Source organism: Chiloscyllium plagiosum, chromosome 23 (genome assembly GCF_004010195.1).
Source record: "Chiloscyllium plagiosum isolate BGI_BamShark_2017 chromosome 23, ASM401019v2, whole genome shotgun sequence".
Taxonomy (NCBI): Eukaryota; Metazoa; Chordata; class Chondrichthyes; order Orectolobiformes; family Hemiscylliidae; genus Chiloscyllium; species Chiloscyllium plagiosum.
In genome coordinates this window covers 27,206,588-27,276,175 of record NC_057732.1, presented here as the reverse complement: position 1 = coordinate 27,276,175, position 69,588 = coordinate 27,206,588, and the positions used below count along the sequence as shown (strand labels likewise).

The 69,588-nt window shown below is 39.6% G+C and overlaps 1 protein-coding gene across 1 annotated transcript; it reads left to right on the top strand.

Moving 5' to 3' along the window:
- The first annotated feature begins 8,851 nt into the window (after nucleotides 1-8,851).
- Nucleotides 8,852-47,607, top strand: LOC122561702 (putative interleukin-17 receptor E-like). The gene is made up of 18 exons (XM_043713729.1): nucleotides 8,852-9,109; nucleotides 13,766-13,799; nucleotides 16,152-16,298; nucleotides 17,524-17,633; nucleotides 21,657-21,771; nucleotides 22,983-23,027; nucleotides 24,194-24,333; nucleotides 25,021-25,089; nucleotides 25,457-25,511; nucleotides 28,890-29,053; nucleotides 30,535-30,579; nucleotides 31,160-31,217; nucleotides 36,518-36,666; nucleotides 37,133-37,198; nucleotides 37,565-37,622; nucleotides 40,812-40,928; nucleotides 44,682-44,736; nucleotides 45,923-47,607. The coding sequence occupies exons 1-18, from the start codon at nucleotides 8,960-8,962 to the stop codon at nucleotides 45,957-45,959; spliced, it is 1,614 nt and encodes a 537-aa protein (XP_043569664.1). The 5' UTR covers nucleotides 8,852-8,959; the 3' UTR covers nucleotides 45,960-47,607.
- Nucleotides 47,608-69,588: the final 21,981 nt, after the last annotated feature.

The window sequence follows — 69,588 nt, the reverse complement described above, 5'->3', positions numbered from 1 at the left end:
GAGGAAAAGGTGGGGGGTGGGGCCTGTGTAGTTGCGGAAGATGGATTGTTCCACATATCCTACGAAGAGGCAGGCGTAGGTGGGGCCCATGCGGGTGCCCATGGCTACTCCTTTCGTTTGGAGGAAGTGGGAGGATTGGAAAGAGAAGTTGTTCAGGGTGAGGACCAGTTCAGTCAGTCGAAGGAGGGTGTCAGTGGAAGGGTGCTGGTCGGTACGGCGGGAAAGAAAGAAGCGGAGGGCTTTGAGTCCTTCGTGATGGGGGATGGAGGTGTACAGGGACTGGATGTCCATGGTGAAAGAGCAGGTGGAGGGCATGGGTGGTGTCCCGAACGTGTCACACTCCTGAATTGTGCCTAGTTTGTATGCAGCTTCTATAAAAAGAGAGTTATTAGCATCTATGCAAGTTCAGTAGCTTCAGTCTGAATACAGAATTAGAATGATGGGCTTTCTTTTCCGAATGTAATACGTGCTGTAAGCAGTTGGTGGCACTATCAGGTTTGAGAGGACCAGACTGAAGCCCAGCATGACGTAGAGAGGCATACAGAGTACAAGGTAATGAAAACAGTCGACTGTAAACATGAATGAATGTTAGCTGGTTTGTCTCTTTTTACATGCTAGCAAACACGCTCTGTATTTCTTTAGCACCCTCTTTGTTTTAATTTCAGTGCAAAGTGGTTATACAGGACACCTTAACAAAGGGACGATTGTGAGGAAAACAGTTGAAATGAGTTTCAGCACGAGGGAGTTTGTTCTGGTGAGACTGTATGACTTTGTAATTTAAAAAAGGTTTGATTCCAGCATGGAGGAGGACGATAGCATCTTGTCAGAGCACCTTTTCCAGGTGGTTCAGATGCAAAGTAAGCATCTTTCTTTTACGGAGCAAGGAAAAGTATCCAAAAGGTGACAATGGAAGGAAACAATAAAAGTTGATGCTTTTATCAAATGCCAAGAGCACTATTTTGCAAATAACTTGCAAGATTATGGAAAGCACAGGAGGGAATTGCAAACATTATTACTGGAGACAAAGAGAGCCCCTGAAATCAAGGCAGAGTATTTGCTTCTTCTGAATGATGAGTTTAGTGGCAGGTAAGACATTTCATTGAGCAGGATGCTGGTGACTGGGGTCTTATGGGACAACTAATGTCCTCTTACGAGCCCATCTCACTGCCATTGACCTAGGGACAGGTGGGTTACTCACCATGTAGGAGCATGACAAGCAAACCCATACATGTTGCTTGCCAGTTCTCTGGAATGAGGAGTTCTACATTTGAAGGCACCCAGTGCCTCTGCATTGGGAAGGCAGGTTACTGGAGCAATAACAGCCACCTCTGTCCTTGTTATCTATCCTCTTACTTTGTGAATTCCAGCCCATGATGCCATTTCTGCCAACACTCACCTGTAGCCTGGGTCCATCCACAATCCTGGACCATGGGTGGGTGTCCTACTTGCAGCAGCTGCCATTTTTGAGTGCTGCTGCTGTTGAATAGATCTGCCTGCCTCTGATCATCTAGCAGCTTTTGGTGAGCAATACTTGTACCCCCTTCTGGGGTCCTTACCCCAGGGCCAGCCCAATGCATGGGCTGTTGCAGTTATCCATCTGATGGGTAAGACCCCATTGCTTTGACTAAATACTGTCCCAGGAATGGGAATCAGCACGGCATGATGAACTTATAACAAATGAGTTGTGATATAGAGTCACCAGACTGGAAATGTAAACTCTGCCCTCTTTCCAAAGATGCTTCCAGACCTGCTGAGTTTTGCCAGCAATTTCTGTTTTTGTTTGAGATCCCCAGTATCGACAATTCTGATTCAGTTAGCTGCCAACTTGGTGTTGCCTTCCATCTTCAATGATTTCAGAATCCAGCCAGCACTGACCGTGCTTTTGAATGACTAATTCCTGAGCAGGAGCCAACTTCATGATGGCTAGCCCCATTCAAAGCTGCTTAATGCTAGCCTGTACCTCTTAAACCATGAGTGCATTGTGGCTAGAGTGAATGCCTGGAGTCATTTGTGAATTGGAATTGAAATGTAAAACATTGAATGATGGCACATTAGGAAAGAAAGTACTGTAGACATTGACATTTTCAGATACATCATTGGAAACCTTAGTGAAGGATATGGAAAGGAGGGGATTGCTTTCAAAATATGATCTCTGTTGGCAGTGGAAGCAGATGACTGTGGAGGTCGATGCCAAGAATCAGGACCCAAAACCCACAAGAGGTTCAGTGACGTTAAGTAATTGCTCAGGTTGGTAAATGCGTCTTCAAACGCTATACACTATCAGCTGTACCATTCGCCTCAGGCCTCCTTTGTGAGGTACATGGAACGTTAGCTCAAGGATGTGTCAGGCACAGTGAGTGGAAACATTAGAAATGTTTATTTTCGAACACTGAAGGTCAAACCAGTTCAGAAATGAAAGGTTTTGATGGAGTAGCTAAAGAAAATATAGGCCTGGCAAATGGGCCAATGTCTACATGTCATAGAGTTAAGATCACTTTCCACAGATCCAAAGGGCTGGAGATGAGGACAATTGTTTTCATTCAGAGTGTCAGTGGGATCTAGCTTTCTGTAGCTTTAGCTGTAGTCGAAGCTGAATTCATAATTAATTTTAAAGGGAGTTGGGCAGGCACTCACAGGATTGTGGAAAATAAATGGGACTACGAGGCTCAGCATAACTGCACTTTCAAAGAACTCATACAGACAAGATGCACTGAATGTTTAATTTTCTATTATTGTAATTTGAGGGTAAATTTTAATGCCAGTGGACAGTGGAAAATAAACTGGTGTATCAAACGTTAATAACTGCTTTATTTACCCAACAGCTTTAAAGTAGTGAAACAGAATCCAAACTTGATTTTGAATGAATTGTGAAGTTCCATTCAGGCTGAAAGTATAACCACAATTTTAAACATGTGGTAACCATTTCTTACTTTGTGAATTACATGAAAGGAATGGAAGTGTTGCGAATAACGTGGGGTCCCTTAAAAGCTGATCAACTACAAAGAGACTTTGGAGTGAGGGTTCACAGCTCCTTGAAAGTAGAATCGCGGGTAGATAAGATAGTGAAGATGGCATTTGGTATACTTTGTTATTGTCAGAACATTGAGTATCGAAGTTGGGATGCCATGTTGTGGCTGTACAGGACGTTGGTTAGGCCACTTTTGGAATATTGCATGAAATTCTGGTCTCCTTCCTATCAAAAGGATGTTGTGAAACTTGAAAGAATTCAAAAAAGATTTACAAGGATGTTGCCGGGGTTGGAGGGTTTGAGCTATAGGGAGAGGCTGAACTGGCTGGAGCGTCAAAGGCTGAGAGGTGACCTTATAGAGGTTTGTAAAATCATGAGTGGCATGGATAGGATAAATAGACAAGGTTTTTCCCTGGGGTGGGGGAGTCCAGAACTAGAGGGCAGAGGTTGAGGGTGAGAGGGGAAAGATAGAAAAGAGACCTAAGGTGCAACTCTTTCACGCAGAGGGTGGTACATGTGTGGAATGGGCTGCCAGAGGAAGTGGTGGAGGCTAGTACAATTGCAACATTTAGAAGGCATCTGGTTGAGTATATGAAGAGGAAGGGTTTGGAGGGATATGGGCTGGCTGCTGGCAGGTGGAACATATTGGTGTGGGATATCTGGTCAGCATGGATGAGTTGGACCAAAGGGTCTGTTTCTGTACTGTACACCTCTATAACTCTATGACTCTTACAGTGTTTTCAGAGTCTTCTTTAATGGATTTTTTTTTGTCTTTCCTCCCCACAATGAAGTCAGGATTAGAGGCTGGGTTGGAGCTATAGGTAACCCATCAGTCAGAGTTCCAGTTTGCTGGACCGAGCCTTCTTCTCGGCCATTTTTTGCAGAGGCATACCCCCTGTCTGCCCTAACTTTGCCGGTGAGAAGGAGCAGTCACAGATCACCCTATCAAAGGGATCCCCAAACCATCCCAGTTCCCCTCCCTAATTTCTACTTCCTATTAAACAATTTATACCCAATATTAATCATCAACAGAGATTAATAGATTTTAAATTAATCAATGTATTAATGGATATGCAGCAAAGATCAATCCTTGGCATTAAATTAAAACTCAGCTCAGATTTCCTTGCATATATTAAAGGCTACATGGCCTACTCCTTTTCCTGTCGTGCTATATTTCTATCCACAGTGTCAGACCTTTCAAAGTTCCTCAATATGTGGCACCTCAAAAGCATTGCACTCAAAAGTTCATAACAACAAGCAAAATGGTTTAAATTATATCAAGCGTATAATTTAATAAATAATGACCCAAATGGCTAAATATGAATCAATCATGTAAGGTTGCATTTTTTGAAATTACGTAACAGACTTGTTAAGGTCTTATCAAAATTATTACAAGAAGATGTGAACTTCAATATGTAGCTAATTTATTGGGTTTAAACATTTGATACATTTGTGAATGAATAATTATCAGTGCATTCTACTGATATACATTGTAAAGTTATATAATTCAATTAAACAACAGATATAAGCAAGTGTGTCTTTCTATCCTTTTGGGATTTTGGCAATGGAGCACTCAGAGCTCAATCTCAGATCCCACAGCACTAGTCGCATAACCCCAGCCAGATGGTGTGAAGTCCAGTGAGCGAGGCAGCATCCCTGATATTAATACTATTCTGAATCTAAGGTTATATGCTGAATTCCATTTCATGACTTTTCCAACCCTCAAAAGTAGGTGAAAACAAAGCCAAATGGCCCAGTGTAGACTATACAAGTGGACAGTTCCCCACCAACCCTCAAGGGTCAGAGAGTTTCCCCCTCTTCCTGGTGAAAAAAGACTGTTTTTGAATTAAACCTGTTTTTCATTGACTTGTCCACTTTACTTCAATTGATCATTGTCATATCCAATTAAGCCTTAACAATTGATCATTAATGGTCGGGTTGGAAGATTTCATTTATAAGCCCAACACTACAGCAGGTCAATCTCTCATGCACGGAAAAAAATGTGTTTCTTTTACTGTCCGTAATCTGCATGACTATATTTAAGAAATGTTGATTTTGTTAGAGTGTGGATCTCAAGTACAATAATTTCAGCGGTAAACTTCTGTGAATTAAAAATAAATGAAGCAGGTTATTTATTCTCATTCACTCATCTTGAAAAAAGTACAATGTTTCATTCACTCATCTATGTCTCTCTCTCTCTCTCTCTCTCTCTCTCTCTCACACACACACACAAAGGTTAGAGATAAAAATACTATACTGTATAACATAATTATCTCTGTTTCTTTTGTGGTAATCCTGTGGTTTTTTAGATAAAGTTGATCCCTTAAATTGATGAATGTCTTGTAAAGATAAAGCTTCTCAGTAGGCTGTGAGGTTTCTTGTCGTCACATTTCAAGAGATTGGTTTTCAGGTGAACTTGTTGTTGGAAAATGTTAGGAAAGTCCTCTCCATTAGGATCTCCCATTTCAAGGTATTATTCCTTGGCTGCTTGGATGATATGCAACCATTTGGATGTCTTTCTGTTAGAATGCTGTCTGCAGGATACCTTTGCTGATCTTTAACATGACTCTAATCATGTGACCTTTCATAAGTTCAAAATCTTTTTCCAAATAAGCTGGGTGGTTAGGTTGATTATACACTGTGTTGTGAGTTTCATATCTTGAGAGCTTGAGACATCCAGTGTCTTTGCGTTTGAGTTACCCAATCAAATGGATGAATCAGTTTCATGAAAGGGCATTCATGTCTCATCAATTTAGAATGGTATTTTTCCCCTTCTTCGTCCACAAAAGTGGTCAGGCGACCCTTGGACAGCTATCTTTTGCTTTCAGATTTAAAATGTAAGACGAGTTTGAGATGCAAAACATACTGAGACATGTTCCTTCAGCGGGATGTACAATTTGTTAACATACAATAAGTGCTCTATGTCATTTGAAAGCTTTGGTTCATTGCTTGGGTATAATTTTCAGAGCACAAAGTACACTGAGGTATGGCTGAATTCAAGGCATCACCTTATATGTTTTGATAGTGTTGCCTGGCAATTTGACACCAGTAATTTAGTCAGTAACCACAGTCTCATTGAATTGTGATTATACCTGGGAACTTTATATGATTTTACTCTTCCCAGCCAGAAAGCATTGAAAACAATTGTGACATTTATAGACAGGTGACCCTTTCAAATGGGGTAGTGAGATTTCCATCTGAGTGATTTCCAATAAGATAGTGCAATGTGAAAATTTTTTTTCTGAAAAACTGGCAGAAGGTTTGAGTTGATAATGTTTATCAGATTAGAATTGGATAAGGGCATAATGTGCTATGAGTTAGAAACACCGAAGAAACCCATAAAAATGTAACAATTTACACTGAAAATTAAGGCAATTGGATTTAATTCTATTACAATAAAATAATGGATCTACTGATGTTAAAAAACAACAGCTTTACTAATCTGTCACACAGTTGATTATTAAATTTAACAGCTGAAACGAAGTGATAAATTATTGAAAATGATAGACTTCAGCTCATGAAATTGTGTATCATCTATTTTGATTGTGACATCAATACTGACATTGGTTAGCGATGCATTCTGGGACTCTTAATGGGGTTATAACTGAAGATATGAAAGCAAGGGACAACATCTAGTCTGTCCTAGTCTTTCATAAAGCATATTTCATTGACTCAACCCTCCCAATTTCCATGGGTGAAGGGAACCTACGCAGAAAAATGCACCTTTCCTGATTGTAATTGAGCAAAACTGCAGAATATTCATCTAGTCTCACCACTCTAATGTTTATAAGTTAACATCCATTACTCCACAGCTCAAAAACCATTATAGCCCATGGAATGAAAAGAAAGATATCAGAGGATGCTGGAACACTGAAATAAAAAGAAAGTGCTTGAGATTCGATTGGTCTGACAGCATCTGTGTACAGGGAAACAGTGAATGTTTTGAGTCGAATATGACTCTCCTTTAGAACTCTGGTTCTTATACTTTGAATGTTAATTCTCCTTCTCGGTCAATACATATGCTGCTAAGTTTATAACACCCGTAATATTCTGCTTTTCAGTTGACACTGTCTTGATCTACATTTCACAGATTTTTCTACAATATTGGACATACTCAATTGACATATAAAGGAAGCACACTAGATAACTTTGCATGGCATGGATGGGTTGGACCGAAGGGTCTGTTTCCATGCTGTACATCTCTATGACTCTATGATTGAATGTTACGATTGTCCGATAGTGTGAAGACAATGGAATCCTAAGGGTTGATTTTGAACACTTAAATGAGGTAATCTATTTCTCCTCTGAACTGATTTGTTTCCTTTCCTGGAAATGGCATTTTCATGCTAAGATGCAACTCCGGTGCTCCACAGAGATGTCCAATGACCTTTCTTGAATGTGTGAGTCTGAATAGTGGAGATCAGTTATCATTTCAACTTGATCTAAACTTTCTTCCCCTTGTACCCATAGATAAGCAGCAAACTGGGTAAGTTATTGATGGTTGATAGTGGTGTGAAGCACATAAGGTTTGTTCCAATCATTGAACCTTGTGTTTTAAGTTTGAAACTTATCAATGAAAAAAAATTGATTTATCATGTATCTGCACAAGAGATATGAGAAATGCGTTGGTGTAATGGCATTGAACTAAAAATCCAGATACCAAGCTCATATTCCAGGGATAAAGCTATGAATTCCACCAGGGTAGGTGGTGAAATTTGACTTCAGTAAAAGCTGCAATAAAAAAGTTCATCTCATGTAATCAAGCGCCCACTGACAACTGTTGAAAAATCCATCTGGTTCACAAATATACTTTAGGAAATGAAATTTGTTAACCTTACCTGGTTTGGCCTACATATGACTCCAGACCTACAGCATTGTGGTGGATTCTTAACTGTCCGCTGCTCAAGGTCAGAAGTCACACGACACTGGGAGATAGTACAACAGGTTTATTTGAAATCACAAGCTTTCGGCATGCTGTTCCTTCCTGAGAAAGGAGCAGTTCTCTGAAAGATTGTGATTTCAAATAAACCTGTTGGAATATAACCGAGTGTCATGTTCTGACCTTATTCGCCCCAGTCCAACACTGGCACCTGTACGTCATGGCTACCATCGTCCTCCGGACAAATAGGATTGGGCAATAATTGTTGGCCTAACCAATGAAAAGCATACCCCCAATTTTTAAAAAAATATTCTTGCCAATGGATGCTTAGTAAAGGTGTGGAATGCTCTTTAGATTCCTCTAAGTGATTGTGATTGAAGCAAAGTGACTGATTTCTATAGAAACCATGAATGACAAACAAACAGTCAAGAATTTCTTTTATTTGAAAACATTCACACTTGAAGGCTAAAAAGCTAATGACTTTCCAAGCTCACTGTCTGGCTGAGAGCATATTTCTGGCCAGAAACCAAACCCCTTGAGAATCCAGTTTCACTGAATATTTCATTCGAAGTCATGAAATACACTTCAGTTATACCTTCACCAGAGGTGAACTTTTCATTTGACAAGCGTTCCCATTTTCTATGCCATGAAGTCGGCAGACTCTACCTGTAACTGAACTGTTACATCATAACAATTAAAAAGTCGTAAAGAAATAGACATTTGGATGTATTCCATTGTAATGAAGAGTTGATTTGACTAAGGGGAAACTGCTGGGAATTCTAAATAATTTCGTCTAATCAATGCCAATGATTAGGCTGTACATTAGCCAGCAGCGCCTTAATGATAGACATTCTCGAATTGAATGACACAGTTACCACCATTTCCACGAATTTCCTTTCATTTGAAGGAGCGGCAGTTTTTGAGAAGTGTCGGGAGCTGACAGCCCGGAATTTCTGGAGGCGGGGCTGAGAGCTTTTGGCTTGGTTTTTTAGCAGCAGTCAGAGGCGGTGAGTCAGTGTGAAATAAGAAACACTGCAGGACAGTACTCTGAGAGTAAACTGTCGTATGTTGAGTGTCCAGTGCACTCAGTTTAAATAAGTAATTTGTGTTTTATGATACATATTTTAATTTGTCAAGTAGCGAAAGGCAGAATGCGCACGAAGAGCGGCTGTCTCAGCTCCCTCCTAATTATTTTGTGTTCGTTCATTTCTTGCTGTCCAGCTGTTGAGAACAACACTAAATGTGGACTCAGGTGTTCGCAGGTACCGTTCAGATCTTTAAAATTCATGATTTTCTCTCAGGATAGAAGTATGAAGTGTTAAATTTGCAAACATACTTATTTGCTTAATGTTCATCTTAAATGTTTCATTTTGTTTTAATGTTTTGGCGTTAGTTTTGTCGAATTTTTCAACTATTTATTTTCAAATGTAACAAGTTTCAGGATGATCCCAGCTCCCAGGGATAAAATGCTAACTCGTAGGACCGCTTTAAGACATCCTTTTAAATTGGCTTGGGAATAATATTTTCTGATTAACCTGTTGAGAAAGAGAGATCTTATTATATACCTCTGGAATAGATGGAGCTTAAACTCGGATCTCCTAGCCCTTAGGGACACTACTGTCGTGCCTCAAGAGCCAATTTTAAATGATGTTTCTATATGTTATTGTATCCGCAACAGTTAACACGATTTCATTTATTCATTTTTAAAAATCGTTTGGAATCCTATTTGGTCTGGGGAATAAAAGGGGGAAAAAAAGATGTTTTGCCAGCACAAGTTATTTTACTTGATCCTCAGACAGTGAGATACAAACTGATAGAAGTCCTATTGTTTGAAAATAAGAACAAAGGGATTATTTTCTCTCAACTGCATGAGTGATGCTCCAGCTACGGGTGTGAATCTGCGATTTCTGGATCCAATTAAACGCCATCAAGTGGTACAACTGCAGAACTACAAACCTGAATTTTCTGTCTCAACGAGGATTATAAAACTCGGAGAGTAAATTTAATTTATTGTTAGCCCATATTTCATAGCTAAGCAGTTTATCTCGGAGGTTATAGTTTGTGTTTACCTGCCTTGTTTCTGTAACCCTCTCGATTTCAGCTTTTTCGTTTTTGTTTCTTGTTTGATACATGGTGTTGGAAGCAGATGCCTTAACAAAGTTTAAGAGGAATTTAGACAGACTCATGAAAAGGTGGAGGATAGAGGGATATGGATCATGTGTAGACAAATGGGATTAGTTTAGAATGGTATCATGTAGCACAGACATGGTGGGCCAAGGGGTCTGTTCCTGTGCTGTACTGTTCTGTCTTCTAATTGAGTTGAAATGCAACATTTGAAACATGAGAGCAAATAATACTAAGAAAACAGACACTTTTTCTCTTCCATCACTTCTGCCATTCCTCTCCTTCTTACCTCAATCTCCATTTTCTTTCTCTCATGTCTTTCTTTTACTTACTCTCCCTGACCCTAGTCCTTTACATTTCCTTTCAGTTCTATACAGTTTCTGAAGTTTAAATGTAAATGTTTCCATGAATATGAGCCATGACAACTGTTTTTCTCTCTCTCTAACATAAAGTGATACATTTTAAAAAGTTTTTAAAGCATTTTTCCATTTAATATCTTTTGTTCCATAATTAATAGCAAAAAAAAAGCTATTGGCCAGAAAAAAAATGGAAACTAGAGACAAATGTTCCATTAGGAGCATAGACTGATGCAAGGACATTGGGTATAAAAATGCTGAGACTACACAGCTGGTTATCTCATTGCGACAGCTGTAAGCTAAAATATCAAATCTAAAGCCAGGCTGTTGTGGGAGACTGAAATCTTCAGCACAGAAGTTCAATGAGGGCGTTAAAGATAACTCATTGGATAAATGTGGTACTGGAAATGTCTTTTTTTATTTAAGATGTGATCATAATCATTTTAGACTTTATAAATTTTAATTATTAAGAACAAAATGCTTAAAAAAACATTTTAGAAACATTTATGAATGATTTGGTTTCTGGTGACCAGTGTAAAGATAAAACTGACTATAGGTAGAAATTGATAGTTGGAAACAGAAGGCTGACAAAAAGGAAATTAAATTGTTCAAACAGTAAGTCGGAGTTGACAGAAAATATTTAAGAATGTAGATGCGTGACTATTGTATGAACAAATTGAAATATTTTAAAAGGTAGCTCAGTCCCTATTTTTTTCTTAATTTCAAAGGCAAAATGTGAAGTGCTGTGTTCCAGATGCCATGCAACAATGAAGTTACTCAATGTTAAGCAAAACACAATTTTGTTTAAAACTATATTTAAAGTACAAGCAAAAGAAAGAAGAACTTAGAATAACTTAACACTATTGGAATACTGAACAGAATAATAGATACAGTAACTACTACTAATTAACTGTTTCAATATAGTAACATCCCATAACCACACTCCTTGGCAAAAAGGCAAATTCAGACATAGGTTCTCACATGCAGTCCTCCAATTCAGGAGGGGAAAAACATCAAGAAAAAATTCTGAGAGTAGCAGCTAGGAGACATCCACTGAAGATTCCAACTCTGTTGATACCCCAATAGCTTCTGATACTACTGAAAAAAACCAAACCAGAAATTTGGATGTGGGAGTTAGCTACACCCATTCAGACAGCATAAAAAACACGGCCTCCCAGGCTGTTTACATTACCCTAGACTGCTCGCCTCCTCTGCCTTACAACCTCCCTTCAAAATAAAGCAGGACAAAATAATCTTTAAAGTCACAGCATCGTAAAAATGTATGTATTTGTGCTATCTTTCTGTTAAGGTAGGTAACCAATTGCTTTCTAAAGTTGGATATATAAAATTCCATTGAACTATTTTGAGGAGAAGTAAGGAAGTTTTCCTCTGTATCCCGGCCAGTGTTTAATGTTCAACCAAATCACAAAAATGGATTATTTAGTCTACTCACACTATCGCTGTGCACAAACTGTCAACTCTGTTTCCTATATTTCAAGAGGGATTGACTATACTTCAAGTAATGAATTTGCTGTAAAGTGTGTTGAGACATCCTGAGATCACAACAGTTTATATAACTGCAAGTCTTTTGGTTGGTGTCATTGACCATTGATGTCATTGGCTGTAAATTAAACTTAAAGTTCAATGAGCAGATATAGAAACATCCCTGTTTAACTTATCCCATTTGCACAGTATATAGTTTGATAAGGACTCTTGTGGTGTAATGGTAATGCCCAGACCTCTGAGCCAGGAGACTTGAGTTCAAGTCCCACCTGCTGCAGAACTGTGTGATAACATAGTTTGCGAGATCTGGCCTGACTACGTCAAGCAATTTTGTCTCTCCCTTTTTGTAAACAAATCATTTTTTTTGCAGGGTACTCTTGAAATTTAAGGACAACCTGGATTGGTTGCTTGTCATAGTTTCAATGATGTATTTGAAGCACTCGATGTAGACGAGTAGATCTTGGATAATCCTTGCTAGCTATATGGTAATTTTTCTGTGATAATAAAGACCAGGGAGCTGGAATATCAATTTCTCACCCGATTTTTCAGTAATTGCCAGGCCATCCTGTGGGCTGCTCCAATTACTGCACTACACCACATGACTCTGTGATTATATCATAGGTCAAATTTTGGATGTCACAATATGACTTTCTGATCCCAGTCCGATGTCCAATATCTCACACATGCTCCCTGGCTAAATTGCTTGTGTGTGGGATTCACTTAAAGTAGCCTGAATACAGGTTGCATGGTTTGAATGGAAATGACTACAGGTGACCCCACTACACTATACACTCTATCACACATGTACACGCCTCTCTTATATACACTCACAGTCACGCAGATCCTATGCCATACACACGCTCTGTCTCATACACACACATGCATATACCCCCCACACTCACACCCCATACACAATCCCTCTCACAGGCTTTTACTCCATCACTCCCACACACACTTTACCAAGCTTTCACACACGCAAGCACATAGTCTCTCACATGCACTCACACTCACACTCTCACGCACACACTCGGTCTCTCTTTCTCTCATGCACGCCCACACACATATAAGTTTATGGGGTGAATTTGTTTTTGCAGAATTATGTTTGCAGATACATTCTATTCTACTCAAAAAATGCACACTCTGCAGGCAGTCAATCCATGCAATATTTTGTAAATTCCACTTAGAACCAGTCTGACTCAAGATTGGGATACAGACAGACTCTGACATCATACTTTTAATGCATTGCCTGAGCTGAGATGTCAGCTTTTGTTATTAAAAAAAACCTTAAGTTATATCGAGAAGGTGACTGAAAAGAAGTTCTGGGATTTACATATTAATGAATCAAAACCTGCAACCCATTTTAAAAGACGAAAGACTTAACAATCTAGCTTTTTTCAATATAGCACTTCAGTTGCATGACACTGTAATCTTTTGCTATACATTCTGTGTGTCTTACGATCTTATACTCCACAACCACCTGATAAAGGAGTTCTGAAGCTAGTGCTTCCAATAAACATGTTGGACTATAACCTGGTATTGTGTGATTTTTAACTTTGCCCACCGGCTCCTCCACATTATGCTCTGAGAAGTTTCCAAGAGATGTGATAATCACTAAGTACAAAATAGTTAAGATAATTAAAGTTGATTCAATAAGATTGCCCTCCCATTTACTGAGTTGAGCTTGTAGCTTGGCTTGTTGGTCATTGTGCTTCATTGCCATCCTCTACTTCAAACTTGTCTGTTTTCAACTTACTCATATACTTTCACCAACTTTTAATGATCAGTTGAATATGTGCGTACAAATAGATACAGTTCTGTCGCTATGTGTGGAGATGTGGGGTGGCACACATATAAATGTGTATATATACTTATCCACTATGCATGTAGAAATTTGCATTCTCAAATATGTTTCTCAGTATGTTTTTGTTTTTTCAGGGTCTACAATGCATAAGCAAAAACCTGACTTTCAGTGAGTATTACATTTTTAAATTGTAGAAGTTCTAATTTGCAGGTTTAACAAATTAGGGAAGAGATGAAGAAAATGAAGCCTGAATCTAAAACTAGTTCAGGTCTTCTGATGATTGTTTTGGATAGAAGACACAGTTTCATCAAGTGCTCCCAATTCATCTGGAAATGCTGCCATTCATCTCACACTCACCCTGCCCTCAATAAGATATTGCTGGTGACTGAAGGACCAATGTTTTTCAGGGCAGAATAGAAGCCAGTTTTAACAGTTACAGTAAGATGGATTTACTCTCTGCTTTTCTAAATCATTCATTAACCCGGGTGTATGAAAGTAGATTTAATAAAAACATGAATGTATATGATCTTATTTTTATTATACCATTAATAAAAAAAGCTAATTTAACTTCTAATGTTAAGTAAACTCGATGCCTTATCAACTTTGAATAGTGAGAATTGTTTGCTTATTACTCAGCAGGGACTTCCGCATGGACATTGTACTACAGGGAATTCCAAGATTGCAATTATGTATTAACTCATGTATCAGTCTGAAAATAGTAATGAGAAGCAATCCATCATCACCTTGATGAGTAAATATACCATCTAGCCTTACATTAGTTACATAGATCAGCACATTCCTAGATTCAAAACTCTCTCATAGAAATTAAAAATACGAGCTGGATTAGGCCATTCAGCCCTTTGAGCATACTTCACCATTCAATCTGATCACAGCTGATTACCCAACTCCGTACCCTGATTCCACTTTCTCCTCATACCCTTTTGATTCCTTTAGACCGAAGAAATATATTTAACTCTTCTTAAAAACATTCAATGCTTTGACCTCTACCATGTTCTATGGCAGAGAATTCCATGGACTCACCACTCTCTGGGTGAAGAAAGTTTTCCTCATCTCAGTCCTGAATTGTCTGCCCTGTATTCTTAGATTGTCAGTCCTGGATCTGTAATCCCCAGTCATAAGAAACAGCCTTCCTTTGTTTACCTTGTCTAATCCTGTGAGAATTTCTCTCCAAAGATTATACATTATTTTACATCACTGATAATCTGAAAAGAAAAGGAAATCAGCTCAACGATGATTCCCTCCACCGTTAATAGCTTTCTGAGGCTCTTGCATGGGGAACAGCCATCTGAATGTATATCAGAGTATGCAGCGCTCACAAGACATAACCCAGTACAAGTTAGTCTTCAGAAAACATAGTGTGAACTTTAAGAAATCTCTAATGATGTGAGAAATGGATGAAGCAGAGCGTTATCACCATCCATTCCATTTAGAACCACAAAAATGTTGAATAACTGCCAACTCTTTAAGAGTGCTAGGGGAATGATTTTGACTAGTCTTGCTTCTTCTCTGGCTTTCATCAAGCCTCCCTTCATCCACAACTCAATGTTATCCATGCATCCAACATTTATCTTCCTCTTTTGTAAATTTTGTTTTTATCCTCAATTATGACCCCCAGTCTGGATTCTCCTACAGGAGGAAACATCATTTTTCCCACACCCACACTATCAAGGCACCTCACCATTTTATATGTTTATCTAAGACACTTCTAGCTCTTCTAAGTTCTACCAGATACCAGCTTAGACTGTCGAGCCTTTCCTCTTAAAGCTATCTGTCCATTCGTGGTACTTACATTGTTCCTTAAATAAGGAAATAGAACTCCAAACATGATTTTGCCAATGCTTTGCATAAGTGAAGCATGACCTCCTCCTTCTGTGTTCGACTCTTGAAATAAATGATGACCTTCTATTAGCTTTCCTAATTACTTGCTGTGCGTCCATACTAACCTTTTGTGATTCATTCACTAGGACACGCATATCCCTCAGCCTCTTGGAGTTCTGCAATCTCTCATCATTTGGATAATATCCTTTTCTTTTATTCTTCCTGCCAAAATGGACAAGTTCATAATTGCCCATATTATATTCAATTTCCCAGTTCATTGTCCACTGACCTAACCCATCTAGAACCCTTTTTTAGCCTCCTTGTCTCCTCTTCACAACTTACCTTCCAACTGATCATTGTATCAGCAGCAAATTTAACAACCATGACATATACACACAACAATATTCCCTCCACACACATCAGAATGTGGGCATTGCTAGAGGTTGTGGACTATCCTCTGGTGCTGTGAGGTCTTCTCCTTGAACTTGTGCCATAGGTGCTCCCACAAAGGTGTTAAGTGGGGGAACTGTATGCATTGTTGGAAGTCAGATACAATGTTTAACCAGGAGTAAATGGGACATTATGACAACCTAATTTGGGCCTAATGAAAAGAAAGGAAATTTGGATAGTGGATATGAACACTTAAATATCTAACGGATTTGTGATTTATTCCTTCTAAAGGTGTGCAGCACCATTACTGCCGTGAGCCTCCATCATCCTTGCCCTCCAAAGTTGTGGAGGATCTCAAAATATTTGCAGTGTTGAAATGCAGAAAGGAGCGGCAATGTTCCATTCACCTCAAAGCTAAAGGGACATTGATTCTTAATGGTATTGATTTTTATATTTTTGTCAAACTTCTGAAAACAAATTTATAAGTCCTTCTTTGCAGTGAATGTGTGCACCCAACTATATAGATTCTGAAAACTGCACACATGTAGTTTTAGTTATAAACGTCTGGGCTGACACTTATATTGGTTTCTCCCATTCTTTATAGGATTAGCATTAGCAGCTGTTTTTAACTAGGTATACCCTTTTTCTTTGGGAATGATGCTGTTCATCAGAGGGAGAACCTCTGAAAATTTCAGTATACTTACAAAGCAACTTAATATACAAAGTAAATATTGAGAAAACATTCCTTGACTTGGTGGTGGAAAACATCTTGTTGATAAGAAAAGGCCACTCAAGTGATAAATGTTAGTATCTCATTTCTTCTGATGCATCTACAGGGATCCAAAAGTACTCAACTTAGAACATGTACACCTAGATGACCATCTAATATCTTGATCATTTGAAACCTTTCTTATATCTTTCATTAAATTGATCACACATTTGAAATTAAATGCAGCACACCACTTAAAATTTCCTTGGTTATATTGTTGTTTTCTTCCCACTAAATGAAGTACTGAGTGAGCTTCATGTTATAGTTATAGATCTGAAGGGAAGAAAGGCAACAGGTATTACTCAAAAAAAACCAACTCTGGTAGCTAACTTGAAACTATTCCTTCTGCTTGTTTGGAGTTGAAGGAGTAATCATTAAAGCAAAAAACATAAATGGGAGTAAATCAGACATTTCAAGCTAGTCAGTAAGATCATAGCTGATCATAACCTCAAATCATTTTTCCTGCCCAATCCTTTGATAATAGTAGGAGATTTGAGGATATGACTTTTGACAAGTATATTACTCATCAGCTGAGCGATTAATATTTGCTTTGGTCCTCTTTTTCCTGTGAGAGAAAATGTGGCAATAAGAAATGTCAGTGCAAGTTATGAAGAAAATATGGATAAAGAAGCAGGAAATGGTTAGTTTGGGGGACTTTGGTGCATATTGAAAATGTTTACTGTGTACTGTGTGAGAACGTCTAGACTAGTTGTACATGAGCAGATTAACACTCCTATTGGAATGCAATAAATCTCCATATATATCCTAGCCAGAACCTGCCCATCTCCTTCCCAAATATCAAAGTTGTCTTTGCAATGATACTGTCTTCTTCTCCACATGTAGTTGCTGTGTTAATAACGAAGTGTGTTATATTTGCTTGATCTTGCATTTCAGAACATATCCGTGGTGTGGAAATGTGCTCTTTTTCAATGACGACGTTACGATACCAATGTGTTATTGTGAAATTCAATAAACGTGGATATAAGAAGTTTATAGGACATCCTGTAAGTTTGAATCTTGATGTTAAACCCTTAACAATTAAAAATCTGTAGTAAAACAATCTGTAATCTGTTCAGCTCTGCTATAAAGTCATAGATTCCATTGGATGACAACAATTGTATGATTAGCTTTAAAGTTCTTTTAAAACTCTCAGCATTGTTGGAAGTATGAGCTAATAATACTGTAGTAAGGGGAATAAAATACCTGGGACTGAAAGGAATAATGTGTCAATCAGTGCGACTCCTGAACAAATGACATCAAAGAATTGAGGATAAGGATTGAGGAAGATCAATACAAAAATTGGATCAGATTGGAAATAAACATTATTTGACTGAAGTATTAGAAAAGTAAGTAAAACATTAAGTAGAGTAAACCTTTTCAGATTTTTAAAATCTCATAAAATTCGGTAACTTGAAGATTTCATACTTTTAATTATTTACTATTTGGACAAGAAAATATTTAGTAATTATTTTGGTAGTGTAATTTTTCGTAGTGATTTAATCAATAAATAATGTACAAATCTCACAATTTAATGAAAATTATGGGGAAGTTAAACGATAGAGACAATTTTGCCAATCTAACAACAGTATGGCAAATTGGCCAATAATTTGTGGTATTCATGATTCACAGAATGTCTGTCATCTGTTGACATCAGATGAAGCATAATAGCAGCGTGAGTCATTCTGATGCTATTGTCTTAGATTAACATACAGCTGGATCATTATGTTTAATAGTAAAAGGTAATTGTTAAAGTCTAAGACCTAGGGGCAGAGTGGATCAAACAAACCTTCAAGCTTGCTCTGCCATCCAATAAGATTATCCATTAACATAAGATTAGCAAATATCTACTTGATCCCAACTTTCCCTGCGGCACTGCAGTAGGAAAGTGGGGCTCAAGTAGATATTTGCTAATCTTATCAGAATGGAAAATCTTATTGGATGAATCTTTAGTGTCCAAAGATCTATTGAACTCAGTCAGGAATTTGCTCTACGTTGGTGCATTTGTAGGGTTAGATAGCTCAGTTTACTGGATGGCTGGCCATTGATGGAGAATGTGGGTTTGGTCTTTGTTCTGGCTCTGGTATTTTTCAGAAGTCTGTTTCTTCAATTTTCCCTTGTTTCTGGAGTTCTGTTCTTCAAGATAAATTATGTTCCTGTGTTTGCCTGTGTCTCTCTTTAATGAATACATGCCTAATGTTCTTTTGGATTATGGCTAATTACATTCTTAAATTACAGCCCTCTGGGATAGAGAGCACCAAAGGTTTACAATGCAAAAATTCTCCTTCTTTATGCCCTATAAAGCCAATCTCTTTTTATCCCGAGATTATAATCACACCAGAATTCTGGACACTCAAGCTAGGGGGGAAGCAACACTCAGAATTAACCCTTGTAAAACTCTCTCAGGATATTGTATATTTCAATGAGGTGGCTTCTCATTCTACTTAACTCAAAAGAATATAGACTGATTCTGCTCAATATGATGGACCTTCATTGCATCCCCTTAGAGACAATCATATTCTTCTCCAGAAATGAGAACAATATGGTATAAATCAATTGTTGCTGTTTTGAAGATTAGTTCAATTTAAAATTCTCAAAATGAAAAGCTGACTTCTGCGAAATTGATGTCAAAATCTATCTATCTAGTGCTTATTTTTTTGAAAAGAAACCTGCCACTCATCCAATTTGGCCGATAGGTGACTGAAATCTGATTTGAGTGAAACGTATTGACACTCAAATGTATCTAATAACGAGAAAGTGCATAATACACAATCGCTGGGGGATGGTAGTTTCTCCTATGATGAGATGCTGTCTATATTCTTTGGAGTTGGGAAGAATGATTGGTCTTTCATTGAAATATGAAAGGACTTAACAGGATAGATACTGACTTATTATTTCCTGTGGACGGGAATCTAAAACCAGTGGGCACGATTTTAGGGTAAGGAGCCAACCACTTGGCTGGAAAAATTTCTCCAGTTGAAAGAACATGTATCTCTGGACTTCTCTACTCCCAGTGGTTTGTGAGTATGCCATCAGTTAAGGCTGAGCTAGAGAGATGTTTGGGTTTAGATTAGATTTTCCTGCTCCTTGGATGCTGCCTGACCTGCTGTGCTTTTACAGCACCAATCTAATCTAGACTCTGGTTTCCAGCATCTGCAGTCCTCACTTTTGCCTAGATGTTTGAGTTTTTCAGGGGTCCCAGGCATACGGGCAGTAAAGTGAAGTTGAAGCTGAAGATTTGCCATGATTGTATTGAATGCCAGAGCAGGCTCAATTGGCCGTTTGATCGACTTCTGCATCTATGTCTTATGCTTATCTGACAAGGCCTAAAGAAATAGGTGTGGACTGTGGCTGTCTTCTCAGGAACAATAAGTACACCATGTGCTGTTAAACAATAATTTTTTTTGAAAAATCACTATATAATAGGTGAGACTGGGTCTAATATGGTCTGATAACTGAGACAACAAAGTAAAATTTGCATATAATTGAGGTTTGAATAAATTAAAATCTGAATCAGTTTGGAAATCTCTGACTACATTCTATTCATATACACAGTCAGATTCCTAAGCATAGTTAACTTAATTTGTTTGTATTTTTTATTTCTTCAATGAAGCAAAGGCTCCTGTTAGCCTGGTTTAGGATAGGATCTGATACCAAATACTATCTGAGATCTCAACCAAAACTATAAGTTTTGTTTGTTCATTTGTGGGACATGGGCATTGCTGGCTGGCCAATATTATTGCCAGAGGTTTCATAGTTAAGGAAGCTATCCTTTGCCATTTTGATTTGATTTTGATCCTTAGTTAGGCTTGAAACATTAATGTTCAAATATATGTTTCAGTCTGATATTTAGGAGCCAGGTGCAAAGTGTTTCACTTCCTGTTACCTTTACGGAGTATTTTTAAAGAGATGTCATAAGCGAATGATTAGTATAAGTTTCAGTATTAGGTTACTGTAAAACTGAGGACATTGTTATACACTGTACAACAGTTGCTTAACATTTCTTAGATGGGCTTTTCTCAAATTATGAAGAAAGTTTAGCTTTGTTGATCTCTATACAATTTTCAGAGTCATGCCAAAAATTTCATTGAGGAAATTCCTGATCTTTCATTGTTTAAGATAGTTGGTTGAACTTCCTGCTTCTGTTATTTTAAGACATTTTAATCTGCTTATTATAAAAGGATTAACATTCTCCTTAAAATAATCCTAGCTGCGATTTACCGATGGAGACTTAAATGCCCCCATCCAAAGATTAATCATTTGAAAATTTCCCTATTCGTATCCACTCTTTGATCAGTATTTATTAGCTGAATATCACTATTTATTAGCAGCCTCCAGCAATTTTTGATGAAGCAAATACACTCTGTGAATAGTAGGCACTTTGTCTAGAGGGAGATGCAAGTTGACACTAGTGAACCATGGTGATTTTTAAAAAAAGGGGGAAAAAAATTGCAAATACTAAAAATCAGGCAAAAAATAATGGAACATATTGGAAATATTTGGTCGTTCTCAGCAGAAAGGTAAAAAAAAACAACAGTTTGCTCTGAGGACTACAATCTCAGTTTCTTTAATCTCTCTCCACAGAACTGAAACCCTTATCACTTCAGTCACTCAATGCAAATTTGCCAATCTCCAAGAAATAGGAGCATGAGTAGGTTCAACAGCCCCTTAGCCTGCTTTGCCATTCATTAAGATCACAGTTGATCTGATTATGACCTCCATTGCACATTCCCACCTATCTCTGATTAAACTTTGATCTTGATCTTTTTGTGATGTGTCACTGTGCTGTCTGTAATTAGACATTCAAGTCTTTGTTTTTGTTCTTTGTTTATAAAGTTGTGTATATTTTTTTTTAAATCTTACTGCCCGGCTAATTTCCAAGACAAGTAAATAATAGAGTTCCTGTTTCAGATATGGCTGCACAAATGTTAAGTGTACATTAATCAAATGTTACTCCTTTAACATGGGTGGTGTATCTTTTAAATTTGTAACCAAACACTCTTGTTACCACTGCTATTCTCTTATGACAGGTACAAATTGAATATGATTGTTTCAGTGCTGAAATGGAAGAATATACTCAAGTGACACTTAAGACAATTCCTTACTATTGTGATGCCTTAATAAAACAGGAATACCAAGTAGGAGGTAAAAGATATCATCATGACATCTGTGTGGTGTTTAAGTTGCTGTTTTTTGACAACATTATCTTGTGGTGTAAGATCATGAATATGTGACCAAAAATCATAAACTTTGTGTATGATTTAAAACCATTGCCACTTTCCACTGAAACTTCCCTTTTTGTATTGTGGAAACCTTGTATAAAATTTGGCTGAGGTAAGCATTTCTGTCTAACAAAAAAAACTAAAATTACTGCCATGTTAAGGATACAGCAAATTCTCAGCATTATCAGTTTAATAAGAGTGTGAAAATACTATTATCACACACATCCTTATAAATTTAATGGTAAGGTCCTGGGGAGTGTTGCTGAGCAAAGAGATCTTGGAGTGCAGGTTCGTAGTTCCTTGAAAGTGGAGTCGCAGGTAGATAGGGTAGTGAAGAAGGCATTTGATATGCTTTCCTTTATTGGTCAGAGCATTGATTACAGGAGTTGGGGGCTCATATTGTGGCTGTACCGGACATTGGTTAGGCCACTGTTGGAATATTGTGTGCAATTCTGGTCTCCTTCCTATCAGGACGATGTTGTGAAACCTGAAAGAGTTCAGAAAAGATTTACAAGGATGTTGCCAGGGTTGGCAGGTTTGAGCTATAGGGAGAGGTTGAATAGACTGGGGCTGTTTTCCCTGGAGCATTGGAGGTTGAAGGGTGACTTTATAAAGGTTTATAAAATCATGAGGGGCATGGAAAGGATAAATAGACAAGGTTTTTCCCTGGGTTGGGGGAATCCAAAAGTAGAGGGCATAAGTTTAGGGTGACAGGGGTAAAATTTAAAAGGGATCTAAGAGGCAACTTTTTCACGCAGAGGGTGGTGCGTGTGTGGAATCAGCTACTAGAGGAAGTGATGGAGGCTGGTACAATTACAATATTTAAGAGACATCTGGATAGGTATATGAATAGGAAGGGTTTAGAGGAATAAGGGCCAAGTGCTGGCAAATGGGACTGGATTAGGTTAGGATATCTGGTTGGCATGGACGAGTTGGACCAAAGGTTCTGTTTCCGTGCTGTACATCTCTGACTGTATGACATCATAATTGGTGCATATTAGACCTCCATGACTAGGAACTGACTTTATCTGTCAGGTGATGATGGTGGGAGAATTAACATTCTATGATTATCTGACAGTTCTTGCAGAAGTAGTTTGATATTATTTAGGTTTTAACTTTTTTTTTCTATTTTAGATTGCACTGATAAAGATATTGGAAAAAGTATCTCAACCTGTATAGGTAAAGTAAAATAGTAATAAATTATACAAATTGAGTAATAACTATTTTAAACTCTGATATTCCATCATTTTCTTCTTTATTTTATTCCTGAAATTTCCGTGGGTCATGCCTCGAGCTACAGGGAGGTGATGAACCTATTCCCTAGTTTCTGTAATGATACATTAGTGTCTGTATTTTGCAATGGGAATTGGGTCCCAACATTAGATCAAATAGGGGTCTTGAGCCCCCACTGGCCAGTAGTGAGGCTGGCTCAGCAATCTTCCAGGAAGTTGCCTCTTAATTGTCTGTCTGTAATTTCCTTATCCAACCTCCAGTCCTCTATCACTGGCTGGGATAATTCAGCCTGCAAAGTTGCTGACGAGTCCATTGTTTCTCCTTGCACCACCTTGTGAAGAAAGGTCTATTTTTTTTTCACTTATTGTTAATGTGGATGATGCCAGCATTTGTGACCCATCCTATTTGCCCTTAAGAAAATGGTGAGATGACTTTTTTTTGAATGGCTCTGATGAACTACCAGATCTAATCATGTTACTGTGGGTCTGCAGTCACACGTTGGCCTGGCTGAGTAAACATGATCTACTTCCTTCCATGAGGACATTGATTATAACAAGTGGATTGCTTTACAATTGGAAAGTTTAATGGTCACCATTACAGAGCCTATTTTTGTTTTCTTCCACACTGATTTATTTAATTCAGTGAAAATTCCTTCACTACCATTTGTGGGTTTTGAAACTTGTATATCTGGATCATTAGGCCTCTCTATTTCTAGTACTGTAGCAAAACCAATATTCTACCTTACCCTTATCTTTTCTTTTATATATTATCATATTGTGATTGGTTGGCTTTGAGCAAGGATTTGTACTGGGGTTTTATAGTTATGTAGAGTAAATCATAAAATATACAGGGAATACCTTTTAATATGCACTGTCATTGTAGTCTATATTTTAATAAAATACAATATAATTTTTAAGAGCTTAAGGCTGGTCTACAACGTGTATAATTTATAATGACCAAATTTGATCATGTGCACATTTTAAAAAATGTCATCTTTTAAAGAAAGAAAATTACTAAAGAGTTATTGGCATGCATAAATTACTTGTTGATAATACACTAGATTTCAGAATTTGAATACTGAATAAATTAATTATTTTCTTATTATATTTCAGCTGGCAAATTAGACTATGTTATTGACAAAAAACAGAAGTCATTGTCTGTTCAAGTTTCTGAAATCGTAGAAGATCTTCCCTACCATGTGCGCTTATGCCACAAATGGTTTATTTGTGATGATTTGGGAATCAGTAAATTGGTAAATAATCACCGTTTCATTTAGACATTAAATTCCATCTCCTTTGAAAAATGTAGACTCCATACTTTGTGTTGTCTTCGCTTTTGGTTGAAATATGATGGAGGGGAATCCCAATCCACACTAGGCTATGTATCATGTGACATATTACAAGAGTGGGGTCATTTCAAAACTACGCTGTGGCCCATTGATGAAACTTTATAAGCTGGAACAATGCCACGTGGAACCCTCTTGCCACCAAGAATGTATTGTTTGGCTTTTAATGTAGCTACACTGTGATGAGACAAAAGAATTGAGCCATTTCAAGAAAATTACCTTAGTCAACAAAACAAATTTATAATGATCATCCATAAGGTCCAGTGAAGCCTTTGAGGGTGTAAAGGATGGAAGTCTTTTTGGGAAGGCCTGGTGCTTGTTCAATCTGCAGCTCCAATAAACCCCCTTTAATATAAACTGAGGAGACTGGTGATCTGCCCGCTGAAATCCAGGTCAATGATCAATTTTCTCCCAGAGAAAAGAGAGCAGAATCTCTGTACAAATGGGTTTCAGACCTGATTTCCTCTTTATCCCCAACTCTGTCTCCTTCAGATTCGGGCATTTTGGAGCTGTGCATTTAGTTCTTTACTCTTTTTATATAATTGGATGTTTATTGTTATAGTGTCATTTATGAAACTATTTTTTTAAATATAGATTAAAGTCCAAGACTCCAAAGAAGTCACCTTGCCATACTCCCGGATATTGCCCTGTTTGTGTATTGAGGTAATGAGTGAGTGTATTTGCATCATTATTCTTTGAATGTGAAAGGTGAAACATTCAACTTATCAGTCTTAATGAATTCCTGAATACTGAGACAATAAAATATTTAAAGAGGAGCTAAATGCAAATGATATTGGAACTTGGAAAAACATAAGTACTTTTATTTAATTGTTTTTACTTCAGTCTTGCAATGGATAATTTGTACTTCTGCTTAAAACCATCAATATTTTTATAAAATGTGTAAGTGTTATCTTCAGATTATTTTCTAAGGTTCTCTCTTTTCTGCAGCGAAAACCTAGTTTTTCACATGAAGAGAAAACATGACATCTTTTACTTTTTTAAAAACTCTGCTTTGTCGTTGTATTTCCAGGGCTGGTCAGCACTGCCTGATGCTAGAAGGGTACAACTTTGTCCGTTTAAAAACTGTAAGTCACCAAACTTAACTTTTTACAAGAAAATCTTGCATGCATTCTCAGTGACTGAGTAAAGACATCTGGAGTGAAATTGAATGTAGGCAGGGATATAAACCAAATGGAATGGCTTTTGCTTCAGTGAATGGCACAGAACATCAGGCATTGATTGTAACAGGAAACCAATGCAAAACAGGGACCTTTATTTCGCCCTGCCTATATCCAGTTTCACCACCAATCCACTTGTACGCATAGCTATTGTTTTATTGTGGGTTGATTGTGATTAAAAGCGTTATTGGTTTAATTGAGAAATCAACGGCTTCTATCCTTCTCTCCCCTCAGTTTTCTGATGGGTGTGGAATGGGCAATGTTAGACATGAGCTTGAACATGGCCTTTGTACCCACCCCCATACCCAATGGTCAGGCTTTTTAGCATAAACTAAACAAGCATACTGTCCAAATGTGTGTGGGAACATGGAAGTCAGAGTTAAGGGCATTGATTGCACTGCAAGAATGTTCCCTTTTTTGTCTAGGAATGTCTTTGATAATTCCGATTCATAGACCCACCTTCAAATGTGACCCCTCAATTCCTTCCCTATTGGGGTGCTGGGGGTGTCTCACTCACTTGTTTAGCAGGTGGCAAGATACCTGAGCTATCTCTAAAGAGCAAACCCTGCTGCAACTTCCTGTAGTCAGATTATTTGGAGGACTTCTCAAAATCAAGTCCCACCAGTGAAAACTGCTGGCCCATCAGAGCTCCGCAGTTCTTGTACGTTGCACGGTCACCAAAAAGACTGTGGATGCTCCTAAAGAACCCAAAACTCAAGAACAGTACTATCAGCTAAGGGTGTTTTTATCGGATGGGTGCATAGTCTCTGGATTCTTTTTAATTCATTCATGAGTTTAGGGTGTCTCTTAGTGGGTCAATATTTATTGCCCATCCCTTGTTGCCCTTGAAGGTGGAGCTGAGCTGACTTCTTGAAACATTGCCTTCTTGCAAAGGGAGGGGTGTCTGAGACAAGGTCATGAGGGTGGCTCTCAGTGACCCTCCATTTCCAACCACACCCTCTACCTTTGGTCCAGTCCCTCAGTATTATAAAATATGTTTGATCCAGTTAGAACTCTTCGCCCACACCAAGTCTAGTTTAATAGTCGTGTATGTCTACTGTTATGTCCATCTTTTTGGGGCAAGAATAATCATCGCAGCCCAGCTGGGAAAAGGACTTGACTTGGTCCTTAAGTGGTCATTATTGACACATGAAACCTCACATAGCAATAGAGAGAGTGCCTAGACCTTCCCACCCAGAACCTGTTAAGGCGGGACGGCAATAGGGTTCCAGGACCTCGCACATGTCTCCAGTCCCACTGGCTTCAGGCCAGGAGCTTCTGCCCTTAATTATTTTTTAGTCTAATTATACATTTAGTTCAATAGCCTCTCCTGGTTGATTATGCCATAACTCTGTTACACACCCAGTGAGAACCACTTGCTCAATTTCTCATGACTTTGAATACTGTATCTTGGGGATTTTATTTGGGGAAAAAAAACCATTTGGCACAACAGAAATTGATAGCAAATTATTTAAAGTTCTAGAATTATAATATTATTAGATTTTGGCACAACAGAGGAAGGTAATTCAACTTTGCTGTTATTACTGTAACGCATATAAACTTGAGAGGATTACAAAGTTTGTGAGAAGATTTGTAGCTCGGGTGCTCGTTGCTGTGGTTCTGTTCGCCGAGCTGGAAGTTTTTGTTGCAAACGTTTCGTCCCCTGTCTAGGTGACATCCTCAGTGCTTGGGAGCCTCCTGTGAAGCGCTTCTGTGGTGTTTCCTCCGGCATTTATAGTGGCCTGTCCCTGCCACTTCCGGTTGTCAGTTTCAGCTGTCCACTGTAGTGGCCGGTATATTGGGTCCAGGTCAATGTTGTTTTGTGCAGTCCTTGCATGGGATTTTGTACACTACATTAGTTTTGCTCAGCTAGAGGTCTGTCAGGATATGTGGGGGCAGGGATCTTGTCTTTCTATATTTCAGCATACTCTGGGTGACCCATTGCCAGAGATCTGGAATTTAACTATCTTGAGAAAGCTGAATCCAAAACATTTGCTGCTTTTCTTTGTTGTTGTTTCTGCACACCTGTTCAGAGATGTTACCATACACCTCTGGAGCAAGTGGGACTTGAACCTAGGTCTCCGGGTTCAGGGGTAGGAACATTATCACTCCAACAATAAGGCCCCTGGGTCAGCATTCAACTGACCTGAACCAGGAGTTGGTTAACGGTACACAGTTGCTGGTAAGCTCACTTTAACAAAAAAAAGAGTATCAACAAGCACATACAATTACATCATATTGTTTCACAGGATGTGAGGTAACTAGACTGGTCAGCATTTTTTGACCATCCCTAATTGCCTTTTAGAAGGATATAGCGAGCTTCCTGAATGGCTGTCGTCTATGTGATGCAGTTTGTTGCATTATGTCTCAGTCATTATGTCAGGATACCTTGAAGAGACACTGGTCATAACATCACTATGCATCAGAGCATGTGACCTGAGGGTTTAAAGGTCTCCTATTCCATTTTACCCTGTTCACTTGAAGCATGACACCCCAATTAGAAGTATGCTGCTCTGTTTTAATTTAGTAGACGCTTGTGTGCCTGTGAATATAATACTTGTATATAATAATTATCTTGAATAAATGTCTGCTGATTTATCTTGAATAAATGTCTGGTATCCATGCCCAGTTTCTTATTTTATGAGAGATAAAACAAACATTACTACAACAGGTAAAATACCCTTTCGGAGATAAACTTGCATCTCTGAAGGAAGGTAGTTCCAGCAACAGTGAAGATATCATGATATAGTTCTAGGTCTAGCTGTGTGGCTTGGAGGAGAACATGATGTTCCTGTGCATTTGCTGCATTTGTCCTTCGAGGTGGTAGAGGCTGCAAGTTAGAAATTACTGTTGAAGGATTCTTGGTGTGTTGCTGAGGGGTATCCTGTAGATGGGACATACTGTTGCTACTGTGTGTTCGGAGAAAATGTAGAAGGTTGTGGATGGGATGCCAATAGAACTTCTTGAATGTTGTTGGAGCTGCATCTCGCCAGTGAAAAACAGAGTATTCCATCAGACTGCTGACTTTTTATTTGTTGACAGAGGGTAGGCTTTGGGGAGTCATGAGTTGAGGCATGTCCAGCAGAATCTACTTAATTGTTTTTTAGAATTTTCAGAAGTGATTTTCAGTGAATTTAAATTGGGTCATTGAAGAACTGAGCATGCATTAGAAACCTTTTGCAGATAAATATATGTTCAATGGCATAAACAATTGATATATTAATACCAATTATAACTTTGCACTTGTAAATATTCTTTAACCCAGTTTCTGATATCTGATTTCAGATACAGCTGAGCTTTGGAATGGTATAACTTATGATCATGTATCACAGGAATTGGCCTGGGAACAGGTCTGTCCTATGGAAGTCAGTGTAAACCTCTGCTGGATGACTAGAAGCAGTGACCATTGCATTGATCTACAAAATTCCTTCCACAAAAGACAACATAAAGTAAGTACATATGTTATGAACTTGAATGCAAAACAACCATTGGCACAGCCAAATCCTGCATAATATTTTTCTAGAGGTTAAAAGACTGCGGGAATGTGGTGGATAGCTTTATGGAGTTGACAAGATCATTTGGAAAAAGAACAATAATGTACTGATGGCTGAGTCTGTTCCAGAAGGCATACTTTTGAGAATAACAACCAAATTGAGGGAAAACCATTAGTTCTTTCCAAAAGGACGTAGATGACTTTTTAAAAATTATAATTAAATTTGGGAAAAGGGAAACGGAATTTGATTCATCACCTGAATATTTCAAAGGGCGGCACGGTGGCACAGTGGTTAGCACTGCTGCCTCACAGCGCCAGAGACCCGGGTTCAATTCCCGCCTCAGGCGACTGTCTGTGTGGAGTTTGCACGTTCTCCCCGTGTCTGTGTGGGTTTCCTCCGGGTGCTCCAGTTTCCTCCCACAGTCCAAAGATGTGCAGGTCAGGTGAATTGGCCATGCTAAATTGCTCGTAGTGTTAGGTAAGGGGTAAATGTAGGGGTATGGGTGGGTTGCGCTTCAACGGGGCAGTATGGACTTGTTGGGCCGCAGGGCCTGTTTCCACACTGTAAGTAATCTTAAAAAAAAAGCAAAGCAGCAATTTGCACAACTAAAATCGAAGAAAATATTTTATATATATATATATATATATATATAATATTGAGCCTGTGTTTCCTCTTCTGACTAGCAACCACAAATTTGACCTTTCAACGCAAGTGCTTTCTAATTTGAACCATTTCCAAGTTTTCAGTTTGATTAGCTCAAGTTGTAGCTATTTTAGGGGATGTTTTGCACTTTAGAAATCAGGATAATAGTATGATAGCATAGTATGACATTTATTTTTCAGCTAACAAGATTTCTTTAATGTCAATTATTTCCATTTTCTGATGCATGACTTTGTTCTATAAAACTTTCATGCTGGTCCCAACAGAAACCTTGCCAATTATGATTCGAATACAATAAAGCATATGTATATTTTTGTGGGGCTTAGCAGCAGATGAACTAGTCCAGTCATGACTGAGGGTATTAGACTAATTGTGGAGAGCTAGAGATTTTGGCAAATTAAACCTTGCAGCAGACTGACGAAGCACAGATTACAACAGGGCATTTTCAAAATTATGTAAGAATGATCCATTAAAATTGGACCAAAGCTCAAATTTTGAAGTACTAAGGCAGATTATTGCCAATAATCAATTATAAAATTCAACCTCATAAACAAATGTTCAACTGCAGTTTTTTTAAAAGAAAACGACAAATGTGATTTGAACAAATGTGATTTGAACAAATCGAAGGTCTCCCTGAATGAATTAAATATGGTAATCTGCATGGCTTTTGTCATCAAAATTATTTTAAGGTAGGCACTTTAATGAATATAGTTTTGATTTTTAAAAGAATCTCAGTCAGTTCTTGTGTGGAAAATAATACTGGCTTTTTTGAATAGGTCAGGTATTCACGCGTAGATCCACATCCAAGACTTTGTGTAAAGGTAAAGCTTTTCCATTCTTCCATCTTAATTAGAATTTGATTTTCTTTATTTTCTAGTTAATGCTTCATAAACACACCTAGTTGTGGTATTTTGTTAGCTTGCACCATCCATGCACTTTTTCTAGTTGTCGTCTGCCATCCTGAACAGGAATTCTAGATCTATTGGTTTCTTGTTCAACCCAGATGCTAAGGTGACTTGTGATACTCCTCCTGTTACTCGATGGTTAAAATCAATCAATCGAGTGCAGATTCCGAGTCCAGGCTGGGATCATTTGGTGTGCGTGCGCGTGTGTGTGTGCTGTGCTAAGTGTTGAGTTTTTGAACAGAGCATTTCTATATTTTCTCAATCGAACGCTCAGATTTGAAAGTAATTTGGCAAATATAGAAATTGTTTTTGGAATCGGAAAATTCTATTCTCAAAGATTCTGCCCTGTTCCTCGATATTGCATGTTCAGCTTGTGCATACAAGTGTAAAAATGTAAAAGTGTAAAAATGTGAATATTTTATGGCTTTTCATATTTTTAACTCAAAATTTTATACTCATCCCCCTAATGTATTGTATTTTAAACCTTGTTTTACAGTTTACCACAAATGAAGGTGTTTGGGTCAGATGTCCTTTTGCTTTTGGATATTCACCAGGTAAAAATGCATTTTGAATGAAGTTGTTCACTGTGTCATGTGGCCCTGAGCATCTCTGATCTCAGTTTAAGTACCTGGTCAGTTAACTGACTTAATTTGGGCAGAGCTTGCAACACTACTTTGGGTTTAGGCAGCTGTGATTCATACTCTGGATGGTATGTAGGTTTACATTGCACGTGTGGAAATCTGCCTGCTCAGGATCAAAAGAGTCATCCTCACATTTAGGAAGTTAAAACTGAATCTATTAATGTGTGAGTGACTGGAGGAAATTAAACCCTGCTATATAAAGCAGCAAAGAACTGTAGATGTTGGAAAATTCAACAGGTCTGGTAGTTAATGTTTTGGGTCCGGTGACCCTTCCTCAGAACACCATATGGTTTGCTACACGGTAGTCTTGTGGAATTGTCTGTAACTCGGGATGACTGAAAATTTGTAGATATTTGCAACAAGGTGGGACCATTGATTGTATATTGACACTATTATGTTGAAAATAAAATTTCAAAAGTTGTCAAATTGGTGACCTGACTCCTAAATTATAATTTGTTTTGAATTGATAAATTTAAAATCAATATTTTTAGTGCATCATAGTAAAGATTTGTGGGGGTGGGGACATCTGAGGGATTTGATTGTAAATTAGAAATCGAGAAAGGGCAAGTTTTTCTTCATAGCACCCGAGGGAGGCTGTCCAAAGAAATGTGAAAATCTGGCATCCTCTGAATGAAGTTATGTAAAGACCAAGCAACAAAATGAAAAATACCCTTGTTCATAAAGGCATTGCTTAAGCTGATCCTTCTATTAAATTACTGGAGGTGTACTAACATGTTTGAAGGAGATAAACATAAGATGGTGCAACAATATGCCGAGTTATGACCTCTGTGCTTCCATTAGCAATTTTGAACTTATACTGAAGATTTGTTTCCATTTATGTTTAGAAACAAAACAAAATTTGAAGGACCTTGAGGAAAATTTTTTTTTTTCACTCTATGTAGGGTATATAATGCACTGCCTGGAAGTGTGATGGAGGCAGGTCCAATTTGAGGCATTCAAGAGGGCATTAGATAATTATCTGGATAAAAGTAATATGCCAGGGAATGGGAGAAAATCAAGAGATTAAATGAGTATCATTACTCAATGTCAATGAGCCAGAAAATGCATGATGAAATTAATGACCTCTTTCTGTGCCATAACATGACTGTGATTTCTATAAAAGATGCACATTTTATCTATGTTCTGCAGTATGAGGCCTACTTTATCGTTGTAACTGTCATCAGGTTCCATTCTTGTTCATAGAGTCATGCAGCATGGAAACAGGCCGTTTGGCCTAACCAGTCCATGCTGACCATGTTCCTGATCTAAACTAGTCCCATTTGCTACACCTGGTCAAATCCCTCCAAACCTTTCCTATTGATGAACCTATTAAAATGTCTCTTAAACATTGTAAATGTACCTGCATCCACCACTTTGTCTGGCATAGGAAAGTTATAGAGTCACAGAGGTACAGCATGGAGCAGATACTTCGGTTCAACTCGACCATGCTGACCAGATATCCTAACCTGATCTAGTCCCATTTGCCAGCACTTGGCCCATATCACTCTAAACCCTTACCATTCATATACCCATCCAGATGCCTTTTAAATGTTGCAATTGTACCAGCCTCCACCACTTCCTCTGGCAGCTCATTCCATACATGTACCCACTCTGCATGAAAAAGTTGCCCCTTAGGTCCCTTCTCACCTCAAACTTACTCCCTCTAGTTCTGGACTCCCCCCACCCCAGGGAAAAGACTTTGTCTATTTACCCCAACCAATGCCCTGCATGATTATATCATCCTCCATAAAGGTCACCCCTCAGCCTCCGACACTCCGGGAAAAACAGCCCCAGCCTATTCAGCCTCTTCATACAACTCAAACCTTCCAACCTTGGCAACATCCTTTTCTGAACCCTTTCAAGTTTCACAACGTACTTCCGATAGGAAGGAGACCAGAATTGCACGCAATATTCCAACAGTGGCCTAACCAATGTCCTGTACAACTGCAACATGACCTCCCAACCCCTATACACAATGCACTGACCAATAAAGGAAAGCATACCCAAAATGCCTTCTTTGAAAGTTCTTTCAAAACAGACAGAAGACAGATTTCTTTCTGATTGGGTTCTTTTGAGGATTACGTTAAATCTGATCTGTCAGGCACTAACAGCAACAGTCTTTCCACTTGTAAAGACTGCCTCTCACGGTAGTGACAGGGTCACATATGAACAGGCCATTCAGCACGTCGAGTCTTCCCCATTTTTCTGGATCATGGCCAACCATTTCAACACTATTTTCTGGCTATCTCCACTTTACTTAATGTCATCAATTTTCAGAAACCCATCTATTCTGACTTGAAACTATTCAAAAATTGAGCCTGCACAGCCCTGAGGAGTAGAGATTTCTTTAAAATTTATCACCATGTAAGTGAACAAATTCTCATGACATCTGTCCACAATTGCTTGCTCTTTACCCTGGCAGTGGATATGAGAGTCTCCAGCCAGGCGAAACAAACATCCTTTCTTTCTGAACTTGGTTATGCCCAGTAAAACTTCAAGCAAAAATCATGACTGTGCATTGGCCAGGCATTGAACCCAGACCCACTGAGCCACCAATACAAATGCTTACAAAGATTGCTACAATTATATTCCAATTTGAATTCCAGCTGAAAATTAATTAGATATTGCTGAAATAGCGACAACCCAAGTAGGAAAATCACAATGAAGCACTGTTTGTTTGATCAGTTTGTTAACTACTGCAGAATTGCCCCTGAATAGACAGAAACATAGAACTGTACAGCACAGGAATTGGCCCTTCGGCCCACAATGTTGTGCCCACATGATGCCAAATTAAACTAATCCCTTCTGTCTGTCCTTCATCCATATCCCTCCATTCCTTGCATAGTCATGTGTTTATCTAAAAGTCTCTTGAATGCCCCTATTGTATCTGCCTCAACCACCACCCTGGCAATGTGCTCCACACTTCTACCACACTCTGTGTGTTTTTTAAAAAAAGAAAACTTGCCCCTTACATCTTTTTAATTTTCCCACTCTTACCTTAAACGCATGCCCCCTAGTTTTAGATACTTCAACTACTGGAGGAAAATTCTGTCAAGCCTCTCTGTGTATCTTATAATTTTATAGATTACCATCAAGTCTCTCCTCTGCTGCTCCAGAGAAAACAACCTGAGTTTTTCTAGCCTGTCCTTATAGTTCATATCCTCTAATCCAGGCAGAATCCTGGTAACCCTCTTCTGTACCCTCTTTAAAGCTTCCACATCCTCCTGTAATGTGGCAACTGGAATTGAATGCTACACTCTAACTTTGGCCTAACCAAAGTCTTAGAAAGCTGCAATGTGACATCCTGACTCTTGTACTCAATTCTCTGATAAAAGCAAGCACGCCATACGCCTTCTTTACCATCTTGTCTACTTGTGTGGCCACTTTCAGGGTGCCATGGACTTGAACCCCAAGATCCCTCTGTACATCAATGCTGTTCAGGGTCCTGACATTAACTGTATACCTTTCCTTAACCTTTGATTTCCCAAAGTGCAGCACCTCACACTTAACTGGATTAACTCTATCTGCCATTTCTCCACCAATATCTGCAACTGATCTATATCCCACTGTATCCTTTGACAACTTTCTACACTATCCACAACTCCACCAATTTTTGTATCATCTGCAGACTTACTAACCCACCCATCTACAGTTTCATCCGTCATTTATATATCTCAAAACTGTTTTATCTAATGTTTCAGATCTGTTATCTTAACTGGTTTCTCTGAACTGAGCCACAATACATTCCCTCACCTTCAATATGTCAGCTTGTCTTGCTGCTCCATTTATTTCTCCAACTTTGAGAATTTATCTTCAATAGGACTTAAATTTTGCTGGATAACTTCAAGATTCCACTCCATTGTTTCCAGAATCCTCCTCTTGTCTGAATAAACACTACTCTTTCTCAATACGAACCTGATGCATTTTAGTGAACTTGGATGTGATGTGTATCAGCAGACTGCCTGGCCGTTCCTACAGAATCCTGAAACAATTTTTTATTCTCATCTATGTTAAACACTATACCAGAGAGCAGTTGTTTAAGTCCTTTACTGTTTTCAACTTAGATAATTAAACATATCTTTGTTTGGAAGCTGCTTCAACTATCAGCAGACTTAAGATGAAATAAATACATTGTGGACGCAAAAGTCTTTTACACGAGTCAGCAAGCCCTTTGGCTGCATTTTACAGGCACTGGCCAGATGGACAGTCAGTTAGAAGCTGAGATGCAGCCAGTAGAAACCCATCTGCCAACCATCACGCATCCAGCTAAATTGACTGGCTAACAGTGGTATTTACAGCCATCAGTGGAAGAACATTTTATCCTTGAAAGCTGCAGGCCTGGCTTGGAACTCCATTCATCATTCCCTTCCAAGTCAGCCAGTAATGGGCATTGTCAGGACCACGTAGGAGATGACAGCTGCCCTGGAAAGGCAGGTCCTGAGGTTTTAGAGTGGGGGATGGGGGGTATCAGACAGCCTAGGGATTTGAGTGGGGGTCTGCAATGGTGGTGGAGTTCTGGTTTTGGAAGTCAGGTGGGCACCAAAGAAAGGGCAGCGGCATTTTGGAGAGAAGATGGCCTCCAAAGAGGGGTAATGTGTGTGTTCACCTTTCCTTCCTGCCTTCTCCCACATAGGCCATTAAAAATAGCTGCCCATTTCTTCCCTGTTGTCTGTGTCAACGACATGAAGCTATCATAAGTGCATGATTGCAGTCAATACCTTGTAAACGGGCCTGATTGATCTTTTTATTTATTTATTTACATCTGGAGAAGGGGTTGCTAATTTTAGCAGCCACCCATCTAGCATTTTGTGGAGGTGAGTTGAGAGCATGTAGGTGGTCACTTGATTTATTGGACATATCCCCCTGCACCTACCCACTAATAACCCTGGAAAGGTCATGTGAAATCCAGTCTCCTCTATAACATGTGTAGCTGGTGTAGATCTTAACATTGTGTCATAGCACAAATTGAGTGATAGAAAGCTGGCACCAAGTTTGGATTTTATTAGGAAAGGATTTAAAAGTTGCTGTGGAGACACTGTCATACAAAGTCAAGGTCTACCTCGATATCTTTGAAATTAAATTCTTGGAACTGATTCAAAATTTTAGATTTATTGGCATAAACTGAGATCCTCACCTCAAAACTACAAATGTACTATTTTCAGAACAGACTTCGAAGCATGATGGTTACCAGTTAACAATTATTTTTAATATAGCTTGGAACATGACTTTTGATGAGCAGTACAGTAAGCTTCAGTTTACATTCAAGACTTTGAACAAGGCTGAATTCAAGATGGCGTTGTGTAACAGGACTACCCCCCATGAGTGTGACCCACTGAAGGAGCTGCAAGTTACTGCAAATACGGTGAGTTCATGTTGATTTTAAACCACAGATTAGTCAATGGGACTAAAGATGCTATATACTTGCATTTGCAAAAACATATTTTCAACACAGACTTGAGAAGGTTTACAAATATACAGATACATTAAATATTTATAAAATACAATTATTCCCAATCCCACTAAAGTAAAACTTAAATTTAATTGGAACTCTGAATATAAGCTGTTTTGCATTATACAACTAATTTAGTTATTTAATTATTCTGACTGTCAATCAACATTCTAAACTGATCTTGCTTGGCACTTCAAAATAAACATCCTATGGAAGAGAAATCATGTTGTACTTGACCCTCCATTGATGCTATTTGGATAATGTTTCTGAGGTAGTTGTTTTTAATAGGAAGATTTGCAATAACTTCGGAGTTGTTCGTTGACTCATATATCCGTTCCTGTCTCAAAGCAATAACTCATTAAAATGTTTCCTGTTACAGGTTGGTGCCTATACTCAAGTTTTTAACCTGTCGCAGGAAGAATATGACAGCAATTTTTGTATACAGGTATGAGAGCTTTTAATTTAGCAAAGATTTTTCTTCTTAAATTTTGACTTCCTGTTCTGAAGTTGGAGATTTGGGTTGGCTTATTCAATACAAGACCAACCAGGGTAGCCTATTTTCCCATGGGGTGGGGGTGGAAGTATTGGAGCACATGCATTTCATCAAAATATACCCAGCAGGGTTTGCTCAATAGCAATTGAAAGCAATAAAATCTAGTCACGTTCTCTTCCGCAGCCAGGGATGATCAAGCTGTTTATAACACTTCACTAATTGCCAGAACTTCCAAATCAGTGCATGCAGGGTTACATTTCCTTGTCTTAAAAAAAAATTAACAATTGATAACAAATCTAAATTGATTTGTCCTGACAGGGATGGCGGACAGATGTAGAATATTCTGTTCGGATTCAGTTCTGTGACATCATGTACAGTAAGTGACTTATTTATCTTTCTTTTTGAGAGGATTGCTGCTGGGCTGTCTAGTGTGTTTGCTTTTACATTTGTACTGAATACTCTGTTTCAAATAATTTGTTACAACATGCAGTTCACACTGATGAATTGTTGGAGGCACAATCTTTCTGATGTGCCATTGCACTCAGGTTCCTTCTCGTAGACTCTGTTTTTACAGCATAGAAATAGGCCCTTCAGCCCATCATGCCTGTGCTGGTCAAAACAACCACCTAACTGTTCTAATTCCATTTTCCAACACTTGGTCTATGGACTTGTATGCCTTGGCATCACAAGTGCATACCTAAATACTACTCCACCACCCTAACAGACAGTGAGTTCCAGATTCCCACCACCCCTGGGTGAAAAGATTTTCCCTTCCATCTTCTCTAAGTCGTCTGCCTCTTTTCCAAGATTTATGCCCTTGGTTATTTGATCCTTCCATCAAAAGGAAACATTTCTTCCCCTCTACCGTATCTATGTCCTTCATAATTTGATGCACCTCCATTTTCTCTGCTCAAAGGAAAACAACCCCAATCTGTCATTGTCTTAAGTGAATCTCTCCAGCACAGGCAACTCTCCTCTCCTCCCTCTCCAGTGCTATCACATCCCTCCTATAATGTGGACTACAGAACTGCACAGAATATTCTAGCTGTGGCCGAACCAGCATTTTATAAAAGTAAAGTTGCCATGATCTTACCAGCTATAGGGCTGCTCTCTCATTAGAGAGAGACAACTGGTGGTTTAACCTGAGGTCATCATGCTTCAGGCGAGGGGAGAGGTTGAGAAGGAGAATTGAACCCATACTTTGGCATTATTCTGCATTACAGACCAGCTCTCCAGCCAACTGAGCTAAAGTGACCCCTTGTACAATCCCAGCATAACCTTTCTTCTGTTCAACTCAATGCCTCAACTAATGCTTTATTAACCACATTATCTACTTGTTTTGATACCTTAAGGGATTGGTATACATGCGCACCAAAGTCCTCTGATCCTCGATGCTTCCCAAAGTTCTTTATGTATTCTCTTGCTTTGTTTGTCCTACCCGAGTGCATCACTTCAAATCTATCCAGACTGAATTCCATTTCAGTCTGTCAGACCAGCCAAATGTCCTCTTTATAGTCTAAGGCTATCCTCCTGCCTATGTACCACCACACCAAACTTTGTATCATCTGAAAACTTACTGATCAACCCTCATACATTCAAGTCTAAAACATGTATATAACCGCAAATAACATGGGCCCCAACACTGAGTCTTGTGGGACCCTACTGGATGCAAACATTCAGTTTAAAAAACCCCTCAATCATTACTCTCTGCTTCCTGCCTCTTAGCCAATTGTGGATCCAACTTGCCAAATTTCCTTGGATCCTATGGGGTCTTATCTTTGCTATCAGTCTCCCATGCGGGATCTTATGCTGATGTCAAAGTAGACTACATTAGAATCTACAAATGTGGTCACCCTTTGAAAAAAATCAATCAAATTGTTTAGGCATGACCTCTCCTTAACAAAACCGTGCTAACTATTCTTCATTAATCCCTACCATCCAAATGCAGATTAATTCTGTCCCTCACAATTGCTTCCAATAGTTTCCCTACCACCGAGGTCATATAGTTTCCTCATCTATCCCTTGGTTCCTTCTTGAGTAATGCTGCTATTTTGGCTGTCCTCCATTTGGCAAGTTGGATCCACCTCTGCATGGCCAAAGAGGAATTGAAAATCTTTGCAAGTGCCTCTGCGATTTCCTCCCTTGCCTTACTCCAACAGAAACTGGGATACATATCATTGAACCCTGGAAATGTATTTACTTTTAAGCCTGCCTGACCACTCAACCTCCTCTCTGCCTATCCTAATGATATCACAGACCTTCTCCCCAATTTCTAGATCCTCTTACTAGTGAGCGCTGACACAAAATATTCAATTTGAACCCTATCCATGTGCTCTGGCTCCACGCAAATATTACCACTGTGGTCATCAACCATCCATCACTTCAGATTCCATTTTCCAGCATTTTCCTGTAGTCTTGTATGCTTTTGCATTTCAAGAGCTCACCTAAATAGTTCTTCAGTTCTTAGGCAGTGAGTTCCAGATATCCACAATTCTGGGTGAATTTTCTTTTCCTCAAATTCCTTCTAAGCATCCTGTTCCTTGCCTTAAAACAGTGGCCTTTGGTTATTTTCCTGTCTGCTAGGGGAAAAGTGGCTCCTTGTCTGTGCCCCTCAGAACTTTGTGTACCGTGGTCAGATCCTTCCTCAGCCTTCTATGTTCAAAAGGAATCCGTCTTGGGTGGAGATTAAAATATATTGTGGGATGATTTGTGAAGAGAAGGGGAGGTCTTCCTGATGTCCTGATCAATATTTATTCCTCAACTAACATCACAAAGAAAAGGGAACATCTGGTTATTAGCACACAGCTCTGTGGGGAAGTTTGCTGGATGCTGATTGATTGTTGGAAATACTCTACCACAAGCTGCCAGTAGTTGGTTCCACGGTGCAGAGGAACCTCAATTATCTGAACAACATGAGTGAGGAGTATTTTGTTCGGATAATCGAATGCTGGATAACACAATTTGGCCAAGCATCGGGACTTTGCGATCTTGTCCAAATAATCCGAAATTCGGATAATCGCGGTTCCTCTGTATGAGAAATTTGAATATAAGTACATGGTTATAAATCTTCATATGGGAGAAACAAATTGTGAACAGATTTGTGCACAGCATTGGATCTAAAAAGATGCTAATCATGTTGATAATTTTGCTACAAGAAGGAAATTGCAGGGAACATTGAAGGCTTCAGCCATTAACCACACTGATATGAAGTCAGAGCTGAATGAAATGGGAAACCATTAACATCAGGTGGATGAGCTTCTGATGGAAGCATTTGTCACAGAAATCTCCAAAGGATAGAAGAGCAAACAATAAAATCTTAAACTCTGTCTGTCCTCTAACTGTTACTTTAGCAAAATATAAGTCTTTTCGTGCGACAGTAGGACGGATAGTTGGGGAGAGTCTAGGCTCCACCCTTTCTTATTCCTCTTGGAATTACGTGTTGGGGAATTGACAGGAGTCTTTGGGAGTGCAGGTGAAGGGAAATTTTAGTTACGAGTGATGTGATTTCTTTTACATTTTACATAGTACTGTATAAATCAGTCATGCAATATCCATTTGTTTCCAGTTACAGAATTAAAAGCCACGGGTACTTCCTCAGCGTATACCTGGCCAGTTGCAATCATTATGATTTTAGTGATTCTACTGACTGTGATCCTTGTTGCAGGATACATGTTCTGCAGAGGTGAGAAATAATAGTGAAACAGTATTCATTGTTTGAACTGTTGGTATTGATTGTTGCTTGGCCTTGAAAGAAGATGTGCATTTCACTTTAAAGCATTAATGTTTTTATGAATGTATGAATTGTAACTTTACACAGCTTAAAGCAGCAATATACTATGGTAATCATTAACAGTAAAAGCAGACACTTTTCACCATAGAACATAGAACATAGAAGAATACAGCGCAGTACAGGCCCTTCGGCCCTCGATGTTGCGCTGATCCAAGCCCACCTAACCTTCATTAGCCCACTATCCTCCATATGCCTATCCAATGCCGCTTAAATGCCCATAATGAGGGAGAGTCCACCACTGCTACTGGCAGGGCATTCCATGAACTCACGACTCGCTGAGTAAAGAACCTACCCCTAACATCTGTCCTATACCAACTCCCCCTTAATTTAAAGCTATGCCCCCTCATAATAGCTGACTCCATACGTGGAAAAAGATCCTCACTGTCGACCCTATCTAAACCCCTAATCATCTTATACACCTCTATCAAGTAAACCCTAAACCTTCTTTTCTCCAATGAAAACAACCACAAGTGCCTCAGCCTTTCCTCATACAATCTTCCTACCATACCAGGCAACATCCTGGTAAACCTCCTCTGCACCCGTTCCAGTGCCTCCACATCCTTCCTATAATATGGCGACCAAAACTGCACACAATACTCCAGATGCAGCCGCACCAGAGTCTTATACAACTGCAACATGACCTCAGTACTCCAGAACTCAATTCCTCTACCAATAAAAGCCAGTACGCCATATGCCTTCCTCACCCCACTGTATTTAGCAACACTGTAGGAAGACAGAGAAGAAATTGTGGTTGTCCTGGTTGGCACTTTTGCATCATCGCTGGCCAACTGATAAGGTCAAGGAGGACTGGAGGTTAACGAATGCTGTGCCCTAATTCAAGAAGGGCTACAAAAAACCTCTGAGAACTATAGACCAATAAACCTAAAATCTAGTAGGTAGGTTACTTGACAAGGTTCTGAGAGATAAGATATCCATGCATTTGGAAAGACACTGTGTGTTTATGAATAAAATCAGAGCGGTACTGGAAATCACAGCAGTTTCGGAGCATGAAATCACTGTTTTGGGCAAAAGCCATTCATCAAAGTCAGCATGGCTTTGTGCCTGGAAGATAATGGCTCACAAATTTGTTTGTGTTCTTTCATGAAGTGACAAGCAATGGTATACGTAGTCTATATGGATTTCAGTAAAACCTTCAATCCGTTTCCACATGGTACGCTGCTCTGGAAGGTTAGATTGCATAGAATTAAGGGGGAGGTGGCAAACTGGATACAAAATTGGCTTGATTGTGGGAAGCAGAGAGTAATACTGGAAGGATGATTGTCAGACTGGAGGCCTGTGACTAGGAGAATGCCTCAAGGGTTGGTGCTGGGACCACTACATATTTCATATATCTATGATTTAGAAGCGAATGTTCAGGCATGATTTATAAGTTTGAAGATGACACTAAAATGGGCAGCATCATGGGGAGTGAGGAAGGTTATCAGAAATTTCAGAAATTACAGCACTACGTTGATCAGCTGGGGAAGTGGGCTGAAAAATGGCAAACGGATGTTAATACAGATCAGTGTAAGTTCTTGCATTTTTGAAAGTCAAATCAAGGTCAGAGTTTCATGGTGATTGTTTGGGTCATAGAGAATGCAGTGGAACAGAGATACCTTGGAATTCAGGTGCATCGTTCTCTGAAAGTCGATTCAGAGGTAGACAGGACAGTGAAGAAAGCTTTTGGCACACTGGCCTTCATCAGTCAGAGCACTACGCCCTTGCCTTGAAGCTTACTTTTCTAAGCCACACATCCTGGGTCATGCCTCACCGCATCATAATTTCCCTGCCCCCAGCTATAACTCTTGCCCTGTAGTGCACACTTATCCCTCTCCATCACTAGAGTAAAAGTCACCGAATTGTGGCCACTGTCCCCATCTTTTTCTCTCGGGGGTTGAGTTTTTCTTGGCATTAAAATACTTTAACGCATGTTCCTCTTTTATTGGAATACAGACTGGGTCATGGAAAATACTCTGTCATTTTACTCAGTGTGGTTGTTTTAAAACTTAACTGCAATAGTTCCCTAACATTCCTTCCCTACCTTTTAATATTTATCTTCCTCTTGGATACATGAGTAGATCTTGCATTTATGGACTTCTGCATCACATTCCCCCCCACCTTTGTGAGGAGGCTTTTATTGCTTTTTGTTTATTTGCCTATTTACCAGCCTGATTTTTAACTCTGTCTGGCTGATGGAAAAGCAGCTGTAGAGAGATCAAAAGTGGAGAAGTGTGACAAAGTGGGCACGTCAAAGAAAAATACCCTCCTCTCCTAGATCCACAAGACCCACCTTGTGTTCGGGCAGGCTGGCAAAGTCACCACCTCCTATTGCAAGCTGCAGGATGATACCCATCTGGAGAGTGTAGCTTGACTTATTGAGGCCTGAACCTCCAAGTGGACAGTGCCATTTGCTGACATGATTTAAGCAGCCTGATGGTGATCTCTGCAACCTTTCCAAAACCCTTTAATATTTCATGATTGAGCAGGAAAGCTCTTTTCTTGCTACATTGTGTTTTATTTTTAATCACTTGCCCATGCAGGGGTGGGGATGAGAAGTGTGCCACTAAAGTTGGCAGCACCCTTCTTGACTTGATGTCCAAGAACCTTGAGGGAATCCAGCCTTTCATTGGCAGTGAGAAGCCTAGACTTTTATGGGGACATTTTATTCCGGGAGAACCTCAGATGGCTCCTCCCACCAAGAACTGCCAACTAATCAGAGGCTAACAATTCTCTTTCACCATTAGTACCAACAGAGGCAGTGGCTCCTGCTAATAATTAATTTAGGTCTTTGCGAGTGACAGCGAGCAAAGTAAATGAGGGCAAGTTGGGGTTGGTGGAAGGGGCATCGACAAGTGTTGTGGTGGGTGAAGAGTGGGGCAAGGAATTGGCTTTCAGTGGGCACCTGCCGCCCCTTCCTTGCACATTGTCTCTCAATCAAGCGGTACGTCTTTGACTGATTGACCCCTTCCCCTTTCCAGGAAGCTGCAAGTCAATGCATCAATTAGTTTCCCATTTATGAAGAGTCCAATGGTGGCAGAATAAAACCCAGAAGTGGGCATTAATGTTCCACTTACGGACCTCAATTGGCAACTCAGTGGGAAGGCTGCCAGAGAGATTTAACCACACAAACTGAATCAGAGGGAGGGGGAATGGCAGCAGGATTTCCAACCCTGTATCCTCCCACGTGATCATACAGCTTCTGCCTCTGAGCGTGCCTGAGGATAGTGATCCTTCATTGGAAAGGTTTTATAATAGCTTGTCAGATCTGCATGCATTTCATGCCCAGTCTCTGGAAAATAAATCCTTTCCAATGATAGTAGTAATAATGCTTTTATCAGTATTGTTTATGTTTGAATCCAATCGCATCCATGCATTTTTTTTCTTCAAAATAGGAAAATGTGTGGCAGGCAATCAACCTGATTTTTTAAACCAGATCTTAATATCTAGACTTTGCATGTTAAAAGCCAGTGTCACTAAAACTCCAAGGCCTGCACAAAAGTAGCTTTACAGTAGATTCAGCAGTGCTAAGGCATTATATGTGAACTATTCACTTTTTCTCACAATTGTTTCTTAAATAGAAAATTCAATGTGTACAATAGTAAAGATGTACTTTCCTTCTCTTTTTGTCGCTCAACATTTATATAGCTCTTCATCGTCCATACAGAAAAGTGGTTCAGCATTCAAGCCAGTCATCCAAAAGGTAGGAAAACCTCTCAGTTGTGGATAATAGCAGAAGCATTTAAAGCAAGACAATGCTTTGGACTTGTCAAAAGTGAGAGGTTTTTATACTGTACTGGTGACTTTGTTTTGGCCTGATATTAATTAGAAATTGTACTTTTCAAAGATTTTTTGATACTTAATTTTAAAATTTCCATTGGATCTAACCCAATAATATTTGGAAGTGTAACTTTCTAAACTGTACCTTGATCTTCTTTGGGGCTACTTGTTCCTCCATATCTGAAGATCCTTTCACTTGCCAGTTTGAATCCCTTTTTAAGAGAATGTAGCCAACAATAACATAATACATTTTAATGAGCTGATATGGAGATGGGTGTTTAAATATTCAGCAATTCCAAGAACATGTTCTCCTTGTAACATAGGTCGTGGTTTCATATTTGAGAACTTAGTGAGCCCACTGACGACCTTGTTATTTTCTGAAAGTTTGTAACAGTTGGCGTTAGAATTCGACTAGGATAAATGTTTCACTCTCCAACAGCCTCAAGTTTCCACTCATTTTCCTTTGTATGCTGGTGGACAAAAAATACACCATAAAATAATAGTCAGATAGTGCTTTAAATCTAATTTTATCAGAATCCTTTATTCGCTTAAATTTGATTAATATGATTGTACTATGAAAAAAAAACTTAATGTCAATCTGCCACTTGTGGAAAAAAACTGGATTTAAAATTACTGAAAACTTTTTTTTAAAGGCCTTTTTTTTAACCTCACTTATGGTAAAGTAGTGAATGCTAAAACAAAATCAAAACATCTTCTCATGCCCCAAAGATCCAGCTTTAATTTCAGAGATCTGTGTTCAAGTCTCATCTGCTCCAGAAGTATATACTAACATCTCTGAACAGGTTGATTAGGAAAATAACTTGATTTTAACGCCTTATGAGTATCCTGCAATTGAGGACAATTAGCATAAAATCCTAAAATAATTAATCAACCATAAATGTGAAACCAATTTTGTGGTTGAAACCTGCTTTAGGCCAAAGGTTTTTAAAACCAGTATTAAAAATCACACAAACCTGAAACATTCTTAAAATCCCATGATATTTTGCCCAGCTACAGTAATATCTGGTAAAAGTACATTGGACAGGATATTTAAGGCTATCATCTGCATCTCTACTTATTTTACAGAAGTGTTATTGATTATTTTTCAGAATGTCCGTGGACATACAAGAAGCCTCTCCCCTCTGAAGTTCTTATCATATACATCAAGCTAAGCAAAGATTTTGCTACATTTCTCTGTGAAATGAAGAGAACATTTACTCTGAGCTGCTTCTGTGAAAAGAAGGTTTAGAACATTGAGCAGATCTCCTACTATTTATTGCAGCGTACGTTGCCTAAGATTATGGGTGCAACACTTATTCTAGTTTTATCAGAAGCACACATAGAAAAGCTTCAATACTCATTTATGAAGAAGTGAAAAGACAATAAGCTTGAGAATAGATATTTTGTTGTTCTGCTTTTGACAATGGACCAACCTTTTGTTTTCAGGTCTAAGTATGTAAAGGTGCAGACAAATCCAGATGTAGCTAGTTATTCAACTGGTATACTCTGAATTAAATGTATTATTGTGGTGCTTGCAACTATAGAATACATCGAGTATTTTTCATCTTTTTGCCCTTAGATTAGTGATTACTTGTGGTTGATGGTAGCTGTAGAGTTAAGAAGTTTTTTTAGCTTTGACAAAGGGTCAGTTAGACTCGAAACGTCAGCTCTTTTCTCTCCTTACAGATGCTGCCAGACCTGCTGAGATTTTCCAGCATTTTCTCTTTTGGTTTAAGAAACCCTTTTTTTTTCTTAGTTTATCCATGAATCTAGGTGTTAATGTAAATCTGTATCTAGATTCTGCAGGGATTGGCATATCTTTGCCTGATACAGAGAATTCGGGAATTGTTTAATTTGCACAAAGCCAATTGTATATTTTCTCATTCTCTCTTTTTCTCTTTCTCTTTCTCTCTCTCTCCCTCTCTCTAAAGTATTAATAACATAAGTGGCAGTGTAAAATGTGTTTAAGATGCTCAAGTATGGTTCGACTCTTTCCAAGTTGTACCAATTGTCAAGATTTGGAGTAACAATTGTATACTTCTGTATAAGTATTTTGTAAATACCTTTGTGACTACCTATTCAGAAAGATATTTTTGGTGGCCAGTGTACAATGCTGAAATGAAAATATTTTAAGCTATAACTTAATTCAGGACTGAAGTAATTAAGCTGAGAAATATTAAACACTTACCCATCAATATTTGTCTCCACTAGATAGTTTGGAATATCTATCAAAAGCAACTTGTACAATTATGTGTTTGCTAATGTTTTGATATTGAAAATGTACTGTTTAGTATTATACTTTATCTAACATCGCTTTATTTTAGAAATTGTCTTTTTCAATGTTACAACATACATTAAAACCAGTATTAGTGACTCAACAGCGAGGAGCTTAGTGCATTTTATAAGTGTATTTTGAAATGTGTTTACTGAGATTGTTTGTTGGTAGAACTTAAGTTTCTTGTTTGAAACCTCTGGTTCAGGAACAGTTTTGGAAAGGTTCTTGAGGTGAAACAATACAAGATCTATGAAATGGCAAAAACATTGAATACAATTGATTTTTCTTCGACACAAAATATTATGATGTTTAAGTGGATTTGGTTGCACTGAATATCCTGCTGTGCTCTTCATGGTTACTGAAATATTTGCTCAATATGTATATGTAAATTGGAAAAACGGTTGTATTACAGACTCATTCTATATAATTAAAATGCATCTCACAATTTTGCTACATGTATGGATTACAACTGCATCGTAATTTTTAAAAACATAAATAAAAAAAAGTCTTTTTTTTGTATTTCTGTCTTGCTATTTATTTGGTTGATCTCTTGTGTGGCTGCTGAATGTGGAGTGATGGTGAGAACTTAAGTGTAGTAAAAAACACTCTGATCTGAATCTTACCAAAAATTGGCTAAGTATCATTTTTGACAAATTGCATGTTGTTTTTCTTTCCTTGTGAATATACTGCAAGACCCTGCTGACTGAACCATGCATTAGAACCTTAACTGCAGCAAGTCTATTGTCTATTTTACCTTGGGCTGTATTACACACACACACACACACACACACACACACACAGTCTCACTTAAGGGGTTGCTCAATGGAACCATCAGACTAAGTCATTCTAAGGCATTTGGCCCTTAAAACACAGCAGGGACGTGAGAATTCCCAAGGGTATAAGCATTATGGCAGTGCCCAGGGTACTTGGCTTATACTTCTAAGATCTCATGCCAATCTTTGCAGATGACATGCACATTGATGGAACAGGAGCTTTGTTTATTGATTAACTGGCTGTGTTATAGTCCTTCCAACACAATGATTCTGGTCTCTTGAATCCTGCCTCTTGGGGAAGCCAGTTGTGTTGGTTAAGCCTAGTGTCTGGGCTCCAGCATCAATGTGATCTTGCATAAAGTGCTTTGGTAACAAGCCTGAAACATCTGTAGGCTGAGGATTGAGAAATCCCATGCAGGTCCCTAGTGGAATCTTGGAAGGAGCCTTTTCTATAAACATTTTAAGAGCACGTGGACACCAGGATAGGATGGCCCCCCACTCCATCAGGTTGCGGGTCCTGCTCAAGGAGTTCTGTGAACGTATGCTGAGACATCCTCCGCCTGTGGTGACATTGGGCCTCACTTAACTGGAGGTGATGGTATTCTAGCCCTCATGTGCCTCCTGAGGGGCCCTTCAACTGTGACCCTTCTCACTGGAGGTTGCTGCTGTTCCTGGGCTTGCTGATGCATTTGTTCCTCCACAAACTGTCTGCACCTTCCCTTGCATCACAGCGACAGCAATGATGGAAACTCCTACTGTAGCTCGATCCTTTATTCATTACTAATAATGAAGCTACATGGGGAACTTAAGAAACAGAAAAGGTTTTTAGTATTGTGAACAGTTGCATTTGCATTACTCTCAATTTAGCACAATGCTCTGTAAGTGGGACATGGAGAAATCTGACAAGCAGGCTCATGGAATACTTTTATGTGGATTGTTGATATAGGATCCTTTTCAGACAAACTCCACACCTGTCATGTCACAAAAGAGACAGTGGGAGATTGTTAGTGCTGAGACCCTGTCCTCTTAGACCCACATCACCTAAGAAAGGCATCATTGCATAAAAGAGCATGTTGTTGAATACTTGCAGTTCAAACTGACAGGGCATCAGTTCCATGTTCCTGTGCAGCCTAGGGATCTTGCTTTATTTTTATATTTTATGGCCTGCAGGTGCCAATTTTAAGATCACATGTGATCACTTCTGCTTCACAGACATGACTTTCTTGAATCTGCAAGGACTAATGACATGGTCAAAATAGCTGGTGAACAGGATTGTATTCCACACACAGTTACTGCATGGTTTTCACATGGACGATTCCATGATTACAGATAACTTCAACCTCTACTGTGAAAGTCCCTGTTAATGCAATTGCCCCTTGAACAACCTCAAGACTCATACAGCCATAGAGTCTTAGAGCTGTACAGCAAGATAACGCACCCTTTGATCCAACTCATCCATGTCGACCAGATATTCTGAATTAATCCAATCCCATTTGCCAGTATGTGGATTATATCCCCCTAATCCTTCTTATTCATATAACTAACCAGATGCCTTTGAAATGTTGTCATTGTACAGCCTCCACTACTTCCTCTAACAGCTCATTCCACACACGTACCACCCTCTGTGCGAAAAATTTCTCCCTTAGGTCCCTTTTAAATCTTTCCCCTCTCACATTAAACATATGCCCTCTAGTTTTGGGAAAATACCTTGGCTGTTCACCCTATCTATGCCCCTCATGATTTTATAAACCATTATAAGGTCACCCCTCTGCCTCTGATGCTCCAGGGAAAATAGCCTCAGGCTATTCAGCCTCTCCCTATAGCTCAAATCCTCCAATACTGGTAACATCCTTGTAAATCTTTTCTGAACCCTTTCAAGTTTCACAACATCTTTCTGATAGCAGGGAGAACCCCACCCGACCCCGCCAAAAATAAAATTGCATGTAGTATTCCAAATGTGGCCTAACCAATGTCCTGACGAAGGGCTTATGCCCGAAATATTGATTTTCCTGCTCCTCGGATGCTGCCTGACCCACTGTGCTTTTCCAGCACCACACTCTTGACTCTAATCTCCAGCATCTGCAGTCCTCACTCTCTGCTAACTGATGTCCTGAACAGCTGCAACATTACTTCCCAACTCCTATACTCAATGCACTGACCAAAAAAGGCAAGGTTACCAAACGTCTTCTTCACTATTCTGGCCACCGATGATTCTACTTTCAAAGAACTATGAATCTGCACTCCAAGGTCTCTTTGTTTAACAACACTCCCCAGGATCTTACTGTTAAATGTAAAAGTCCCACCCTGATTTGCCTTTCCAAAATGCAGAACTTCACATTTGTTTAAATTAAACTCTATCTGCCACTCTTCTGCCCACATGATCAAGATCCCATTCAACACTGAGATAACTTTCTTAGCTGTTCACTACATCTCCAATTTTGGTGCCATCTGCAAACTTACTAATCATACCTCCTTTGTTCACATCCAAATCATTTATATACATGATAATGAATAGATTCATAGTTTCAAACAGCAAATGAAAGCCCACCAACTCCAGGTGTGATCACAGCCATTTTCTATTTGCAGGCCATATTTACAAGTCTCATGAATATGGATGGCAAGGTCATTGTATTTTACACAGTGAGTCTCAGGCTCTGTGCGGTTTTCAGGGGGACACTTGAGTATCCAAGACTTTTTCTTCTATCAGTATTGATCCACCACATGTTCCCACATGCCCCCTGGAATTACGGGTACAGCCCTCAACATTATCCCTTGAACAGCATTTTGGTTATGCCCACCAATGCAGCTATGCTAAACAATAAGATTGGGGAGAAGTACTGTGAGCCTTTAAGTTTTGATTTGGGGGTGGTAAAGCACCAAAAAAGCAAGGCAGGGATACAGTGAGTATTGAAGTAGGCACAAAGTGAGTGAGCCTCAGGTGAGCAAGCAGTGCTGAGATGCACTCTGGTCGAACCCATGATGTCAGTGTTTGGCCTTGTGTGCAAAGTGTCCTTGAAGCAACAGTTCGATGAAAGGTGCCAGTGCACTCGAAGTGAATACTGAAGCAAATGGTGAACTGGATCCCAAGGTAACTACTCAGAATTCCATACTGGGAATTCTCACTTTTTCTCACTAGTTTCTCACTAGTTTCTATTCGATGGGTGAGAGAATGAGAAATTGCATACTAATGAAGTGAAACTAGGCAATAATGAGATGTTAATGCATGTTGTAGAAAATGTACTGTTTAGTATTATACTATATTCTATCTAAGCATCATTTTACTTTAGGAATTTTCTTTTTTAATTTTACAACATATATTAAAACCAGCATGTGAATCATGTAAATACACTCTTGCTGCTCACTAGCAATTTTGTCTCACCATTTAACACTTGATTGTAAAATGGGACTCCCTACTCTTGATGTTGAGTAGCCTCATAATTTACCCAACTTTCTCACCATTAGTCGCATTAACTCAGGACTAGGAAGTTTCTGTCCCCAATAGTGCAAGTTCCCAGATCTGAGGCATCCATATTACAAATTTTCAGTTGAATTAATTATTTGTTGTATTATATCTGGGGAGGCCAATCAGTTGTCTGATCAGGTGGTTTGCGATGCTATCAGCACAGGTTCAATTCCCACACTCGCTGAAGTCACCATGAAGGTCATGCCTTTTTGACCTCTCACCTAGCCTGATGGTGACCATCAAATTAACCTCAACACCAGTCATTCATTTTGAGAGTCCTTTGGTCCTCTAACTTTCACTACATTACAGGAAAGGGTGTGCAGTGAGTCTGATTTGCTGTGCTGGCAGATTGGACAGCATTCAGCATTAAACAGTCTATGATTCGTGCCGTGAATTCAATATAAAACAGTGCAAAAGGAGAGCAGTGACACTTTGTACTGCAAATGAAAGAATCTCACTGCAGTACTGGGGAAGTGTGCTCAGTCTTTCTTAAGGGTTAGTACAGTTAGTTCATCTTCGAATTAAGTCAGGGAGTTCAGATAGTGAGTAGTTAGGGGGTGCTATTTGTTAGAGAGTGATAACTATAATTTTTAGGTAGCTAATTAAAAGCTAACTTGTAATCTAACAGCCAACAGAGGTGGGGTGGGGTCAGAGTCAGGGTGGGGTTTTGTGTTTCGTCTGCGAGAATTTGTTAATCATGGACGCTGAGAGCATCCCTGATAGTACCATTTGCAGGAAGTGTACCCCATCAGCTGCTCACTGAATGAATGGATCAGTGTGAGCAGCAGTTGGAGGCACTAAGGAACACACAAATGGTGGGGAGCATTGTAGATAGAAGTTATAGAAACATGGTCACACCCAAGATACAGGAAGATAGATGGGTGACTGGTAGACGAGGCAGGCAGTCAGTGAAGGAGTCCCTTGCAGCTGTCCCCTGTCTAGCAAGTATTCTGTTTTGGATACGGAGGAGGAGGATGGTCCATCAGGAGACAACAGCAGTAGCAGCCAGAGCAATGGCACCACGGCGGGCCCTGCTGTACAGCGGGGAGGGACAAAGCATAATAGAACAATAGTAATTGAAGATTCAATACTTAGGGACATAGATAGAGATGTCTGAGGCTGCAAGAGAGATTCCGGGATGGTAGGTTGCCTCTCTGGTGCCAGAGTCATAAATGTCTCTGAGTGGGTACGGGTCATCCTGAAATAGGAGTGTAAGCAGACAGAAATCATTATCCACATTGGCACAAATGACATTGGTAGGAAGAGTGACAAGGCCTGCAATGACATTTCAGGGAGTTAAGTAGTAATCTAAAAAAGGACTTCCAGGGTAGTAATCTCAGGATTACTTCCTGTGCCACGTGCTACTGAGGCTAGGAACAAAGACAGAGTACAATTGAACACATAGCTAAAGAGCTGGTGTAAGGGGGAGGGCTTTAGATATGTGGATCATTGGGATGACTTCCAGGCAAGATGGGACCTGTACAAGAAGAATGAGTTGTGCCTAACTGGAGGGGCAAGGAGGTTCCACAGTGTGCTTGTGAGCATTTAAACTAGTGACACAAAAGGCAGGGTGGGTTCTGGACCAGTCAATAAGTTTGGAGACTGGGGAAGAGCATGAGTCTCAGGCAAATATTGTTAAGAGAAAGAGTAGTCAGGGAGAAATCGCTGAGTTCAGTGGAACTGGAGGCTTGGACTGTATATACTTCAATGCAAGAAGCATAACAGGTAAGATGAATGAACCTAGAGCCTGGATTAATGCAATTATCATGTGCTGCTGTCACAGAGACATGGTTGAAAGAGGGATAGGATTGGCAGTTTAATGTTCCGTGATATTGATGTTTTAGACAAGCCGAGGAGCAAGCAAAAGAGGTGGGGGTAGTAGAATTACTGGTTAAAGAGCATCTGACAGCTGTGTTGAGGAAGGACACCCTGGAGGGATCTTGCAGCAGGGCAGTCTGGGTAGCTCAGGAATAAGAAGGATGCAATTACAATGCTGGGATTGTACTACAGTCCTCCCAGCTGCCAGTGAGAGATAGAGGAAGAGTTATGTAGTCAGATGTGAAAATGACAGCTTTTGTGGTGGGTGATTTTATCATCCTTCTTATTGACTGGAACTTTCCTAATGCCAAGGGTTTGGGATGGGAACAATTTGTTAGATGTGTCCAGGAAGGTTTTTTGAAACAGTATTTGGATAATCCATTGAAAGAGGGGGCCATAATGGATTTGGCATTGGGGAATGAGTCTGGCCAGTTGGGGACCATTTTGAGAATAGTGAACCATAATTCCATATAAGTTTTCAGATACTTATAGATAAGGAATAACAGTGGACCTCAGATGAAGGTGTTAAATTAGGGAAAGGCCAGCTATAACTGAATGAGACAAGAATTGAAGAATGTGGAGAGGGAGTGGCTGTTTGAGGGTGAATCCACATCTGACATATGGCAGTCTTTTGAGGATCAGTTGATTAAAATGTAGGACAGGCATGTTCCTGTGAAAGTGAAGGACAGGAATGGCAGGATTCAATAACCTTGGGTGACAGGGGAAATGATCAACTTAGACAAAAAAAAAGAAGCATACTTAAGGTCTAGGCAACTAAAAATAGACAAAATCCTTGAAGAATACACAGAACACAGGAAGGAGCTCAAACAGAGATAAGGTAGGCTAAAGTGGGGGGAGGGGGGACTTTGAAGTGTTCTTGGCCAACAGGGTTAAGGGGAATCCCAAAGCATTGTATATATATATATTAGGAGCAAGATGATTTGATAAGGTACCTTATAAAATGCCAGTAATGCATTTGATAGTTACCTCAAAGCAGATTAGTACAGAGAGTAGAGTCTAATGGGATCTGGGCTGAGCTGGCTAGATGGATACAAATCCCAATGCCTTGAACACACTGCCAGAGGAGGTGGGGGTATCAGGCTCGTTAGCAATATTTAAGGCATATTTTGATACATAAATGAATGGGAGGCAAACCAGGGGATAGAAGCTACACATGGACAATACATAGTGGGTCTAAGAATTAGAATTGGCACAGGCTTGGGTTGAAGGGCTTGTTCCTGTGCTGTACTGAATTGAATTCTATTATATTCACACTTTTATAAATGCAAGAGCTGTGAAAGTATGACATATTCTGCAGCTTTTCTCCCCATTGGAAAATGCCTCCCAACATTTTAAGTAGTAACTTGCATAGTCCATTCCCCTCTTTCTCTGTAAATTCTAGCTACATTCTGAATCAGACCAGCATTAATTGAAATCTTGTGCACAGAATCTAGTTATTTTACTAGTTTTATTTACAAAGAATCACTGCAGAAAAGAGGGAATAACAGGACAAAAGGAAATTGGATGACAAAGGACAAGGCGCATGGCAAGTAAGAGGAATACTTTAAAATAAAATTTAGTGTACTGTTAATATTACAACAATAATCAATTGTAACACTCAAAGTAGGCTTTGCTTCAAGATCCTTGGAACAACCTAGTGATGTCATGGAACCAAGTATTACTGAGCATAAATAGCACAAGATGGGTAGAATTAGATGACACCAGACTAGACCACAGTAGACTAGGACTTTAGAGAGTTTTAAGTGAAGATGGACATGAATATACAAGAAAACTGGATTAGTCCTCACCTAGTGTAATTCTAAGTGAGAGCTTGATATATCTATGATGTGGTGGTGCCAGTAGTGGACTGGGTTGGACAAAGTTCACTTAAAGTTTTATCCATGTGACATTTTATAAATTCTTACTTTGGTAATAGGAACAGTCTGACTCAAGATTGGGATACAGACAGACTCTGATCTTATACCTTTAATGCATTATCTGAGCTAGGTTGTCAACTTTATTGATAAAATCTTAAGTTATCTTGAGAATGTGACTGGAAAGAAGTTCTGGGATTTACATATTAATGAACCGAAATCTGCAACCAATTCTAAAAGATGAAAGGTTTAAAAGCAATCTAGGTGTGTTTAATACATCATTTCAGTTGCATGACACCGAGATCTTTTGCTATAAATTCTGAGTCTTATGATCCTGCTCCACAGCTACCTGATGAAGGAGCAGCGCTCCGAATGCTGGTGCTTCCAAATAAACCTATTTGACTATAACTTGGTGTTGTGTGATTTTTTACTATATCTATGATGACCATATATTGTAATATGTGGCTTTAATGTGTAATAAGTAATGTTACTTTTAAGTCTAAACTTGAAGACAGCTCATGATATTGCCTTCTCAAGCAGTCTGTTTTAAAACCAAGTTCAACATTGCGTCAAACTACACGATAAAAAGAAAAAATTGTTGCAACTTCAATTAATTGAGCTTAATATTTCAAAATTAGATTGGCCAAAGAAATGCAGTTTCATCAGACCAACCGTTAGTGACAGTGTTAAATGCCCAATTAAGTGTGGAATTTCATTAAAAAAATCAATAATATTTCAAGTTTTTTATTCATTTGTGGGAAGTAGCCATTGTTGGATGGACGAATGTGTGGCACTCATTCCCTGTTGCCTTTGACAAGGTGATGGTGAGCTGCCTTCTTGAGTATATGCAGTCCATTTGGTGTAGATTAATCTATAATGATGACAGGAAGTGAGTTCCAGGATTTTTACCCAGCAACATTGAAAGAACAGTGGTTTACTTCCAAATCAGTGCATAGCTTGTACAGGAATTTGTAGGCGGATGTTTTCCTATATGTCGGTTGCCCTTGTCCTTCTATATGGTAGTGATCATATGTTTGGAAGGTGAGGACAAGGAGCCTTGGTTGATTTTCTGCAGTGTAGCTTGTAGATGGTTCACTTTGCTAGTGACCATTAGAGGTGGTGAGAGTGATTGTTTACGAATGTAGTGTCAGTCAAGTGGGTTGCTTTATCCAAATGGTGTCAAGCTTCTTGACGGTTGTTGGAGTTTCACTCATCCAGGAAGAGGGGGGATTATTCCATCATACTCCTGACTTGTGCCTTGTAGATGGTGGACAGGCTTTGGAAAGTAAGGGGGTGAGAGACTCACTGTAGGATTTCTGCTTTTGTAGCCACAGTATATAAAGGACTCGTCCAGTTTAGTTGCTGGTCAATTATTGCCTCCCATGAAAGTCACAGATTCAATGATGGTGATGCCATTGAATGTCAAGGACTTAACAGGAATAATGATCTTGTGGTGATGTGGTGGTGTCCTTATCTCTATATCAGAAGGTTCAGGTCATAACTCACCTAGCCCAGAAGTGTGCCATAATGTACCTTAAAGTTGCTTTAATTTTTCCTTTAACTAATCGGATTAGTTCATAAACTGTTTGAACTTTTAGTTAAGAGTTCCTTGCCTTAATGGTAGGCTTCAGGAAGTTTTAGGTTCACCTTCTTGATTTTAGCAACTTGAGCTTGTTATCTGTTTTTATCTTTTCGGGAGGTTGGACCAACTTTTCTTTTGAAAACTAGTCCAAAGGCCGTCAATCAAAAGCTGGAACATTGAAGACTGATGTGGTCAGCATGAAATGGTTGCAGTGAAGTTAAATCTGTGACATAAAATGCATTAAAGTTGGGAAGGTTCCTAAAGGATAATATTACACATCAGCAGTCTACAAACATAATTAGGTTTCATTACCAAATTGATACAGGTTGCTCCAATTATCTGTGAGCAGTTGCATCAACTAGATTGTTAATTTGTAAATTCAGCTATAAAGACTGGCTCCAGGTGCTAAAGCAGTTTATTATTAGATGTGCCATGTCTGAACAAGTTGGGAGCAGGTACTTGCCAAATTATTCTACGTGATAAACATGTGCTTTCAAGTTTCACTAATCATTGGCTTTTCAGTGAGCATTTTAAGCTGAACTGTTTGTTTTGTATCTTTTAGTATACTTAGTATTATCATCCCAAATGATATTGTTACTACACAAAACAGATTCCAGACTGAAATCCATCAAGTTTGTTCTTCTTATTTAATTAGGTTGTCTTAAGCTCAAGCACGCAATACTGCAGATATGGTTTTACCAGTAAAACAGAAAATTAGTATGTAAAGGAAATGAAATAGAACTAACCCAGTTACTAACATGTAACGCAATTTGAATAATTTCAAAAGCCACAGCAAATATACAATCCCATCTTTTCCCAACACCATCTCTTTACAGGACTCCAATCTCAGAGAGTTCCCTTCTCTATCATGCCTACAGGTTTACTTAAATGTGTCTTATCATTCTTGAGATTTTGATAAATTTGTTTTCATTAGGCACACAACTGAGCTTACATTTTCTTAGTTTCAAATTACCCCTTCAGGTTTATAATCAAACACTTCTCTTCTGTAATTTTCAAATGAAAATCCTTACATTGAGGTTGGATATATCCTAACAATTCTGAATGAACAACTTTTGCCAGGTGAAAGTGTTTTTGCACTTAACTTTATCCAAAACTCAAGACTGCAAACTGAAACCAAAAGCTTTCGCATACATCGGACTTCTATTGAAGTTAAAAAAATCAATTTCTGATTCTTCTAAACCAAAAACAAGCTAATGTTTTTCAATATTTACTGTTTTTGATTGTAAGACTGTCACAATATAAACAAATTCCAATTATAACTCCAGGAATCACTATCTTCCACAGATTGATTTACAAATCATGGCTCTGAAAAGATTGGTTAATTGGACAAAAAATTATCATACATTTGGACAAAAGAAAATCACATGCTAATAGTTCAAAATCCAAACTCTAAAATATACTGTTTTAAAAGATATAAATCACACTTTCTACATCACAGCAATGAATGCCAGAATAGTTGAGGGATTACATTAGAAAATCTATCAATGACTTTTAGCATAATTTTGTCAAAATCCAGATACCGCTACTTCATTTGTTGCTAGAATCCATTTCCAAGGGGAAACCCATACTTCCTCTCAACTGAAACATGATCGTATGCAAATATGTATGCAACAAATTGATGCAAAGTAGTATAATAGATAATCTCACTACTGGAATTTTAAATGGAATTGATATGGAATGCCTTTCAAACTGATAAATTAGGCTTGGCCTAAAAATGACGTATAATTTTCACTTAGAAGCAAACTTAAACAGATAACTGTGCATCACACCATATTTCCTTGTTTTCCTTTCTGCAAGCTAGTGAAACTCTATTTGGTTTTGTACTGTTATAATGACTTACCATTTCAATAAACGCATCTACATGAGAAAGGCAAATACTCTTTTCAATCAAGAGAATGTTTTAATGTCTGCATTCCTTCACAGGATTTCTAAAGTTGGCTTTGATTTACCCTATTTATTTATCTCACCCTCCCAAAGGAATACTCACCTTAACACTCGTGTATTATATGTGTGAGGCTGTCACTTCTTAAGTAGAACTTTTAGATAAACACATCGATTCTTAATTGAATGGCTGGGAGAAGAGTGTCACATCTCTCCCCAGCCTAAAAAATCATCAATGGGAACTGTGGGCAGTTTGCTCTTGGGAATATTAAAAATCAGGTGTACAAGGACTGGTGACTCTGCAGCAGAAACTTCCACTGGTTTGTGAGAAGCATAGAGTGATTGATACACTTGAAAAATGTCTCTGATTTATCAATTCAAACTTCACAACTCACTACAAATGTGTAAGAAAGGTAACTGGTTTTCTTCAAGTTTGAATTGAGTTATTTTTTGCTGCAAAGAACAATCAACTTCTGCTGGGAAAACAACAGCGCATACATCTGTCTCTTTATCTCCCTGCGTGCCTGTGTCCCCTCAAAATATATTAAGAAGATAGTTTAGACCCTAACTTTTTCTTATTTTAAAGGCAAGTGCCAGGCATTGTATTCTGGATGTAATTCAATTGATCAAACTCACAGTCTTGAAGCAAAGTACACTTTCGTCATACACTATAGTTAAAATCCAACAAAAGAAAGAAGAAATTGGAATAATTTAATTCTATTCGAAAACTTAACAGAATAATAGTTTATTTAACTACTAAATAGGAACTGTTCAAATGTAGTAACATCCCATAAACACAACCTTGGCAAAGGCAAATCCAGTAAAATTTCTCATACGTAATTCTCCAATCTAGGAGAAAAAAAACCAAGAGAAAGCTCTGAGATAGGGACAGGAAGGAGGAGATGTATTGCAGTTCCAAATCCAGCTTCAAGACCCCAGCAGCTGCTATTGAAAAAATAAAACTAAAGTCCTGGTTTTATGGAAGCTTGACCCATTTCCCGTTTCAACATTAGGAAATAAATCCAAGGCCTCAAGTTGTTTACTTTATTGGATTCAGATAGACAGCTTGGTACCTCTGTCTTAAATATCCGTTCAAACAAAAAGACAAATTACACCTCTTAAAGCCATAGTATCATCACAGTCTCTGTCTGTTGTTTCCAGTTCCAACCAGCTCAGTTAGCCGAGAATCTTTGTGGAGGACAAGAAGAGCAAAAACACAGCTCTTGGAATAATGAAATAAGTGGATTTGTTTTTGCATATTTGGCCAGGACCATGGCTGTTCTCAGACTTCAGTGGGTTTGTGAGTGTGCAACCATTAAGATGGGTTCTCACTTAAAATGGTATCCTAATAATGACATTTTGAGATAGCTTCTCTATTTAATAGAGTGAAATGCTTATTAATGTTGGAAAGACTGAATGGGTTGAGTCTTTCTTCTAGAAAAGAGAAAGAGGAGGGATGGCTGGAAGTAAATAGAGGTGGGGAGCATTTGATCGTGAATAACATTCCTTTCCAGATATTTACTGAACCTCTGATGTCCATTTAGTGCCTGTTTAAAGGCCATCGATGTAGAGAGTCTGTCAACCAAGTGCTGTCATATTTGCTTGAAGCTCCTTACAGGTGGCTTGGCTGTGGAATGGTCTCCTGCTGGTTTCTCATTCCAAGGCACTCAGTGCCTGTTCGTCCGGAAGTGCAGAAAGCTGTCATAAGGTTATTCTATGTTCTTTCTTCTGCTCACCTCCCTCTTTTCCTGTATTGCCCTGGGTTTCTTAATGGTCCTAAACTCTCCCTAGGCACATTATCACCAGCTCTCTCCACCCCCTGTGCCACCACCAGCAATGATAAGCTGCAGTTTTCTGGTTGATCAGCAACTGTCTAGGGTGGGATATCTTAATTCCCAAGAAAAGCCTAATGCAATTGAATGGCTCTCAGGCACTTAACTGACTAGCATTGGGCCTTCCCAAATGGGTGACAATGTGGGACTTCCTATGACATCCTCATCGCCAAGATACATCCTGCTCTAGGAAACATAGACTGTCTCTAATGAGTATGATAAATAGAAATGTAGAAGATATTTTTAACCCAGAGAATGGTAAGAATGCATAACCTGCCAAGATGGGGCAGAAACTTCTCTTTTAGAATAAAAGAACAAAAGAACAAGGAATAAAGAATATTACGGCACAGGAACAGGCCCTTCGGCCCTCCAAGCCTGCGCTAATCCAGATCCTCTATCTAAACCTGCTGCCTATTTTCTAAGGATCTGTCTCCCTCTGCTCCCTGCCCATTCATGTATCTGTCTAGATACAGCTTAAATTACGCCATAGTTCCCGCCTCTACCACCTCCGCTAGCAACGCGTTCCATGCCCCCGCCACCCTCTGCGTAAAGACCTTTTTACGGATATCTTCCCTAAACGTTTCCCCTCTCACTTTGAAATTGTGTTCCCTAGTAACTGAGTTCCGCACGATGGGAAAAAGCTTCTTGTAATCCACCCTGTCTACACCTCTCATGATTTTGTCAGGTCTCACCTCAACCTCCTTATTTCTAATGAAAATAATCCTACTATTCAAACTCTTTTCATAGCTCGCACCCTCCATACCAGATAACATCCTGGTTAACTTCCTCTGCAACCTCTCCAAAGCATCCACATCCTTTTAGTAATGTGGCGACCAGAACTGTACGCATTATTCCAAATGCAGCCAAACTAATGTCCTATACAACTGCAACATGTCCTGCCAACTGTTGTACTCAATACCCCATCCTATGAATCTAATGAATCCAAAGCATGCCATATGCCCTATTGACCACTTTACTGACTTGCTTTGCCACCTTCAGGGAACAATAGATATAAACACCTAGATCTCTCTGTGCGTCAATTTTCCCCAGACTTTTCTATTTACTGTATAATTTGCTCTTGAACTGGATCTTCCAAAATGCATCACCTTGCATTTGCCTGGATTGAACTCCATCTGCTACTTTTCGGACCATCTCTCAAATCTATCTATATCCTGCTATATTCTCTGACAGTCCCCTTCAAAATCTGCTACTCCACCAATCTTAGTGTCATCTGCAAACTTGCTAATCAAGCAACCTAAACCTTCCTCCAAAGCATTTACATATATATCACAAACAACAGCAGTCCCAGCATGGATCCCTGAGGAAACTATTGCTCACAGGTCTCCCTTCTACTATAACTCTCTGTCTCTTGTTGCCTAACCTGTTCTCTTTCCATGTAGCAAGAACAGCCTGGATCCCATGTGACTTCACCATCTCCATCAGCCTACCATGGGAACCTTATCAAACACCTTACTAAAGTCCATGTATATGACATCTACAACCCTTCCCCCATGAATTAACTTTGTCACCTCCTCAAAGAATTCTATTAGGTTTGTAATACATGACCTGCCCAGCACAAAACCATGCTGCCCATTACTGATAAGCCCATTTTTTCCCAAATGGAAATAGATCCTATCCCTCAGTATTTTCTCCAGCAGCTTCCCTACCACTGAAGTCAGGCTCACCGGTCTATAATTACCTGGAGTATCGCTGCTACCTTTCTTAAACAAATAGACAACATTAGCAATTCTCCAGTCCTCCGGGACCTCACCCGTGTTCAAGGATGCTGCAAAAATATCTGTGAAAGCCCCTGCTATTTCCTCTCTTGCTTCCCTCAATAACCTGGGGTAGATCCCATCCGGACCTGGGGTCTTTTCTACCTTAATGCCTTTTAGAATACCCAACACTTCTTTCCTCCTTATGCCGACTTGACCTAGAGTAATCAAAGATCTATCCCTAACCTCAACATCCGTCATGTCCCTCTCGGTGATTACTGATGCAAAGTACTCATTCAGAATCTCATCCATTTTGTCTGACTCCATGCATAACTTTCCTTCTTTGTGGGCCAACCCTTTCTCTAGTTACCCTCTTGCTCCTTATAAGTGAATAGAAGGCATTGGGATTTTCCTTAACCCTGTTTGCTAAAGATATCTCATGACCTATTTTAGCCCGCTTAATTCCTCATTACAGATTGGTCCAAAATTCCCGATATTTTTCCAAAGCTTCTGCTGTCTTCAGTCACCTAGACCTTATGTACGCGTCCATTTTCCTCTTACCTAGTCTTACAATTTCACCTGTTATCCATGGTTCCCTAACCTTGCCATTTCTATCCCTCATTTTCACAGGAGCATGCCTCTCCCGAACTCTAATCAACCTCTCTTTAAAAGCCTCTCACATATCGAATGTGGATTTACCTTCAAATAGCTGCTCCCAATCTACATTCCCCAGCTCCTGCCAGATTTTGGTCTAGTTAGCCTTGCCCCAGTTTAGTGCTCTTCCTTTAGGACCACTCTCATCTTTGTCCATGAGCATTCTAAAACTTATGAAATTGTGATCACTATTCCCAAAATAATCCCCTTCTGAAACATCAACCACCTGGCCGGGCTCATTTTCCAACACCAGGTCCAGTATGGCCCCTTCCCAAGTTGGACTATTTACATACTGCTCTGGAAACCCCTCCTGGATGCTCCTTACAAATTCTGCTCCATCTAGACCTCTAACACTAAGTAAATCCCAGTCAATGTTCAGAAAATTAAAATCTCCTATCACCACCACCGTGTTGCTCCTACATATTTCCATGATCTGTCTACATATTTGTACCTCTATCTCACACTCGCTGTTGGGAGGCCTGCAGTCCAGCCCCACAACATTGCTAAGTACCCTTCCTTTTTCTGAGCTCTTCCCATATTGCCTCACGGCTTGAGAATTCCATAGTGCCCTCCTTCAGCACAGCTATGATATTTTCTTTGACCAGTAATGCAACTCCTCCACCCCTGTTACCTCCCACTCTATCCCACTGAAACATCGATATCCTGGGATGTTTAGCTGTTAATCATACCCCTCCCTCAACCAAGTCTCAGTAACACACAATGACATCACCTTGGAGAAAGTGAGGACTGCAGTTGCTGGGGATCAGAGCTTAAAAATGTGTTGCTGGAAAAGCGCAGCAGGTCAGGCAACATCCAAGGAAAAGGAGAATCGACATTTCGGGCATAAGCCCTTGCACCTCAGACTACCAGTTACTTTGCATTCATCATCTGCTCCCTGCTTCCTCTTCCCCTTAGTCACGCTGACTTCATTATCTAGTTCCTTACAAGCTTTAGTTACTGCTTTCTTACTGTCCTCTAACCTCCTCATTTGCTTCCCAACTGCCTGCCACATTAGTTTAAATCCTCCCTAACAACGTGGGCAAAAGCGCCACAAGGACAAGTCTGGCCCAGGTGGAGACCGTCCAATTTGTAAAAGTCCCACCTCCTCCAGAACCTGTCCCAATGTCCCTTAAATCTGAACTGCTCCCTCCTGCACCATCTCTTAAGCCATGCCTGATTATTCTATCATTCCTACTCTACCAGCGCAGAGTAGCCACACACGCAGACGACAAGCAACATGAATTCGACTGGGACAACACTACCATTATAGGGCAAGCCAAACAAAGAACAGCCAGGGAATTCCTAGAAGCATGGCACTCATCCACAAACTCCATTAACAAACACATCGACCTGGACCCAATATACCGGCCACTACAGCGGACAGCTGAAACTGACAACCGGAAGCGGCAGGGAAGGCCACTCTAAATGCCGGAGGAAACACCACAGAAGCGCTTCACATGAGGCTCCCAAGCACCTAGACAGGGGACGAAACGTTTGCAACAAAAACTTCCAGCTCGACGAACAGAACCACAGCAACTTGTAGCAATCCTAAGATTACTCCCTCTGAGGTCCTACTTTTTAACTTGGTTCCTAACTTCCTAGATTCTGCTTGTGTGATCTCATCCCATTTTTGTACCTGTATCGTTTGTGCCTATATGCTCCATGACAACTGGCTGTTCACCCACCCCTTGAGAATGTTCTGCAGCTGATCCAAGACATCCCTGACCCATGCACCTGGAGGCAACATACCACTTGGGAGTCTTGCTTTCGACCACAGAAATGCCTATATACTCCCCTTACAATTGAATCCCCTATGACTATAGCCCTTCGATTCTTTTTCCCGCCCTTCTGAACAGCCACGATGTCATGAACCTAGCCATTGCTGCCTTCCCCTGGTAAGCCACCTCCCCCAACTGTATCCAAAATGGTATACCTGTTTTGGTGGGAGATGACTGCAGAGGACACCTGCACTGCCTTCCTGCTCTTTCTCTGCCTTTTGGTCACCCATTCTCTTTCTCCCTCAGCAATCCTAATCTGCAGTGTGACCAGTTCACTAAATCTATGGCCCCCTCAGCATAGCGAATGCTCCAAAGTGAGTCCATCTACAGCTCTAGAGCCATCATGCGGTCTAACAAGAGCTGCTGTATTTATCATAAACTACATCATTGTGTAAACGTGATGATTATCTTGCACAATGGTTTAATTAAATAGACTGTACTTTTCTCCATGGCTGAAATCAATCCTAGCGCAAGTTTGATAAGATTATTGTTGAAAGAAACTGTACAGGTAGCCATGTACAGTTTTACAAAAGTGTTTCCAAGTATATACAAGCAATGCAGGGAATTAGCAGACAAATGATAATCATGTCCAGGCACCGTGGAACTGCAATCAACAAGTCAAATCGAATTCTGGGCAACGTAGCTGAAACAAAGCACAAAGTTGTAGAACGTTCTGCTAAAACTGCACAGGGCTCCAAAAAACAAGACTGCACCTTGACAGCTATGTCACAAGGTACAAAGAAGACAAGCAAATTTTGATTTGGTTTCTGGGAAATGCCTCAAGGCTGATTCCTCATGTCACCACAGTTAATTATATGGAAAAAACTCGCCTCCAAAGATTGCAAGAGAGGATGTGTAAGAAATATTTAACAAATAGAACATGGAAATCTGGAATACTACTTCAAATTGAAGTCCGCCCACAGGAACCTAGTGAAGGTTAATTCAGAACTGACGTCAGGAAATTCTGCACAATACTTGGTGATTAAATTGAAATTAGCTTGAAGGTTACTAATCCACATTTTAATTTTAACCTTACCATGCATGGATGGCCTGGTTGTATATGGGTCTAAAAGAGTTAAGGGAGAAAGTGAGGACTGCAGATCAGTTGAGAGTGTGGTGCTGGAAAAGCAGAGCAGGTCAGGCAGCAACCGAGGAACAGGAGAATCGATGTTTCAGGCATAAAACCTTCATCAGGAATGATGAAGGGCTAATGCCCGAAACATCGATTCTCCTGCTCCTGGATGCTGCCTGACCTGCTCTGCTTTTTCAGCATCACACTATCGATTCCAAAAGGGTTAATGTTGGTAAGAAACACCCTCCACTGTGATTGTCATCTGGACTTTAGGGCAGACCAGTTATACCTACAGACTGTTTCTAAGACAATGTATATCTTACCAGTGTTGATAACTCACGTGAATGACTGCAAGTAACTATCTTGTTAGCTACAAGAGCTTCCTCTAATTAGACCAAGGAGTGGTTTTCCTCTCCTGCACTAGGCTGAATAGCAGCAACTTTCATTATGAGCAGCAGTTCATACAATGTCGTGAGGGATGGTACATCCCCACAATAGGCATGAGTGAGAAAAAGTAGCTACAAATACTCAAAGCCTTTGCAACAGATCCCTTCACTCCAGCATTTCCAATTAGAGTCGCGTCTCTCTCTTTGAAATATGAACTTACCTTTTTGGAGGCAACAGAGATTCATGGGGAGTTTCACCAAACACCATTCACTGGAAATCCAATTCTACTAAACTTACATTTTCACTATGGTTATCTATAAATGCACAAAATTGTACAGCTACATCTTCCCACTTATCAGAAAACTTTTCTCATGGTGTGTTTATGTAGTATTTAATTATCTTTATTACTCTTGCTCTTTGTTAGATATTTTATAATCAACTCAGTTCTGGAATACAGAAAGCTTCAAATCAAGCTCAAACCTCTTCTGCCAAAGACTTCCAGGGCAATTATACAGCGCAGAAAAGACTCTTCAGCTCAATGCGTTTCACGAACATATCAACAACTAAAAGTGAGCTAATCCTGATTTCCTGCACTTTTCCCATTTCCCTGAATGTTATATGTCAAATGCTCATCCAAAGCCTTTTCAGAAGATGTAAAGTTTCCAGCCTCCATTACTTTCCCAGGCAGTGCATTCCACCATCCTGTGAGTGAAAACGTTTTTTTCTCAAATCCCCCCTGAATCTCCTGCTCCTTACCCTAAAACAATGTCCCCTGACATTGACCCAAAGTTGCTATCACGTTTCATGTGAGCAAAAGCAATGTGATTAGATTAGATTACTTACAGTGTGGCATTTTCTCTCTGCTACCTGGAATTCACTCTATCTCTGCGACTGCACCCATCTTCGAATTCACTCTATCTCTGCGACTGCACCCATCTTCCAACAAGGCTCATGCTCTCCCCACCTGATATTTTGGCTAAGTGTTGATTCCGTTGAGTTTTATGAAGGGTTTCTCACTGTATTGCTCAAAACACATTAACTATATATCTTACCCCTACACTGGCATTTTGTCCAGTGATTGCCTGATTCTATGACTCATTGAAGCCAGAAGTGCTGCCAGGAATATCCTGGAATTAACTGTCGCCTCTATTGTTGGCACCATCTTTAAAAGACCATTGCAGATCTGGACAAATTCTGTCAGTTTGTGCCCTGCACAGTTCTTGACATATGCCCTGAACATGATATAGAAGGGGGATTTGGCATTCCACTTGGTGGGCAGGGACCTGGAGGTTCTTGTAGATGGAGTGATGCAGAGAAGAGATGTTGTCTTTGCCCAGTAATGCCAGTGGAAGCTAAGAAATCAGACCATGGCAGCCTGGTACAAGGTCGCCAACTAGGTCAATGCTGTTTCAGCCATGTAGAGAAATGCCCAGCACTGTAGGAAGAAGGTCAAATGACCTCATCTGCCCTGCCAGTATAAGTGTGACCATTTTCTCTCTGCTACCTGGAATTCACTCTATCTCTGCGACTGCACCCATCTTCCAACAAGGCTCATGCTCTCCCCACCTGACTTTTACAAGCAACATCTTACTTCATTCTTGCACACTCAAGGGCCCCACATTACTAACCCTGAATGACCTCTGCACTGCCTACTCACTTTCTCAGAACACCTCACCCAAACAATCCCCTGTACAACTTAGAATCTGAGAATTCCGAAAGTGTGGAAACTGGCCCTTCAGCCCAACATGTCCACACTGACCCTCCAAAGAGTATCCCCAATCAGACCCATTCTCTATTACTCTACATTTACCCCTGACTAATGCACCTAACCTACACATCCCTGAACATTACAGGCAATTTAGAATGGCCAGTTCACCTAACCTGCACATCTTTAGATTGTGGGAGGAAACTGGAGCACCCGGAGGAAACCAGGCACGGAGAGAATGTACAAACTCTACACAGACACTCACCTGAGGCTGGAATTGAGCCTGCAACCCCGCGCTATGAGACAGCAGTGCTAACCACGGAAAGACTGCCAACAATAACAATCAGCCATTTTCATCACTCTTAATATCTCCCTTTGTCTCATTATAAGCAATATAGGATAGCAAGAGCCAGGATGGATGGTGTGCTCCTCAATGTTTGGCTCCTCACCCCCTATGAGGAGAAGAACATAATCCTGACCCACTCCGAGTAGCCTATTGAACATGCCCATGGACATGGAGTGATTTCAAAGGCTGCTCTTAACTTACTGGACTGGGAACCCCTAACTGAAGGCTAAGCTCCATACTTGATTGAGGATAGCTGACAACCATAACAAGCATCCTGGCGTTTCACCTGCACTAAACTGTAAGGAAAGGCTGAAGTAGTGTGAACCCGGTAGCTGTGACAGGGAGCAAGAGGAAAGCGCAAACAGGCAAGGCAAGGTGCAGATGCTGTGAGCATCTGGGTAAGCTCAAGGTGAATCAATGCTAAGAGAGCAAATGAACAGCCCTGAACTGCAGCCTTGTTCTAATCCGTGAGCTGGGAGCCTGTCCCTGCACATAGTGTCCCTGAAGCAGCATTTCAATGCTAGTGACCAGTGCATCACAAAGTGCAGCTTTAAAATGCAGTTCAACAATTGGAGTGCAGATGTGCCATGAGGGTCCCGAGAGGCTGGAAGGTGCATGGCCTGTGAATGTGGGGCTCGGCACTGATGATGTTGTTGCCAGGTATCTGCTTTTGTCCTCAATAACTCCTAAGGGGGAACCTTCTAGTGCAGGAAGTAACCACCTAAGACAACAAGGGCCGAGCTGAGGTTGCTATGATTTTCATGTCAGGAACTGTCAATGTTTATTTTCTGTGTGGCAGGTGGTGGGATAGGAAGCTGCACATTACCGTTGAGATTTGCAGTTATTGTGGCCAAAAGCAAGCAATAATCCCCATTAATGGGCATCTCACGACTCCCTGGTGAGAATCACGTCCCACAATAGAACTCTGTTTGAAAATGTGGCGCATCACTCCTGATAATATAGGTCACTCAATACTGCAGATTGCACCTTGCTAGCCTCCCTGTGTGGTAGAAATTAGAAAACAGTCATTCAGAATATGAAAATTGCAATCAATTCTGATCAAAAAAAAACTTAAGAATGAAAAAGAACAAAGAACAAAAAACAAAGATGCTGGAAATTAAGATTACTGGAAAAAACTCAGTCGGTCTGGCAGCATCTGTAGAGAGAAGGTAAAGTGACCCTTCTTCCGAACTGGTGGTCTCCATTAGCAGCCTTTGATTCTCCCAGGCTGACCTTTACCCATTCCCTTGTCTGTCCAACTGCTGTTGTTTCTCTCTGGAGTCCATCTCCACTTATTATTTGCTCGTCTCTCCTCCTCCCGTCCCCCGCATGCACACCAAACCTTTCCTCGCTCCAATCAGTTCTGAAGAGGGCTCACTGGACCCAAAATATTAACGCTGCATTCTCTTCATACATGCTGTCAGACCAATTTGAAAATGACACTTGGTAGGAGGACATACTGTAAAAGTCGAAAAAATAAGTATAAATCAGATCGCTTCGACCAGATAATGACCATGATAAGTAAATCCCTTTTTCCATAATTAACTGGTACAAAACTCCACAGGATGTTTTGCTTGAATGATACACTCTTAGGTCAAG

Excerpts from the sequence above, each read along its gene's own strand:
- LOC122561702 (XM_043713729.1), top strand. The coding sequence starts at position 8,960 with ATGATACATATTTTAATTTGTCAAGTAGCGAAAGGCAGAATGCGCACG. Across the intron at positions 16,299-17,523 it reads AGGGACATTGATTCTTAATG|AACATATCCGTGGTGTGGAA; the intron begins GTATTGATTTTT and ends CTTGCATTTCAG. Across the intron at positions 31,218-36,517 it reads TGCTTTTGGATATTCACCAG|CTTGGAACATGACTTTTGAT; the intron begins GTAAAAATGCAT and ends TTTTTAATATAG.